This window comes from Choloepus didactylus, chromosome 3, assembly GCF_015220235.1.
Source record: "Choloepus didactylus isolate mChoDid1 chromosome 3, mChoDid1.pri, whole genome shotgun sequence".
Taxonomy (NCBI): domain Eukaryota; kingdom Metazoa; phylum Chordata; class Mammalia; order Pilosa; family Megalonychidae; genus Choloepus; species Choloepus didactylus.
This window is the reverse complement of record NC_051309.1, coordinates 736,970-790,832: the sequence shown is the minus strand read 5'-3', so window position 1 is coordinate 790,832 and position 53,863 is coordinate 736,970. Positions and strand designations below refer to the sequence as shown.

General features: G+C 54.8%; 1 protein-coding gene across 1 annotated transcript; it reads left to right on the top strand.

The window, feature by feature from the left end:
- Positions 1 to 3,575: 3,575 nt before the first annotated feature.
- CPLX1 (complexin 1) lies at positions 3,576 to 39,640 on the top strand. The gene is made up of 4 exons (XM_037829225.1): positions 3,576 to 3,729; positions 5,194 to 5,300; positions 33,031 to 33,206; positions 37,463 to 39,640. The coding sequence occupies exons 2-4, from the start codon at positions 5,270 to 5,272 to the stop codon at positions 37,658 to 37,660; spliced, it is 405 nt and encodes a 134-aa protein (XP_037685153.1). The 5' UTR covers positions 3,576 to 3,729; positions 5,194 to 5,269; the 3' UTR covers positions 37,661 to 39,640.
- Positions 39,641 to 53,863: the final 14,223 nt, after the last annotated feature.

Genomic DNA, 53,863 nt, shown 5'->3' with positions numbered 1-53,863 from the left:
GGTCGAGCACGTCAGGACAGAGGTGGGCCTCGGGGTGCCCGGGCTGGTGCCAGGGGACCCATGACACTGGAGCTGGAGGGGCAACCTCTGTGAACAGAGATGTGGGGGGCCGAGTTCCACTTTGTGTCGCTGTCTTGAGGCCGCAGTGGGGGAGGCAGGGGAGGGGCCGAGCGGCAGACGAGAGCCAGGAACCGGGCACGTCGCCATGCCCACTGCCGTCCTGACGGGGCGACGACTCTTGCCCTGCAGTGCCCAGCTTTCCACGTGTCGGACCTTTCAGATGAGAAAGCAGAGGGGGCCGTGTGGGACTGGGCGCTGGGTTACTCAGTGCCCCCCATTATCGACCTGTGCTCTGGCCTGGGTGCCCCAGCAGGTGCGGCCACTGCCTGCTCCCCACCCTGCTCCCCTGTGCTGGGCCTGCAGGAGGGGCCGAGCAGCCGCGTCCTCTCCCTGCGGTTGGCGTGGCCCTGCGTGGCTGTGACAGGGACTCTGCTGGGGTCTCAGAGCCAGCTCCAGCGGCCCCTGCACACGACCCTGCTCTGGCCCCCGGAATTGCTCCCGGGGTGTAGCTGCGACTGCCGGCGATGCCGAACGAGGGCCTCCCAGCTGCGACTGGCTGTGGATGACACCCCAGAGCTGAGCGTGACCCGCGTCCCCCTCCCGGTCCCACCCCTGCCTCCAGGCCCCAGCACCCCTGGACAGTGCCCTCCCCAAGGGGCTGGAGGGTCCCAGGAAAGAGCTTTTGCTTCTTGGGCCGGCACCTCAGGGTCCCTCTGCTCTCTGCTGTCGGAGAATCTCTCGCTCACAGCCCTGGTGGCCCGAGGCTGCTGCCCGTTACCCCAGCTCCCTTCCAAAGGGGGACCCCACGCAACCCCTGCCCGCCCCCAGCCCCAGAGCTGGGCGCAGCCGCACGGGAGAGAAGGGGCACTTCCGGGACTGCCCTCGGCTGGGGAAGTGGACCGCCCAGGGCCCAGCGTGTGCCCCCAGCCCTGCCTGCCCTGGCCCAGCCTGCTCAACCCACTCCATGGGCTCATGGCACCCCTCGAGCTCATGCCAGCCCCGAACCCTCCCCAGGAGCCTGCAGCTGCCTGCTGCTCCCCAACCCAGACCTGGTCACCCACCTTTTTTTATGTCCCCAGGGAGGGTCAGAGTCTTGGCTGGGACCCTGAGCCCCAGCTCAGGGCCTGGAATAGTGGGAGGGGCCCTGGGGGTGTGGACAGGAGTGAGGAGGGCGACGACAGGGAGATAGCCTGGGGGCCGGGGGACCTGGGGGTGGGTGGGGGGCCTGCTGCCCCTGGCCCAGGCCGTCTCTGGCTCCCGGTTGTGGAATCGGTGGGGTCAGCCTTAGGCCCCCGAGCTGAGCTTAGGCCTCGTGTCGCCGAGGGTCACAGGCCATGACTCCCCCTGCTCCCTGCCCGGCCCGAGCCTGGCCCTGGGGTTTCAGTGGGGTGACCTGGAGGGAAGTGGTGGCAGTGGGGTGAAGTTGGGGTGAAGTGAGCCCTCTCTTTCCCAGACTCAGACCCCTCCTCTCCTCCCCCCGCCCCCAGGTTGTGAAGACGCCCCCAGGGTCTGGGCTGAGCAGACCCTCAAGTCCTGGAGGCAGAAGGCTCCAGTCCACAGACACATGCGGCCTGGGGTGTCGCCCACCTCGTGCAAAGTGGGTGTGGAGACCAACTAAGGCGCCTCCCGTGCCCCTGGGGACGGCCGGGAGCTGAGTTCTGGAAGCCGAGGTGGGGCCCTGCCTCCCGTCCCTGGACAGCCCCTCCAGGCCGGCTCCCAGCCAGGGGCTCTGCTCCAACAAGGGGCATCCCGGGGCCCGTCGGCTCCCGGGCCAGGGCTCACAGGCCTCACCTCCACTGTCCACGCCAACCAGAGAGGTGACCTCTGGGCCGTGAGAAGACCCCACCTCAGCCCCTGGTGGCCACCACTGCCAGCCACCCTGGATGCAAACCCCATAGCCCAGGACTGGGTGCCCTCACCCCAGACTCTCTCCTTCCGTCTCCAGGGCAGGGGCCTGGGGTCTGCATGTGGTCCCAGACCCAGGTGACAGGTGTCATTGGTGGAAGTCAGGGGCAGGGCCGAGCCTGCCAGCTCCCACAGCCTCTGTGTGTCGGGGAGCCTCCCCCTGGTCAGCCGCCCCTGCTCCCCGGGCCCACCCAGCCCCGGTTGGTGCAGTGGAGGCCTGGTGGGGCATAGCCATCACCTTCCCCTTCTCTGGGCCCCTGCTGACCCTGTGGGCCTGGAGATGGTCACCGAAGGGTGGGAGCACAGGTGGGTGTTGTGGGCAAGGACCCTGGGGGTGCACGGACCTGTGTGACTGAGGGAAGAGCATCTAGGGGTGAGGAGTTGTCTCCCCTGGGCAGGGTGAGGGGGTGCAGCTTCAGGGCTGATGACTCAGCCAGAAAGAGCCACTGACCCATTCGATCAGTGATCGCTAGGAGGGTCCATCCCAAAAGCTGCTGAGCTGCATTTAAGGTTAGGCCAATGCATGTGCGTCCAGGCTGTGGTCGGGGTCTCCGGAGCCCCCTGGAGAGCAGGTGGGGACAGGAGCCCAGGGCCCGACCTTGCAGGGGCTGCTCTCCCCGCAGTACAGCTTCGCCCGCAGAGGAAGTCGGGGAGGTCGTGGGGAGGTTCGGGGCTGCAGTGAGTCCCCCTCAGACAGAGGGACCCAGGCCTCATCCTCCGCCCCAGCTGCCTCCCCCGGAACCCCGGCCGGCAGCTCTCAGCCCGCCCGGGAGGAGCCCGGGTCCGCAGTGACCTTCAGGCGTCCCTGCCGGGTAGGGGACGCCCGCCCTGCGCAACCCGGCATCGGCCGCGCTCGCTCCGCTCCGCAGCCGCCCGGTCCTCAGCAGCCCTCGCCCGGCTCCAGCGTTCCAGGGAGCGGCAGGGCCTCTCTCCCTGGGCTTTCTCGGGGGCCTCGCGTCCTCTGTCCCGCCCAAATGAGACTGGCGGTGTTTTCTCTAGTCTTTGCCTCGATTACACTGAAAACCACCCCCGGGCGAGTCTGCGGGTCCTCTCTCCGCAAGAGGGGGTGGGTGGGCTTGCAGGGGTCCGGGGTTCCCTTCTCCCTCCCTGCAGTGTGGAGAGGGCCCGAGAGCGGCGGGGGTCGGGGTCGCGGCGGCCCCAGGGGCGTTCGGCACAGTCAGCGCCACGGTCACCGCCCGGGTGAACCGAATTGCGGAGGGGCAGGGGGGCGCAGTGGCCCCCCACCGCCCGTTCAGGCCGAACGAGCAAGGGCTTTTCTCCCGCCGGGGTCCCGCACACATCGGTCCCTCACGCGCTCTCGGAGTAACCCCCCCACGGCGGGAGGGGTGGGAGTGCGGACCCCGTCTGGGGAAAGGGCGGCCCCCACCCAGGGCAGCTTCCCACCGGGAGGTCTGGGGTAACAGGCTGGGCGCGGTCTGAGATTCGGAGCTGGGGGGCGGGCGGGGGTCCCGCGCGCTGGCTGGGAGAGATCGGCCCGCGGTATCCCGCATCCGGCCCGCGGCTGGGGGGGCGCGGCTCCCCGGCTCCCGCCCAGCCCCGCCCGCCGAGGCCCCGCCCGCCCGCGCTCCCCTCCCCCGCCCTCCCCGTCACGCTCGGCCGCGGGCGGGGGGCGGGGGCGCCTCGGTGACGCGCCCTCCTCGCGGTGCCCTTCACCCGCAGCCGCAGTTCCCGCGGCGCCACATGGACCCCGCCGGCCTGAGCGCGCTCCGCCGCTGACCGCCGCCCGCCCTGCGCCCGGGGAAGGTAACCGCGCTGCGCGTCCGGCCCGCACCCGGCCCGGCTCCACCCCGGCCCCGGCCCCACCGCGCCCCGGGCCCGCTCCCCGCACCTCGGCCGCGCTCGGGCTGGGGCTGGCGCGGACTCGGGCGCTGTCCGCCGGCGCGGTGCTGAAGCGGCCCGCGCCGCCCCCGGTCTCGGTGGCTCCTCGTCTCCTCCGAGCATCTCCCGCCCCCCTCTTGTCCTCTCTTTTTCTTTCTCTTTCCCGGCGCGCTCCCGCCTGAGGGCCGCTCGGCAGAGCCGGGCAACTAGCCCGCAAAGCCGAGGGGTACCGCGAAAGGAGCGCCGGCCCCGCGTGGGGCGGGGATTGGGGTCATGGGGGTTTCTCGGGTCCTTGCGGGGAGCTCCCGCAGCACCTCGACCCTCTCCGCGGCCGGGCTCTGCGGCTCCCTCCTTCCCTCCGTCCCTCCCTAGGAACCAGGGGAGAAGTTTGGGACAGAATCTGCTTTGCGGCAAAGGCGCCCCTGCGCGCGCTTTGCAGCGTCCCCCGCTCCGGTCCGGCCTCCCCTCCCCAAGCCTGCACTCGTGCGGGTCTCCCTCGTCTGCAGGGGGAAAAGCAACGACAGTGGCTCTCCAGGGATCCGAATTTCCTGCCCCGAGAGACCCCCACAAGGTGGGGGTGGGGGTGGGGGGAGGCTGCAGCTGCTTTCACAGGAGACACGTCCCCACTGGGGCTCCAGCTGGCCTTGGCTCGGGGCTGGGACCCTAGAACGCCCACCCCATGCAGATGTGTGTGGAGGGGTCTGCCCTTCCCCTCCTCCCGGACCGGCCATGGCCCCCTGCAGCTCTTCCTTCTCCTACCCCATCCCCTGCCTGCTGCGCTTGCAGGGATGGGGGCACTGGAACCTCTCCAGGGACGGAGACCTGCAGAAGACACAGGGACCCCTTGAAGAGCACCTCGCTCAGCCCCGCCCACCCTAATCCTTCTCCCCTCCCTTGGTTGTTCCCCACCCCCTTGACCCTGGACACCTCCCCACCCCCACTCCCAGCTGCCGCAGTGGCGGGATTCTGAGTCACCTTCAAACGCCCCCAGGGCCCCACCAGGCTCTGCAGGCCGCACAGGTCTCTGAGCTGTGCCCCCTGCTGTGAGGGTCCTCCCTCCCCACAGAAAGGTGACCCCTGAAGCCCCGGGGCTGGAAGAGACCCCTTGGCAGGGCCAGCTGGGTCCTGGGACCTGCCTGCCCTGGTCAGTGTGTGGGCACAGAAGCCCCCCACACAGCCTCACAGGGACCCTCCTAGAGACTCACAGGCGCCCCTCCCAGTGCAGGGGTCCTCCCCCTTGGTGTGTGGGACACACAGTGGCCTCTCCGACCCCCAGGACCCCCCTCAGATGAAGGCTTGGCAGAGACAGGGAAGTGGCAGCATGCACGCCCACACAGAAGCCCCCGAGCCTGGGGGGCCCACCTGTGACCCCTGTGCTCTCCCCACCAGGCCAAGGCTCCTCTGGCCACACTCGCCTGTGAATTCTGACCCTTGGAGGAGCAGCTGAGGACTCAAAGCCGTGGTCATGGAGTTCGTGATGAAGCAGGCCCTGGGAGGTAGGGAGCGGGGGCAGCCGGGGAGGCCAGAGGGTCGAGTCCCACCCCCAGCACACGCGCCGCAGGCCTCCCACGGCCTCTGACAGGCCAGGGCAGGGGCCACAGGCTTGGTCTGGTGGTGGCCCCAGTGCTCTCTGAGGGTCCTTCGCCAGCGTGGAGGGAGAGAGGTGGGGGGTAGGCCCTGTGGGTGGGCTCGCCCTGGCTCCCGCACTGGGAAGCTGGGATATTTCACCAGGGGGAGGGGCTGCACTGAGGTCCAGGCTGAGCCCCGGGACCCAGGGCGGAGCAGCGACCCCCTACGCGGCCAGGGGAGGGGTCCCCAGGTGGGCTTCAGGGCACTAGGGCCAACCTCACAGGGGCTCCCTCCTGGTGAGCAGAGCCATGGGCAAGAGGCACTGCAGGGACTACAGCAGCTGGCCAGGGAGGGATGGAGCTGGGCCGGAGGCCGGGGGCAGGTCAGGGGTGGCTCGTGTGCCCTGACCCCTCCCGAGGAGCTGGTGCATCTTCTTTTGTGTGTGTTTTGGGGGGGGCCAGGCTCCCAGCCCTGCTGCCTCCTTTTCTGGAGGGGCTCCTGTCCCCACTTTGTGCAAAGCTATCATTGTGGCTGGAGACCCTGGGGGCACTGGAGCTGGCGGGAAGCGAGTTGGGTGCTGACACGTGTGTACTGGCAGAGTGTGGTCAGCCCAGGCCCACAGGGGCTTGCGACTGTCCTGGGCAGGTCAAAGGCTGCCCAGAGCCCCCATCCTCCCCACCCCAGCTGCTCCCCTCAACCCAAGGCCTCTGGGTGGTGCCTGATTCTACCATTAAAGGGGCTTCCTTGGTGTGGCTTCCACAGGTGAGCTCTCTGAACTGCTGTCATTCACACTCTAGCGGGAATTAGGTGATCCAGGCACAAGGCCTCTCTCCCAGTGCTCTTATGATCGGGAAGGGAATCTGGGATATTTCCCAGGGAGGGGTAGCTGGTTGGGATGCGGTGCCAGGACTGAGGGGAGAAGAGAGAGGGGCTGGGTCAGCCCCAGAGCCTCCCCCTCCCACCCTGCAGGAGCCGGCACGTGGGCTCGTCCTGTGGAGAATGGCTCCATGTCCAATCAACACAAATTAAATCAAAAGATTTGAGGGCCTGGGGCCCTGTCCCTGAGACCCTGTGGTCAAGGGCAGGCTGTGGGCCTGCTCTAATCATAATGATTACGTCACCAGGACGTGATTCAGGGGCGGGTGGCAGCCTGGCACCGGGAGGGACCCGCGTTCTACCCAGAGATTCCCAGGCTGTTCCAGATAATTAATTAGGTGGCTAATTCAGGCCCTGAGGTGGGTTTTTAAGAAAACTGAAATATCTGATTTGGCTGTCTACGTGGCTGAAATTAGCTGGGTAATTGCCAGCCTGGCTTCCCTCTTTGTGCCGCATTAGCCCAAAGTTTCTCCTGCAGCAGCGATGGGGCGGCTTTGCAGAGATGTGGCTCCCGAGTGGGGGGCAGGATCCGTCGGCGGGGGGGGGGGGGGCAGCCAGAGGGGGCGGCCGGGGGACGGAGCCGGGAAGCCAGAGGGTGCAGAATGGGGGAAACGGGGTGCACTCCCGGGACCCAGAAGGGCACACAGCAGGGACAGGAGACGGACCCGGGGCCAGGGCTTCTCTGAGAGTCGCACAGGGAGGACGGCTTGGAAGAGCCACAGAAGGAAGCACTAAGGAAAAGATTGAGAAACAAAGGAAAACAGAGAAACGAGAGAGACAGATGCAGAGAGAGGTAGAGAGCAAGAGATGGGGGAGAGACAGACAGACAGAGACACACAGAAAGAGATGGAGAAAGAGCAAGACACAGAGGGAGGCAGAGAGAAAGACAGAGAGACGAGGCCTTGGCTGGAGGTGGAGGCTGCAGAGTAGCTGCCTGCCAGGGAATCCCGTATCAGACAGACAGACAGATACACCCACAGGCATGGTTGTTTCCACTCTGGGGACATGCCAGGGAAGCGTGACCTGGTGCGGGGAGCAGGGACCTAGACCCGGAGGACACCGGGTTTGCATCTGGTACCTCTGGCTCCACCTCAGGGAGCACGGCCCTCAGCTCGCCGGCCTCACGCTCGCCAGTGCACACTCGGTGTGGTGGTGCACACTTAGAATGCCGGGGTGCACACTCCATGTGTGGGGCTGCACTGGGATTGGGCTGCTCTGAGTCCGGGTGGCATCTTCAAACTCTGAGCAAACGCAGAGCATTTTCCCTGGGAGGGGTCGAGCCAGGGCACCTCTGTGGGCGGCTCTGTGGCCTCTCCTTAGATCATTTCGTTGCTCCTCTGTATGTCCAATAGCCGTGCAGTCCAGGCAGCGACCGTGTCCTGACGTGACGCTCAGAAGGGCTCGGCAGGGGTGACTGTGAACTTGTAGGCGTCCCCAGGCATCTCCCAAATTACCCATGTAGTTGCCTCAACCCTGCTCTGTCCCTGCAGCCCCAGCCCTCTCAGGCCAGACATTCCGTGCCCGCGGGTCCTTTCCTGGCTCTGCTGCCACAGGCCCTGCTGACCCCCTCCCCTCCATCTGCCCGGCTGGCTGCACCCTGGCCCAGCTGACCTTGAGGTCCCTGAGCAGCAGAGTTTGTCAGCGGAGCTGGTGAGCACGGAGCCCCGGGATCACCCTCGGGGAATGGGGCCCGTCTGCGGAAGCGCAGGGAGCAGTGGTGAGGAAGGAGAGGAAGTGGCCGGGGGCTGCGTGTGGGTTGGGAAGGCAGGAGGAGGCCACGGGGAGACCCGGCAGCAAGCGCACGTGCCCGGTGGCCCACGGCCTCCTTCCCGGCTCCCTCCTTGCACCGTGCCCACAGGAGCCGCGCACCCTGAGCTGCGTGAGGGCACAGGAGGCCTCTGAGCCAGGCTATGGCTTGGGCAGACACTTGGAGGTGGGGTGAGTGAGCCAGTTTAAGGGCTGAGGATGGAAAGGGGGATGCAGCGCGGTCACAACTCAGCGGTGGAAATCAAGACCTTATCCAGCCTCTGTGAACACCCCCTCCCCATGTGACGCTGCTGGGACCCCAGGTCCTCCCATTTCTGAAATGCAGGCAACCACAATCTGCACTTCCAGACAGACTTCTGCACACAGCTGCCCCTCAGCACAACGGTTTAGATGCCCGAGCAGGGCAGGGGGCCCGGGTGGTGAGGGGTGCCTGGGTGGCACCATGGGCTGGGATGAGGGGCCGTGTGGGCTATGGCACCCCGAGGAAGTGGATGGACCATCCCTGGCACTGGGGTGGGTGAGAAGCAGAGACGGATGCCCACTTGCTGGGCTGCCCTTCCCAGTCAGGTCCCAGCTGTGCGCGCTGACCAACCCACAGCCCAAGGCCAGTGCCCCTGACCGCCGCTCCACGCAGACCCATCGCACAGGGAGCAGGTGGATGTGGAGCCCGCAGAGCACAGAGCAGGGGCCCTCAGGGGCGTTCCTTACCCTGAAAGGCCAGGAGCAGCCCTCGTTCTCGAGGAGCAGCCCTTGTTCTCGAGGAGCAGACCTCGTTCTCAAGGAGCAGACGCTGGGAGGGACTGTGGGGTGGCTGCCATCCTCTTCAGATGCCTCCCCAGGGTGAGCAGGCCGGGCCGAGGGGATGCTCCTGACTTGGGGTCTTTCAGCTCTCCATGGGGTGGTCTCGGCTGACCATGGGTGGCCTTTCAGCTGACAATGGTGCACCTGCAGCTTCTTCAAATTCATCAGGAGACGTGGCCCCACAGGACTCCGCTCTGCTGGGTCTGCCGTGAGGCCTTATGTGCTGAATTGGTGGTCCGGTATTCCCTTGAGCCAAATCAGCAAGGAAAGTGTCCAGCTGTGGCAAACCAGCTCTTCTCGCCAAGGAAAGGCACTCACGGCCCTGGCCAGTCTTGGGCCAGTCCAGGATCTGTCTACACAGCCCCGGATCTAAATTAGGCAACGTCGGGGGGAGCAAGCTGAGTCGCCAAAAGAAGGAGCATGGATGCAAACAAATTCAAGCGCCCCGGCAGCCTCTGGCCTGTCTCCGACTGTCACGGCTGCCATTGCTTCTGCAATGGCTGCTCAGCGGCCAACAGGTGCGTCTGCGGCAAAACCAGCCTTGAACGGGTGCCAGCTGCAAGCCACATCTGCCGGCATCTGGGACTCAGGGCCCTCAAGGGTATAATTTAAAGACTATTTTTCCCCGAGGTTGGGAAGTGGCAGATGGGCTTGGAGCTCTGTTGACGTTGATGTGTGGAGGACGGTGTCGGTGACTGCTGGGTTGAGGGTCGGTGTAGACACAGCTGCAGGCTGCATCAGGCGAGTCACTGCTCCGGCCCCAACCACCCCACCCGCCCTCCGTTCCCTCTTGATGTGACACATCCCGAGTCCAAGACCCACTTGGAAAGTGGGTGGGGCAGGGGGTGGGAGCTTCATGGGGGTGACAGGGCACTGGGGAGCGTCTCACCCTCAGAACAGGGCTTGCCCTCTTCGGGGGGCAGCAAACGCTCAATGAAATACCAACGCGGGTGCAGGACGGACTTCTCAGTGCCACGCCAGGTGGGACGTGCACTCACCGCTGCACTGGGCTCAGGACAAGCACCATTTACCCCAATTTCCCAGACTCGGGAAGGACTCTTCAGGGAAACCTCCTGAAACCTGAAGGACCGGCCTTTCCTCAAGAGAGGATGCTCCTGGTTGATTACATTGTGGCTCAGTTATAAGTGCTTTGCTCCCAGCTTGGGAATAAAGCGGATATAACGCGCTCCAGCTGATGAAGTCATTTATTTCTCACCTCATCAGTTGGGATTAAAGAGTTAGTGTTGATGGCTCCTGGGCCACAGGGCTCTCCAGGGTGCTCTGCTACGCTGGAGGCTGCAGGACTGGCCGTGGAGACGCTGCGTCCAGTGCTTGGAGTCACGTGGGACAGGAATGGTGAGAACCTGGAGGCCTGGCAAACTTCCGGGGACCTCAGCCGCAGAGAGCCCAGACCCGAGTCCCAGCTGAGGCTCCACCAGGAAGCTCACTGTGGCTCCCTGAAGCTGCAGGCAGCCCCTCTTGGGGGAGCAGCCCCGACTGCCCTGCGCCCCTGCCCCACGGCGCTGCCTCCTGCATGGCTCAGGGGCTGGGGCCTCGGGCAGGGGTGCGGGGCTGCGCCCCCATCCACCCCCTCTGTGCCCTCTGGTCCCATGGAGGGGCGCGTGGAGCAGGCCCTGGACCCCCAGCCGGGGGTGACTGAGCTCAGCGGACTCTGAGGGGACAGCTGGGGAGGGGGTTGTGTGGGGGCAGCCAGGGCGGGATGGAGACTGCACCCTGGTCTGAAGCCCACTGCCGTCTGCCCAGATCTTGGGTTTCTGGAGCTTTCTCTGTGGCTAGACGGTCCACAGATGGCACTGCCCCAGCCCGGCGGGGACGTTGCCCTGCGCTTGCTCGGTTTCGCCTCTCCAGGACAGGAGAGCCCCAGGCACTGGCCTTGCCTCGGCCCCGGTGGTGGGAGGACCGGCAGGAAGGCGGTGGCGGCCTCCACTGAGGGGCTTATCTGTGTGCGCAGGAAGAGTCCGAGGGAAAATCAGACACAGCTCCGATGCGCAGAAGCTGCGGTGACCCTGGAGCCCACGGGACAAAGGCATCCTGGCGGTTGTCTGGGGCCCTGGAGGAGCCCCCAGCAGAGCCCGGAGTCCGCGGCAGCCCTTGGGGATCCTCGGGCCTGGACAGCTTGCACTGAATTTCCTTCCCATGGAGGCTCTGGAAATGCAGACAAAATGCCCTTGCAGCATCCCCCGGAGGCAGAGTCCACTGTCCTTCCCTTCCTCTGTCAGCGGAGGAGAACCTGAGCCTGTGGGACTCCCAGTTGGGGGCTGGGGGCATGGCCTGGGGTCCCAAGACATGCAGAGGTCGGGGAGAGGGCTGAGAGCTGCGGGCTGTGATCCAGCGTGAGCGCTGCCCCCCGCATTCCATTGCTGACCCCCGGGCATCGCCATGGCCCACCCCTGTACCATCACTGTCCCCCCACTTGTAGGAGCCCCCGCAGTGGCATTGCCATCCTCCCCCATAGCTTTGAGTCCTCTTCTGTAGCCACGAGCGGGAAGGGCAGCAGGAGCAGGGTCGCCTGGGACAACTGGCTTCTTGCCCAGCAGGACCGGGAGGGGATTGGGACCTAATGTTTGAAACCTCCAGGCCTTGGACGAGTGCCCTGGGGTGGACGTGGACCCTGGAATGTGCCATCCCCAGGCAGTGCTGTGGCCACTGTGCGCCATCCCCACTGTGCGCCATCCCCGCTGTGTGCTGCCCCCACTGTGTGCTGTCTCCATTGTGTGCCATCCCACTGTGTGCCATCTCTGTGCTGTCCCCACTTTGTGCCATCTCTATGTATGTTTTCCCCACTGTGTACCCTCTCCACTTGTGCCACCCCACTGTGTGCTGTCCCCAGGGCTGTCAGAGATGGACTGAGCTGCTGACCGCCCACTGTCCCCTCACAGCCGAGGGGAGAGGAGCCCCCAGCTCTGTCTGGCTCCCTGGGCCTTGCTTCTTGGTCACTGCGGCTACACTCAGACCCGGGGGCGGCGCTGGGAATCAGTCCCGAGTGGTCTCTGGGAGGCAGGACCGGACTCTGGCTGGTGGTGGGGACACCTGCCCAGGCCCGGCCCCCATCATCCGGTAGCGATGCCCGTCGTCACGCGGGGCCATTTCCCAGGGCTGGGCCTCTGGGAGGCTCCGTCGGGCCCTTCTTCCCGGCCTCGGCCCTCGGCAGACAGGGGTCCTCGGGTGCCCACCCGGGCCGTGGCGCGCACCTGCTCCTCCACGCGGTGCAGGGCGCGGGGTGAATGCACGGACGGAGACGCCGCCATCCGGGCAGGCCCCGGGCCATCTGCCGCCCTGTTTTGGCTCCGCTCAGCCTCGTTAATTGGCGTTTTCATCTCGCCTCTGTCTCCGTTTGTTCTTTCCTGAAAGCCAAAGTCTCACACGCCCTGCTCGGCTGGCACGGGCGCGGAACGCAGGCGCCTCGTGAGGGGCGGCTGCGGACCCAGGCCCCGCCCCGCCCCCGGCCCCTGAGACCCCCGGCCCCTGAGACCCCCGGCCCCTGAGACTCCCGCCCCAGGCCTCTACCCCCCGCCCCCGCCCCAGGCCCCGCCCCGCCCCCGGTCCCTGAGACCACCGGCCCCTGAGACCCCCGCCCCCGGCCCCTGAGACCCCGCTCCCGCCCCCGGCCCCTGAGACCCCCGGCCCATGAGACCCCCGCCCCAGGCCTCTACCCCCCGCCCCCGGCCCCTGAGACCCCGCCCCCGGCCCCTGAGACCCCGCCCCTGGCCCCTGAGACCCAGGCCCCGCCCCGGCCCCTGAGACCCCCGCCCCAGGCCTCTACCCCCCGCCCCCGGCCCCTGAGGCCCCGCCCCCGCCCCGGGCCCCGCCCTCCGCCCCCGAGTGCCCGCCTCGTGCCCCTGGGAGCCAGCCCAGCATCCGATCGTTACTTAGACGAGGGAAGTGGGCTTTGTTCCTGGCGGGAGGAAAATTCCCAGACAACCTAATAAAGGTTTGCAAAAATCACAAAAGGAGTTGCTGGGCGAGAAGAGGTGTTTTTGGCACTCCGGAGTGGTTACAAAAGCAAGAAAGGCGTTGCACAAAATTTGGAAGTGCCTGCATGGGTTTAGGCTAGGAGCACAAAGGTGGTCTGAGGCCTCCGAGCCCTGAGCCCTGGCTGTCCCAGGCCGTGGTGGGGCGGGGGTGGGCAGGGGGCCAGAGGGCCGCCCACGCCGGGGGAGGGTCTGATTCAGAGGCAGAACCAGGGGTCCGTGACCCTCCAGGCCCCGCACTCAGCCTTGGCGTTAGCTGCCACCCGCCCCCCCGGCCCGGGGCCTGGTGCTGTCCCCTCCCTGGGACTTGCTGTGGGGCGGGGAGGCTCCGGAAGAGCCCTCCGTCTGGAAGTGGGGTGGTCTTGTCTACACCCCCAAGAGCTGCAGCTGCGCACCAGCCGTCCTTAACCAGATGCGCCCCGGACTGTTCTCTGAGCCCGGCCGTTGGCTCAGGAGGGGCTGGACGACTCGCAGCCCCCAGGCCCCCGCTGCGGCTCCCTCCTTGCCTGAGACAGACTTGCACCGCGGGGACTCGTCCTCTGCGGAGGTTGGTTTGTTTCCTGACCCAAGATGGAGAGCGGGTCCCCCTGGCGCTGCCCAGCGCAGGCCGCGGGTGATCGCCCGGGACAGCCTGGGTGCGGCTCTGCTGCGCGCGGCCCGTGCCTCCCAGGAGCTCGTTGGGGCTCCGTGGAGACGCTGCCCCGTCCCGGGAGGGGAAGCAGAAGCTGCAAGGTCACCTCTGTGGCCACAGCCGGGCCGAGCCCAGGCCCTGCTCAGGTGGAGAAAGGGCTCAAGGAGGGTGGCCGGCAGTTCCCACCCCTGGGGTCGGCGCTTTCAGCCTCTTTTGAAGGTGACAACCACCCCAACTGTGCTGTTTACTATTTTAGGTTTTTGCTTTTGTTCTTGCCCAGAATTCTAGTTTGACTGAAAGTAATATTAGGATCATACTGCTTTTCTTTTTATGTCCTTTCTTACATTTACCTGGTTTTCCCTTGTGCATACTTACTCCATAACGGCTCTCACTCAGACAGCACATGTGGTGACTTTCATCTTTTGACGGAATTGGAGACTTTGTGTTTTATCAAGAACATTAAACCTATTTAACATGTATTATTATAGTTAGTATATTTGATCTAGCTATCATATTTGCCTTTTTTAATGATTCTTTACTGTTTCATTAATTTTCTCTCAATATATGGACTACAATTTCTTTTTAAAACCATATATCCTTTAAGAACATCATTTAATCTCTATAGCACTAATTGTCAGGGTTGAGAATGATAAAGCGTATTTTGAGTCCTTGTTAATTCAAGGACTTCTGTGCACTTTTTTTTTTGGCTTTTATAAAGGGGATTTATTTGGTTACACAGTTACAACCTTAAGGCCATAAAGTGTCCAAGGTAATGCATCAATAATCGGGTACCTTCACTGGATGCCACTGGCCAGTGGCATCTGGAAAACCTCAGTTAGCTGGGAAGACACGAGGCTGGCATCTGCTCCAAGTTCTGGTTTCAAAAGAGCTTTCCCCCAGGACGTTACTCTCTAGGCTTCAGCTTCTCTCCAAAATGTCACTTTCAGTTGCTCTTGGGGCGTTTGTCCTCTCTTAGCTTCTCCGGAGCAGAAGTCTGCTTTCAAAGACTGTCTCCAAAATGTCTCTGTAAACTACAGTTCCTCTCTCAGATCCTATCTGTGCACTTTTATATTTTCCCTCATGCCCTCCCATCTTTTTGGTCCTTTTGATTTATAATTAGTTGATTAGTACCACATTCTATGTTTTCTTGACATATTTTTAAAATTCAATATTTGCATTCAGTTTTATAAACAATAGTTATAATTTAACATGAAGTGGAATTTTTTTTGTTTTTTTCTTTATTAAATAGTAAATGTTCATTGTAGGGGATTGAAGTAATACAGAAAAACATAAAGAAGAGATATGGAAGACTGAAATACTGCATTGTTTTAAAATGCTTCTGTTAGAATCACTTATTATTCTATTTAAAAATTGTGTTTTTCAAGGGGGATTGCCTTTAGATACATTGCTAATTTTAAGAGGATCTGCAAAGTCCTTGTGCTGTTTGTTTATTAGAACTGGCTCGGTTTAGTCAGTCAGCAGGTAACACCACGAGGTTGGTGAGAAGAGTCAACCCGGAGGCAAATGTATTTAGAACTTTAGAATGGTTTTCTACAACAAACATTGTAACAAATGTAACCTCCTTTAACAGGAATTTATAGTCTGAAAGACAGAAGTCACAGATCCTTGAACTGTCACTATTTCAGGGAAGTCTTTGACAGTTCTGTAGACCTTTTAGACAGAAACTCAACTCTTTGGCGATAAGGCACAGAAGACGTGTAGCCTTAACACCACTTAACGGCAGCAGATATCGTCTAGCTTTCCTCTGCGTCTGTCCTGGAAGACTTGGGCCAAAGGCAGGGTTTTGCCAAGCACTTGTGTCAACAGCTTTTGTTTTATTAAATGCCATCGGGACTGATGACATATGAAATCAGTCTTGATTTAATCAAGACTGCATAAAATGACATCTTTGTGCATGTGTCCCTTTATGTTTTTAAGTAGTTTCCTATTATTACTGGCCCATGTTGGACACTGCTGGTTAGTCTCCAATGACGATATGAGGATTTGGCTCTTTACAGGCCCTCCCCGTGCTCCCTGCAGGGTTCTGTCAGTACGTGGTGCTGCATTGCTGTGACTACGTGTGCATCCTTCGCTGATGAGCCATGCAGTGTGCTATGGTTACATTTCTTTCTTACAAAACTTTGCGTTTCCTATAGTTAGTGTATGTCTCATTTTTCGGTTGCCTGATTTTCTACCTACCATCTCTAATTCTTCTCACACCTTCCAGCAGCTTCTCACTGCAGTTTCCACGTGGTGGAATGTCCGAGCAGAACGCTCAGTTCTGTTTCCGTCCCCTGGAGAAAGCCCCGGGCCCCACCTTGCCCCTGCCGGGCTGCCTCTCCGCCCGCACAGCGTGGCCTGGGCTTTCCCTTCTCCTGCCTCAGCTCCCAGCCTCCGGTGCCCTTCTCAGAGGAGGTGTGGGGGGTAAGTGGGATATCCTTATTCTACCCTCACAAACGATTGACAGGCTTGGCATAAAGTTCTAGATTTAAAAGAATTTCCCCTTAATTTTTTAAGCCATTTCTTTGTTGCCTTCCACATCCTAATGTGGTTGTTGAAAAGTGAACTGCCATTCTCAGCTCCAAACTTCTTTACATGATCCATTTTTCCTCTCTGGAAGCTTTAGCGTTTTCTCTTTGACCCTGGAATTCTTAAATTTTAAGGATTCAAGACCTTGCTCTGGGTCCTCTTTACCCACCCTGGGGGGTGTGCGATTCAATTTCAGGACATTTTCTCGTCTGTTTCTTTGATAATTCCACCTCTTTCCTCTTCCTTCTTTCTCAGGGACTCTCCCCCACTCACTATCAGGGTCCACACACTGATTTTCTGTTTTCTTATGTTTTCTCTCTGTTGTCCATCTTTGTATCTTTTTTTTCCTGCTATTTGTGACGTATCCTTAATTTTATCTTCTAACCCTTTGATCAAATTTTTAATTTCTGCATTTACATTTTTAATTTCCAAGAGCTCTCCTGTACTCTCCTACTCTTTAAAAGTTTTCTGCTGTTCTCTGTTTTGTCCTTTCCTCTGAGTCCCTCTCTGCCTGTCTATCTGTGTTGTCTTTCTTCATGTTGGAGGCTTTCCGAGGGCTCGTGTTTGTACTCTAGAGCGAGTAACAGGAAGGCTGGCTGGGGTGTGTGTGCTTGGCTGGGGCTGTCGCTGCCGGGTGCACCTGTCCATACCTGCGGGCCAGGCCAGTGCTGAGCTGGCGTTTGTTTGGGGTTCCCTGGCATCAGAGTCCTTAGGCCTCTTTGGGGGGGTTCCATTTCTGCAGAAATGGGTCTGCCTGCTGGCGTCTGGGGCAGGGCAGCAGGAGGGGCCTGGGTGGGCCTCACCGTCCAGCCCTTGTCTCCTTGTGGCTGTGGAGCCTGCAGTGTCTCTGGTTCGGTTTCTCCAGAGACCTCGCTGCGTGACTCCCTGCGGTCACTCGCTGGGGGTGCGTCCTCCGGGCACGGAGCCCGCGGTTCACGCCTCAACCCCTGGCCTCCTGGCCACCAGGTGCCTCCGGTTCCGGCTTCCAGCGGCTCTCCCTGTGCGCCCCGCAGGCGCCTTTCCCTCCAGTCCGCTTGCGCCTGCTTTCCACCTTCCCCAGTTCTGATGTCTGTTACGCTGCGCTCGCCTCTCCCGTCCGGTTTTTCCTTGTGGAATTGCACTTGCTCACGTCTTTACTCTCACTGGTGGGACGTGGTGAGGGGCGTAAATGGGCACGTGAACTCGGAGCTCCCCGTCCTGTTCGAGGACACCAGGGTGGACGCCCGCGGCCAGGCCTGTGTGAGCTCCCACCGCCGACGGCCACACCGTATGAACATCCCTGCCCTTCCCTCCTGCCTTTCAGTCCATATCGATTGTTTCCACTTTGAGCCAGAAATACAGACTCTGAGACGCTTTCACCCCAGTGTGGGGAACAGATAAAGCCTAAAATTAAAAAATTGTAAATAAACATGAATAACAACTACCAGATATTCAAGAACTTTGTTCAGCGAGTGACAGATGCTGAGTCACCGAGCCCTCTAAGCACAGCCCCGGGGTGGGGAGTGCGGGTCACCGCCCGGCTCACCGCGGGGACGGCAGCTTCGCGGGGCCTCTCGAGAGGGCGGTTTGGAGACGCGTCCTGGAGGAGTGTGCACTGCCCGGTGACGGCGTCCTGCACGCCCACCCTCGTGCCGTCGCCCCCTCTCCCCACTGGAGCAAGCACCTAGAGAGAAGTCTCCACCACGGCGCGCGTCACTGCCGCGAGTTTAGCCGGGTCTCCCCGTTACTGCTAGTTTTCTCTTATTCACTGATACCTTTTCAAGTTTGTCATTTGCCGTTTTACTTTATGATGTTCTACAATGTTTTCACATGTGTATTTGTATAGTCGGATCTACCTGGCTTGCCAGAGATTTCCCTCCCTCCCTCCTTCCTGCCTATACAGCTTCCTCATGGGCTGGGCTATTTAAAATCTACCATTTATTAGTTACTCATAGTCAATAATGGGGACACTGGGGACAAAGTTGTTACTGCCACAAGTAAACAAGTATCGGTAGCGGGGAAGGATGCTCAGGAGGCTGAACATACTCAGAAAAGAAAGAACAGGGATTTGGTGAGAAAAATTAATTCTAGTAAAGGGTTAACCAAGCATATATTATGGTGAAGGCCAATATAATTCCAAAACATGACTTTATTAAACATGACTTTAGGACAAGTGCCATTCTTACTCTACCCTTCTCTGGAAGAAATACTGCTGGATATAAATAATTACAATGAAATTTTCATTGGATAAAAAGGGTGTGTGTAGGGCAGTTTGCCTCATTTGTGTCATATTGCAATCCAAACTCATGTCTTGAGTTTAAAAATAATGCTGAACACCAAGGCTCCCTTCCCAAATTTTAAGGCAGGTCCGTTTAGCATCCATGCACGTCTCTAACGGGGCAGTGCGGTTGAGGCAGATTTATGTGCTTGCTTCCTCCATGACAGTAACATACGGCTGGAAACAGGGAAACCTCTAGTCGGTCACCTGATGGGTTGTATGTCCCTGCTGCTTGGCATGCCTGGTAATTTTTGACTGCATGCCATACATTGCAAACTCCAGCTTGTTAAAGCAGTTGATATTTTTGTTTTCCTAAATATATTCTTGAGCTTTGCTTTGAATGTGGTCAAGTTACTTAGAAACAGTTTGACTCTTTCATATCTTGTTTCAGGCTTTGCTCAGTGGGCTCAGTGAAGTGTTTTTTTTTTTTGTTTGTTTGTTTTTTTGAGGTTAATTTTCCTACTGTACTGAGGCCTTAACCTTCCTGGTATTCTGACCGATGACCCACAATTTATGAGTTTTTCTACTCTGGCTGTCGGGAATGCTCTAATTAAAAGACAGGGATTACCAGATTGGATAAAAAATCAAGACCCAACTGTATGTTACTTACAGAAAACCCACTTTAAATATAAAGACACAACAAGTTAAAAGTAAAGGATGGTGGGACACTATCAAGCTATCAACTTACGCTTTGTGGGAGTCCCAGAAGAAGAAGAAACAGAGAAAGGGGAAGAGAGAATAGTCAAAAAAATAATGACTGAAAACTTCCCAAATTTAAAGAAAGACATGAACGTACACATCCAAGATGCTCAATGAACTCCAAACAGATAAACCCAAATAGACCCACCCCACCCCATAGTATAATCAGACTATCGAATGCCAAAGATAAAGAGAGGATTCTGAAAGTTGCAAGAGAGAAGCAGCATGTCACAAATGAGGGAGCCTCAATATGAATAATTGCCGATTTCTCATCGGAAACCATGGAGGCAAGAAGGCAGTGGGAGGACATATTTAAAGTGCTGAAAGCAAAAAACTGCCAACCAAGAATTCCATCTCCAGCAAAACCGTCTTTCAAAAATGAGAGAGTGATTAACACATTCCCAGATAAACAAAAGCTGAGGGACTTCATCACCCCTAGACTGGCCCTACAAGAGATGCTAAAGAGAGTTCTGCAGGTCGAAAGGAAAGGACAACGGGCAACAGACCAAAGTGGCATGAAGAAATGAAGCTCTCAGGTAAACATAAATGGCAGTACTACTGTTTTTTGGGTTTGTGACTCCACTTTTTACTTCCTTTAGGATCTAAAATTCAAATGCATAAAGCTTAATGATAAATCAGTGGTTTGGACTCATAATGCATAAACACGTACTTTGTGACAAGAACCACATAACGGTGGGGGCAGAGGGGTATAGGAACATAGCGTACACTACTGAAGTTACATTGGTCTCAAAGCAAGTAAGATTGTTACAGATTTAAGATGTTAAATTTATGCCTCATGGTAACTACAAAGAAAATATCAGAGAATCTGCAAGCTCCTAGAGTCAGAAATCAGAGCACAGGTTGCTGGGGGCGGGTGCAGCGTTTGCTTGGGGAGGTGGGGAATGTTCCTGGAAGGCGGGAGGGTGCCGCAGCCTAGCGGAGGGGGTCAGTCCCACCGAAGGGCGTGCTCGGGAGGGGTCGAGACGGGAACGTTTGTGTTGTACATATGTTCCCACAATTAAAAATAAAGACAGAGCAACTAACAAGACAGTAACAGAGGCAATAACATGATCCTGGGTGGGATCTAACAAGGGAGGGGAAAGCTCAAAAGGACATTGTTGGGACATGTGAAAAACTTGGAATATAGACTGTAGGCTTTACAGCAATGTGAAATTTCTTGAACTTGATAACTGCACTTGAGGTGGTTACGGAAGTGAATATACCTGTTCTCAGGGAAAGTACTTGGAAGTATTACGGTTTAAGGAACATGGTGTGTACAAACCCACACCCAAGTGTTCAGAAAATGGATTAGTAAATAAATAGATGGATAGATATATAGGTAGATAGGTGGACAGATAGATAAAATAATACAGCAAATGTGGCAAAATGTTAAAATTGGTGGATCTGGGGAAAAGAGGTGCCTGTAGCTCTCTGTATGCAGTTTGTATTATTTCTGTAATTGTCCTGTAAGTTTGACAGTATTTCATAGTAAAAGTTTAAAATTAAAAAAAAAAAAAACTGCCATGCCTCACCCAAACTTATCCCTCTTTAGCTTTATTTTATTCCCAGCACTACATTCCTCTAATATGCTATGTAACTATCTATTTTGCTGGCTCTGTCCCCACCCTCCATGTCTGTTTTGTTCACTGAAAGTGCAGTCCAGAGTACATAGACAATAAACATTTGGGTAATGAAAAAAGGTGAAAGGATGGAAAAAGATAAACAATGCTAATAATAATCAAAAGAATATCAGACAAAATAGATTTCACAGCAAAGAATACTATCAAGGATAAAGAGGGTCATTTCATAGTGATAAAGGGGTCAATTAATTAAGAGGACATATCAACCGTACCCCTAATAACTGAGATTCAAAATGCATAAGCAAAAAACAGTAGAACTGAAAAGAGAAATAGAGGAAAAGAGGAATTCACAATTTTAGGTGGAGAGTTCAACACTCCTCTCAATAATTGATAGAACTAAATTCTAGATTGCAAAAGGGCTGGCCAGCCCAGGTGGGCACCCGGGTAGTCGGGCTTGTGATCTGGACCAGCCCCCACATCCAGCCGCCGGCCACACCTGCGTCCAAGGGGAAGGAGGTGGGCAGTGGGCAGGGCGAGGGCCGCGGGCTCCGCAGCCACTGGGTAGCCCTGGCAAAGCTCTGCGCAGCACGCTCCTGCCCCATCCCACCGGGGAGAGCAGATAGCCTCCGTCCCCTGGCTGCAAGGCCAGAGGGGAAACCATCAGCCCTCCATCCTCCGTGGGGGGCACGGGCAAAGGAGGTGCTGGGGGGGGCAGCTGCAGGGAGAAAGCGGGTGGGGGCTGCAGCCCGTGAGGTGATGGCCATGGCTGGGCCCCAGGCAGCGGCAGCCGCACAGCTGTTTTCCAACAGCGACCACCTTGACTCTCCTACGAAGAGCCCCGGTGAATGCACACTGTTTTCTTATAAAACTCTGTAAGAAATGCCAATTTCCATTTCTCCTTCTCTGGGGAGTGTTTCCCCTGAAATTCACAGTGACGCGTGGCCTGCCACTCCTAGGCCGATTTTGCAAAATAACCCAGGAGTTCCTTCTTTTCTCCATTCAAAAAACATTCTAAATATCATTGAAATTAACTGTTTCCTTGAAGTTTGAAAGAATCCGTCTGTAAATTCTTTGATGTCTTTTTCAGTTTCTTACATTTGCTAGAAACTATTTCATACAAGTTTTCAAATGTGTTAGGAGGGAGTGTACAATGTATTATTTGACCATTTTCACTTCCTTGCAGTCTGTGGTGATTCCTCAATCATTTTCCCTAATTTTGAGTGTTTTTAAGCTTTCTTTCCCCCTTCTTGCCTTGGACAGCGAGCAGGTGCCTCTTTATGGGAGTCAGAAAACTCGGCTCTTGCCTTGTCGATTCTCTTGACAATTGTTTTCTTTCTTAATGTATTAATCTTGCGGTTAGTTTGACTCCTTGCTTCCTGCAGCTCCCCTCGGTTTGTCCCAGAGGCTGCAAGTGGAGGTGTATTTCATTTGTGTACCCTCTTGCTAGCTTAGGAATGCGTTCAAGGTAATTTACAGCATTGGCTTCCCCTTAGATTTGCTACATCAGGGCTCATTATCTTTGTTCCTAGATATGTGGTGATTGTGGTTTTAATGTTATTTTTAGCTCATTAGTTGTTAGAGAGATGTTAAGTTTACAAGGGCCCGGAATTTTTTTTTAATTATTATTCCTACTTGTGTTATTTGTGTCCCTATTTTCATGACACTGAGTCAGAGGACACGACCTTATTTCTACTTTGAAAAACATTTTGAGATTATTTCAGGAGGCCAGGGATGGGCCTTTGTCAGCTTTCCGTGAGGGGCGGGGAAGGCGCTGCGCTGTTTTCCCAGGGTTTAAGTTTGGTGCTAACCTGGTGTGTCTCCTCCAGTCCTTTTGTATATTTATATAATCGCAGAAACACGGCAGGTTCACACAGGGCCTTTTCCTCCCGGCCGTCCTGAAGCAGGGCTGTCTCACACGCGTCCCGCCCCTGGCTGCACCTGCCCTTGCAGCCTGGCGAGGGGGCCCTCGGGGCTCACTCCGGGTGGGGGGTTCCGAGGGGGCGCGCAGGCTGGGGCGCCTCTTTCCACGGACCGGGGAGCGCTCTGTCCCCAAGCTTCCCCAGCCGCAGGCGGGAGCGCCTAAACCGGCTCGGGTCCGCGACCTGGGGGCTGCCCGGTGACCTCGGGGCCGCCCGGTGACCTTGGGGCCGTCTTTTACTCTCCTGGCATTTCCGGGACTCTTTGCACACCTCTGTGGGATGCTTGGAGAGGCCCTTCTCTGACATTTATTCTGCCCAATGAATTTTAATTTTAACCAAATCAAAAAAAAAAAAAAAAAAAAGAAAGAAAAAAAGAAAAAAGGAAAAGAAAAGAAAAAAATTGTTGGAAAGTACAATCCAGATTGCATGCAATTACATGTTAATTTTTATATAACTGACAGCTTTATGATATTAAGCTTGATATTTTGATATCAAGAAGCTGGTATGTATTCCAAACTCGTAACATTTTAAAAGATGATGGTTTCTTCATGTAAGTTCTGGGCCTTCCTTGTTGAATTTATCCCTATGAAATATTTTTATCATTGCTATGGAAGGAATATTGTCCCTATTTGTGTTTCTAGCTTGTCACTGATCGTTCGAGATGTTTACCTATAAATCTCGAGTCTAACCGTCACACCACATTCTGTTAACAACCAGAGGAGGTTTTTACTGGAAGCCTTGGGATTTTCAGGTCATTGGGGGGGAAGGGGGGCTTTATACCTTCTTTTACCACTCAGTACTGGTTCTTTTCTTTCCTCATGAAATCAGCAGACACCCTAAAATAAAGCTGAATAATAGTGGGGGCGGGGGGGGAGGTACAGGCTCCCGGCGCACTTGGCTCTAATGTTACTGGATTTGTACTGTTTGTTTGTTTTCTATTTCACTTATGTTTAGCTTTATGAATTCTCTCCTCCTGTCTTATTTTGGGTTATTTTGCTGTTTTTCTTTTAAAGTTCTCAAGATGAGCATGAAGTTCCTATACTTTGTTTTCCTTCTTTAAAACTGAAGGCTATAATTTTCCCTCCAAAATCAGTTTTAGCCGTGGTCACTGTATTAGTCAGTGCTCTCCAGAGAAACAGCACCAACGAGGTATACAGACAGATGCACAGGCGCGTATTCAGAGATTTATTATAGGGATCGGCTCACACGCCCTTGGGGATGGGCAAGTCCACATTCCACACGGTGGGCTGCAAGCCGGGAACTCGGTGACGGTGGTGACGGGACCCCCGGGAGAGGCTGAGGCAGGGAGGGGAATTCCCCGTGACGGCTGAAATCCTCAGCTCTGGCTGTGACACCCCAGCCGACTGGATGAGGAGGCTCCCCTCCCTGCTGAAGGCAGCCTCCTTTGTCAATGGTAGATGCAATCAGCTGCCTGATGGTGTAACTTCATCTACAGAATACACAGTAAAGTCAGCGCTTGCTTGACCAAACGGCTGGACACCATCACCCAGCCCAGCGGGCGCTTGAAATTAACCCCACAGCACTCAAGTGTTTACTCTGAATTGCTTTCTGGATTTTTTTTTTACAGTTTCAGTTCTTATTTCTCCTGAAGCTGAAGGGTTAGTTAGGTAAATATTTCTAAAATTTGAACTTCTGTAGTTGTGGATTTGATCTTTTTAGTATTTGTTTATAATTTGATTAGATTATGCTCAGGGAATATGACCTACAGTGTCTCCAGTTTTTAATTTGTTAAAGTTTAAAATCAAGTTTACTGTGGTGTAATTTATGTACAGTAAATATTGTCCATTTAAAGGGGACAACTCAATGAGTTTTGGCCTCTCTCCACCGGCGGCCCCAGGCAGTCCCTGGTTTGCATTCTGTCTATGGATTAGTCTGCATCGTTTATTTACATAAACAAAATCGTATAATTTGTGTCTGGCTTTTTCACTTAGTGTAAAGATTTTGAAATTCCTCCATGCTGCTGGGGTGTCCACAGCTCTGTCCTTGTCATCACTGAGTGGGGCTCCACCGGTGCTGGGGCCACATTTTATTTCTCCCCTCACCTGGGCAATCAGTGGGTTCCTGTTTTGGGCCTTTGCAGATAAAGCCGCTGCTGTGAACGCTGTGTCTGTGTGACCTTGAGTTTCCACGTCTTTTGGGTAAACGCCTGGGGGCTGCATTGCTGGATCCTTGGGTGAGATGGCAAACCATTTTCCGAAGGGCCATTTACATCCCGCCTGGTCCCAGCGACCCCTTCTCCACACCCTGGGCGCTGTCGGCATTCTAATTCAGCCATTTGGCTTAGTGTGGGGACTCTCTCATCTGATCTGAGGACCAGCACACTGTAAGCTCTGTCAGAGCCAGCACACCTTCCACATCCCTCTACCACCCACATCTCCTCGGTGGTGAAATGGCTGTTCAAATCTTTGTCCATTTTTAAAACTCAGCTTGTTTGTCTTCTTGTTACTGCGTTTTAAGAGCTCTTTATGTATTCTGGATAGAAGACCTTTGTCAGATCTATGGTTGGCAAATATTTTCTCTCAGTTGCAGTTTGCCTTTTCCTGTTTTTTCCCCGGTGTCTTTTGAAAAGCAAAAGTTTTTAATGTAGATGAAGTCCAACACCAAGTTTTTTCTTTTAAGTTTCATGCTTTTTGTCTCCTAAATAAGAAACCTTTGCGAAACCCAAGGTCACAGAGATCTTCTCCTACGTTTTCTTCTAGAAGTTTTATAGTTTTAGTTTTTACATTTCAGGCTGTGGTCAATTTTGAATTAGTTTTTATGTGAGGTGTGAAGGGAGGGTAGAGTTTTGCTTTTTTTTTAAATATGGATTTCGAATTGTTTCAGCACCACTGGTTGAAGGGACTATTCTTTCCTCATTGAATTACTCTTGCAGCTTTGTCCAGAATCAATTGACCATATGCGTGTGTCAATTTCTGGACTCTGTTCTGTTCCACGGATCTAGAGGTCTCTTCTTTTGTCGATACCATACAGTCTTGTTCACTGTAGGTTTACAGTAAGTCTTGACATCAGGTAGTGAAGTCTTCCAAAGTTGTTCTTCTTTTCAAAATTGTTTTGTCTCTTCTAGATCTTTTGCATTTCCATATAAATTTTAGAATCAGCTAGTAACTTGTTCAAAAGGGCCTACTTGCATTTTGCTTGGGGTTGCACTGGGTCTACAGATCAACCTGAAGAAAGCTGACGTCCTGACAGCATTGCGGCTTCCATCGGTGAACAGGGGCCTTTCTCCACCCATCAGACCTTCTTCAGTTTCAGCAGAGTTCTGTGGGTTTGGTGAAGGGGTCTTGCACATCTTTAAAAAATGTATTCATCAGCATTTCATTTTATGTATTTTGCATTTTCCAATTGCTCTGCTGGTATATAAAAATTCACCTTGTACCTTGTGACCTATTGGTTTTAGTAGTGATTTTTGGATTCCTTAGGATTTTCTGCATAGAGGAGCATGATAATAAACACAATTTTACCCTCTCCTTTACATCTTCACTCCTTTTATTTCTCTTTCTTGCCTTGGTACTAGGCTCATCATGAGGGAGGGTGCTGGACATCTCAGCACTGACCACAAAGTTTGCCGTGGGGTCTGTTAGGGCTGTCCTGTGGCTCAGCACATGACAAATATCTCTTGATGTTTTTTTATTCGTTAGTCACCAGATGTTTATTGAAGTCCCTGCTCTCATGGAATGCCTTTCTATTGGCAGAGACCGACAATAAAGACAAGCAAACTCGCCGTGAGTGGCCTTTCGGGTAACATGGGAAAATAAAGCCGGATGAGCAGGCAGGGGGTGAGGACGGGCTGTTGTTTTTTTTCCTTTGCCCATTTTTATTTTGGGTTCATATTTAGACTGATGGGAATGGGGATTTGCCTGTGGTGTTACATGGGAGTCCAGTTCTGGTCCTTTCCGGAAGGTGCCCCATTTCTCCAGCCCACATGGAGAGGGTCTGCTCTTTGTCCAGGGTCCAGGGTCGGGGTCCGGGCCCCTGCCCACCACTGAGCGCTCCCCCCCGGCCAAGTGCTCCACACTCTCCCGCACCATCCGGCGCTGCCCTGGCCAGTCTTTCTCAAAATTGTGTATTCATTTATTTTTAATTGTGGTAAAATATGCATAAACCAAAGATCATTTTAAACATTTTATGTGGACCATGCTTTGACATTAAGTATACTATTCACTATTTCCAGACTATTTTCATCATCCCCAACAAAAACTCACACTTATTCAGCAATAAGTCCCCATTGCTCCCTCCCCTGGAAACCACTACTCTGCCTTCTGTCTCTATGAATTTGCTTATTCTAAGTTTTTCATATAAATCATGCAGCATTTGTCCTTTTGTGTCTGGCTTATTTCACTCAACATGATGTCTTCAAGGTTCGTCCATGTGGTGGTGCGTGCCAGCCTTTCCACATATCTGCACCATTTTACGTTCCTATCAGCAATGTATGAGGTTTCTGTCTTTCTGCATCTTTGCCAGCACTTGTTATTTTCAGTTTTTTAATAATAGCCATCCTAGTGATGTGGAGGGGTAGCTTGTAGTTTTAATTTGCATTTCTCTAATGGCTAATGATGCTGATAATCTTTTCATACACTTATTGGTCATTTGAATATCTTCTTTGAAGAAATGTCTATTCAAATCCTTGGGTTGTTTGTCTTTTTATTGTTGAGTTGTAGTAGTTCTTTAAATATTCTGCACATTAAACCCTCACAGATATAGGGTTTCCAAATATTTTCTCCCATTCTGTATGTTGCCTTTTCATTTTCTTGCTAATGTTCTTTGATATGTAAAAGTTTTAAATTTTGATGAAGTCCATTTTATCTATTTTTTCTTTTGGGGCTTATGCTTTGGGTGTGAAATCTAAAAATCCATTGACTCCTACAACATACTGAAGATATTTTCCTGTGTTTTCTTGTAAGAGTTTTGTAATATTAGCTCTTATATTTAGGTCATTGATCTATTTTGAATTAATTTTTGTTTATGGTTGGAGGTAGGGGTGGACGTCCGTCCTTTGCACGTGGATTCCCAGTTGTCCCAGCACCGTCTGCATGGGGTGGGCACCTTGTTGAAAATCAGCTGGCCATGGACGTGCCAATCCTAGCCTCAATTCTAGCCCACTGGTCTCTATGCCCACCCTCATGCCAGGACCACACTGTTTTAATTGTTGTAGCTTTGTAGTAAATTTTGAAATCAGGAATGTGATTCCTCCACCTTTGTTCTTCTTCTCCAAGGTTGTTTTGTCTACTCAGGGTTCCTTGCAATTCCACATGAATTTGCGGACAAGCTTTCCCAGTTCTGCAAAAAAGGCTGCTGGAATTGTAGATCGCTTTAGGCAGTGTTGACATCTTAACAACACTGAGCCTTCCATTCTGTGAACACTGCTGTCTTTCCGTTTACTTGGGGCTTCTTTAACTTCTCTCAGCAATGCTTTGTAGTTTTCAGTGTGCCAGTTTTCACCTTCTTGGTGAAATTGATTGCGAGGTATTTTATTCCAGGTTGCTCTTAACTCTCCATTGGTACCTGGGGGTCCTGCCCCCCTCCTGCTCCTTCAGGGGTCTCTGAAGTGTCCTCGCATCTCAATCCGCTTTTTGATTTAGCTTGTCAGATTTCACAGCATTTTCTTTTTGACTCTTCCAAGTTTGGGATGACACTGTTACTCAGTTTCAGGAGAACTGACATCTTTACATTGAATCTGTCAATCCATGAACTGACAAGTGTCTATGTATTTTTAAATTTTTTGTAAATTTCGTAATTTTTCCCATAGTTTTATTTCCAGTTTTTAAAACTACTTTATCTGTTGTAAAGTCGACTTTATTCCAAACACCACATGATATCCTGGATTGGATCCTGGAACAGAAAAAAGACATTAGTGGGATAAGTGATAACTGGGAGTACACTCGGTGGTTGGGTCAATCGCGTTGGCTAAGGCGGATTTTTTCGCGCTGATGAACGCACCTTGGCACGTGGAGGCGGGGTGGGGCCGAGCCTGCGGGGCAGCTTGCGGGGCGCTGCGCAATGTGGGGGTGAGGGTCGGACGGGTGGGGGCCCCGGGGCCGCCGCCTGGGCGGGCGGGGCTCACTCTCCCGCGTGGCTGGGGCTGCGCTCTCGGGGCTGGGGGCCGGCCGCCCCCTTCCCGGCGCCCCCGGGGCTGCTGCTGGGTTTCTGCATTAACCTGCCCTCCCCACCGCCGCATCCTACCTCGAGCCTAAAAGAGAGCTGGAGTCGTGTGCACCCCCACCCGGCTCTTTGTCTGACGGTGTCAGGAGCGGGGGCGGCCGGATGTCGGTGCCAGACAGCGGGGGTGAGGCGGGGCTCGCCTGCGTCGCCGGAGTGTCCCCCTCCTGGACCTCGGGAGGTCGGCGCGCTCCGGGCCCCATCGCCTCGCGGGGCGATGCCACGGCTCCGAGAACCGAGGGAGGGGGCGAGGCCAGGTGCACCCCGACTCTGGAACCCCAGATCCTGGATTCCACGCTGCCATCCACCCTGGCGGAGGTCCCGGGCAGGAGGGTCAGTTTCCACAGCGGTAAACGGGGTGACAGAGCGCCTCCCACCCAGGGGTACGGACGAGAAGGGCATCCTGCGGGGGGGGGGGGTGGCAGACCCGGCCCTCGGAGGGGGGCAGGGGCGCGGCCCGGAGACCCCCAGGGGCTGCCCGAGCCCAGCCGCCGCCGCCACCCCACCCCGCAGCCGCGCCCGGACCCTGCGGCGCCACAGCCGCGCCAGCCCGACGGCTCCCGCGCCCGTGCCAGGAGCGCAAATGGCATTTTCCGGTTTATGTGCCAGGAACAAGTTTCCCGCAGTGTCAGCCGCGGTCCCGGCTGCGCCTTCCAACCCCCGGCCAGGCAGGGCCCCTGGACGCGCGTCGAGTGCAGTCATGCGGGCCCTGCCCGGCTCGCCTCTGCGCCGCCTGAGCACGGCCGGTCCGGACACCGACTGGCTTTGCGCTGGGATAGAGCCTCCGCCCTGCCCGTGAGCGCCAATCCACACCCAGGCAGAGCCTCTCACCTCTGGCGGGTACAGGGCAACATTCAGCCTCCAGAGCCCTCATAGTCAGCCCTTCTGGACCCTCCTTCTGTGAAGGTCCTCCCTGCGGCCCCTTCAGCCAAGTGGACCCCACCACACCCCAGGTGGAGACAAGAGGCAGCAACACCCAGGCAACTATCCCTCAAAGTAGCCACGTCAGCACACAGTAGGTGCTCAATAAGTGCTTATTTCAAACGCTAGGCCTGTAGCCCATATAATGGTTGGAAGGGGCCCCCCAGCCCCCGACCCAGCCTCCCCACACTCTTGCCCTCTCAGGAGAAGGACCGTGGTTAAGACGTGGGGCCCAGGCACATCCTCTTTGAGATGCCAGTACTTCCAGAAGGGAGAGAGAGCTATCGGCTGCTCTCACTTTAGTATGAATTAGCCTGTTCTCTTTGGGGGTAAGATTTGCACAAATGCAGTCCCCTCACGCTGTGGATTGCCAACAGGCCGCCGAGCTGTCGGGAAGGTGGTAACTGCTCCCCCGGAATGCCGGGGCTTGTCCCTGCCTGCCCCACACAACTGCCAAGAGGCAGCACCAGGAGGAAGAGTGCGGGTGGCTAAGCTTGTGCCTCAGCTTGCCAGGCCTGGGCCAGGGGATCTGATCACCCCCTGGGGAGGGTAGTAGGTACGGGCGTGAGTGCCCTCTGCAGCCCCCCCGAGCCTGGGGAGCGAGGTCAAGGCAGCTCCCTTTTCCTCACCCAAAATGTCACGGGCAGGGGAGGCTTGCCGGAGGAAACCGCCTTTCTCCCAACTGCCCTTTCCCCACTTCCTTATCTTACCCACTCACTCCCTGGTGCCAAGGCCACTCCTGCCACCGCCAGCGCGCATGCACCGTGGCCAGAACAACCCCCGCCCGCTGCAACGGCTCCTGCGTCCTCTCAGAACCAATCCTAGCCCCTCTCCCTTCAATATTGCCATTTTAGGCTACTTCACCTCCTTTCCAGCCCTGCCCTTCTTACCAGCCTATATAACCTGTGATCACCCCTGAATAAGGCCTCTTTGGCGCATACTCCTACTGGATGAAGAGTGTCTTGTCCTTATCGCCGCCCTCCACACCTTGCACGCCTCTCGCCGAGGACCCGGCCAAGTCCTCCGCCTCCCCCTCGCCTCCGGGAAAGAGCCCCCGCCGCCGGTACCCTTTAAGCAGCCCCGAGAGCTGAGGGCTCAGCTACCGGCCGCCCCTCCCCCCAGAAGCAGTAACCCCGACCGCAGAAGAGGAATTCCTGACTAATTTTCTGGGGAACTGTTAGAAGAAATCTACAAGTGACTTTATGACCCAATTTCCCCTAAGTCGTTGGCCTGAAAGCTGCTTTGCAAAATTTTGCAGATATGGCTACAAACCAACCCTGAGGCCCTCAGTTTTCTGTTGAAGGTGCATCTGTGCCATCCGCCAAGTACCTGGTGCAGGCCAGTTCCCAGTCCCCACGGTGACAATGGTGACAAGCTGGCCACACCCTGCAGCTCCATGGCGGTTTCCACGGCGGTTTCAGGCAGCCGGGACATCCAGGAGGGGAAGCATTTTGGGGTGGGGCAGCCCACGTGGTGTGGGCATGGCCAGGCCCCAGGGACATCCAGGTTTCAGCCCAGGATGATCAACAAAATAGTCGTCCTCTTCCCACCACCAGCTGGCGGACGGGGGGCGGCCACTCTGAGGACCCACAAAGGCGGCATTTGGCCCAGACGCGTGCAGGAGAGGGGGCCTTCCCGGGCTCAGGATCACGTGGAGCTGTGCAGTATCAGAGTAGCAACGGTGGTACCAAGAGGGCAAAGAACACGGGATGGAGAATCGGCACACAGAGTTGCCGAACTCAGACCTATGGGGATGGTAGAGAGCCAGGACCCCAAGCCAGGGTGGCACTTTGGGGTACGGGTGGAAGGGGGGTGTGGGGTGAGCACACAGACTTACACAGGGGCCTGTGTGTGCATTTGTGCCTCGCAGATGTTACTGAGACGTGGGCTCAGCCACCCTCTCTGAATCCCTCGGAAAGTCCTTAGGAGTCCTGGCTCCAAGGGCTCAGAGGCCTTCGGGACCCTCAGGGAGGGGTGAGACCCCTGGGACAGGACAGGGTGGCTGCTGGTTGCTGCCTGCAAGGAGGATCCTGCAGCAGTGACTCGGGAATGGGGTGGCTGCTGTGCCCCGCTGGCCGTGCTGAGTGAGCTTGGGTGGGGAGGGGGTGTCTGGGGGACTTGGGCAGCACAGGCCTGGCCCAGCCAGCCCCCGATGCCCAGAGAGCCGACCCCCAGCCTCACCCAAGCCAGCACCCTGCAGGCTGGCCGCTCCCTGGCTGAGACCTGGCAGAGCCGCAGCACTGACCGCGCCCCCTCTGTGCCAGCGACGGCCATGTGCCTGGGCACAGCCGAGGCTGTTCTGCTCCCTGGAGCGCGAGGGGCCAGGGCTCGCTCCTGCCGCGCCCGAGGCTGTAATTACCGTCTCTGCAAGTCGCAGCGGGCGTGCGGGGAGGCGTTTGTGGCGCCTGTGAATCAGGAGCTCATGAGAAAAGTAGTGGCTGGCGCGGCTGGGAGATTAGGGGCTCGGTGCCAGCGATGCTGGGCCAGGGGCCACTGCCTGGCCCCCCGTCAGCGCCCAGCAGCAGGGCCTTGGCTGACCTGCCACCAGGCTCGCCCCCTGCCTGCTCCTAAGGCCGACCTCGGGCCTCTGCCTCACCATCTCGGGAGGCTGACCCCATGCTGGACACAGCAACTCACAGAAGACGCACACCAGCCTCCCCAGGAGTGCACACAGACACACGTACAACCACAAACACAACTGCACACATGATCACACACATGCAACCACGTACACAAACACACATGCAACCGTATGCATGCAAACCACATATGTGCAATGCACACACATGCAACCACATACACACAAATCACACACACAAACCACACACATGCAACCACACACACAAACCACACACATGCAACCATACACATGCAAACCACACATGTGCAATGCACACACATGCAACCACACACACACAAACCACACACATGTAACCCCCCACAACCACACAATGCAACTCCACACATGCAAACTGCACACATACAACTCCACACATGCAACCACACACATGCTAACTGCAACATGAAACCACACACATGCAAACCACACACACAAACTGCATGCAAATCACACACACAAACTATGCACATGCAACTCCACACACTCAAACCACACACATGCAAACTGCACACACAACCCCACACATGCAAACCATGCACACAAAATCTGCACACACACAACCATATATACACAAACCACACACACAAAAACCACACATGCACAACCACACTTATCCTACAAACCATCTCCTGCACATTTGCACATCCTCCCACACCTAACAAACACAAAATGCCTATCACCCTTGATGGAATAGAGAACGGCTGACCCAGAGCAGAAGGTCCCTGGAGGTGTGGGGTGAGGGGGTTAGGGATTGTCCCTCCCGCCCGCTGTAAGGACAGGCAGTGCTCTCTCATGGCCCCTGGAGGAGACCCCACCCCACAGAGCAGAACGGGCTGTCCTTACCCCAAAGAGAGGGGCTGTCTCTGACCCACCGCCTTCCTGTCCCAGGGGCCACCAAGGACATGGGGAAGATGCTGGGGGGTGACGAGGAAAAGGACCCCGACGCGGCCAAGAAGGAGGAGGAGCGCCAGGAGGCCCTGCGGCAGGAGGAGGAGGAGCGCAAAGCCAAGTACGCCAAGATGGAGGCGGAGCGCGAAGTCATGAGACAGGGCATCCGCGACAAGGTGGGTGGGGAGGAGGGGCGCCCGGACAAGGTGGGTGGGGAGGAGGGGCCCGGGACCAGGTGGGGAGGTGGGGGACAGGAGGGGCGTCCAGGACAAGGTGGGTGGGATGGGGGGGCCCTGGGGGTGGGGGTCCGGGGGCCGCGGGCCCCGGTGGGCTCCCCGCACCATCCGCCTCGATGGACCCCGTGGGGCCTGGCCCTCTGGGAGCTGGGTCCCCTCCGTTCACGGGTCCCCCTATTGGCTGCGGGGTGGAAGGGTGGGCCAAGTCCCCAGTGAGCGAGGAGGGGTGCCTGGGAGCCCAAGGCAGGGGTCGAGAGGCCCCGGGGGCGGGCAGCGGGGGCAGCTGTGCTGGCCTCGCCTCGGGCCCTGCTGGGGCTGGGCAGAGCGTAGAGAGACCCTGGCTGGGTCACGGGGTGGCTGCTGCCAGGGCCCCTTCCTGACTCGTATCCCAACGTCCCGGCCCTGGGCTCTGGGGACCACGGTTCCACTTGGGGTGCCGAGGGGCTGGGATCACGGATCAGCCCCGGACCAGCGGGTCCCTCCCTCCCGCCTGATGTACCCTGGAGCGGGTACGTCCAGGCCCCTCCTGCCCCGCCCCCCTGGGGAACGCCGGGGGCTGCGGGAGGCCGTGGAGGGCACAGGTCCACGCACCCCACGCACCAGAAGACCCTCTGCGTCTGGTCGCCGCGGAGCGTGTCCCCCGACCCCATATGGTCCCCGAAGGGCCTGCGGACGCCCACCCCCGCAGGACAGCAACCGCGGAATCGCGGCTTCCCGGCAGTTTGAGAAGCCACGGCCAGGGGCGCACTGCCAAGGGGTGAGCAGGGGACAGACAGACAGGCAGAGGCCAAAGGGAGGGACAGAGAGACAGAGGGAGACAGAACAGAGAGCCGTCAGAGGTCCCCGAGCTGCCCATGCAGCGCTGAGAGGGCACCCTCAGGGGGACAGGGGCTGGCAGCCAAGAGCCTCCCGGGGCCTGGGCTCACAGCAACAGGTATGCTTGCAAGCCTGTCTGTCCGTCCATCTGTGCATTGCCTGTGTCCTTTGCCCAGGAGGACACTCTGTTGATGAAATCAGTTTGTTCAGCCCTGGAGTCTCCCAACATCTGGACAGGCCCCTTCAGCACCCACCTGTGTGTGCAGGATGTGGGGGCTGGTCAGAGCTGTAGGCGTGCCTCTCCCCACCCATGGAGGTGGGTGCCTAGTGAGGCCCCCACCCAAACCCGACACTGTGGGACTTTGGTCCTCAGTGCCCACTGCGTGGCCAGCCTGGGGCCTAGAAATCAGCCTGGGAGGTTCAGGTGTGGGGAGGGGCGGCCACTGGCCAGGCAGGGTCTCAGGGATGCACCCCGCTCATTTTGACCTTCCTAACATAAAGTCCCACTGCCCTTCCTCTGTCCAAACACTCCAGTGACCCTATTTCATTCAGGGCACTAGCCCCAGGCCCTCAGGGGCCTCCGCGCCCTGCAGCGCGGCCCTCACTGCTGACGGCTCCCCCACCTGCCCTAGCCATGCACTTCTCCTCCAAGAGCCAACGCCCTGCCTGCCCCGGGGCCTTTGCTCCTCTCCCCGGAGCTCCCCAGGGACTCCTCGCCTTAGTGTCTTCCGTTCACCAGGAGCTGCTCTCCGGCTTCCCCAGCCCACCTCAGACTCCCCCGTCCCCACTGCCTCCACTGCCCCAGCTTCCAGGGTGGGCCACAGGGAAAGCTGACCACCCCCTTCACAGAGCACTGCAGCCTTCCAGCCTGGGCCCACGGGGGTCCCCTCACACCCCTGCATGCCCAGTGGATCCCCCTCCCCTCTACACTGGAAGCCCCTTGGGTGGGGTGGAGGTTGGCCAGGCACACATGGAGAGGACAGGAGGGGATCCGGGAGAGTCCGGAGCACCTGCCACCCCAGGAGGGCAGGGATGCCAGGCCGGCTGTCCAGCCCCCAGCTGGTATTTTTCCTGCCCATCGGGGAGTGTGGGTGATGACTGGGAGCCTGAGTCTCACACCTGCTCACAGCAACAGTTTGCAAATGCTACAAGCTTCCCCATCAGCCCACCTGGCCCCACGCAGGTGCCAGAGCCCCCACCCATCCTGAGAACACCAGCTCCCACTCCTTCAAAGGCCCAGGGTCCTCATCTTCTCCACAGGCCCCACCCTATCCCCACTCTTGCTCCTGCTGTGCCCCCTAGTCTGCCCATCCTCTTCTCACCCTACTTGTGGGGTGCGCCAGCCCCCAGATGCCCAAGAAGGGGGCCTTCCTGGAGCCAGGACACAGCCTCCCAGCCACTTCCGGCCTCTGGCCTGTCCTGGGGCTGGGTGCTCCCTTCCTGCAGGGCGGGCTGCTGGCTGGTCAGAGGCCACACATGTTCCGCTGGGCACAGACGTGTTCCTACAGCACCGTGTGTTTGCCCCTTCATGGTCCATCGGGGCAGATCCAGGTGTGGGGGGGTAGACTCAGCCCAGCTGTGCTCAATTTGCCTGATTTGCCCCCCCCCCCCCGCCGTGTTCTGCAACTTCTGAGTCAGAACCTCCCATCTTGGGAGGGCCTGAGGTCCAAGTGCGCTCCTCCAGGTCCTTGGGGGATCTGAGCGCCATGTGCTGCCCCCGCCCCACGTCCCCGTGAGAGGGCTCAGAGCTCAGCTGCGCTCCGCTGACAGCAGATGTGCACATGCCTGCTCGTGGTTGGTTCTAGGGTTGATTTTCTCCATTAATTGGCTCCCAGTTGCCCTTCTGTTCCTAATGCAGCTTTCGGGACTCAGCGCCTCGCCTCATTTGGGTCAGGTTCCCTGGGGTGGGCCCCGTGCCGTCCAGGCGGTGGTGGCCCGGCTCCTCAGGCAGTCATGTCTGGTGGTCAGGGAGGATGGCCGGCACCTCCAGCTCGTCCCCCACCAGGTCTAAGCCTGGCCTGGAGCACCCGTCAGTCCACTGAGGTCCTCTGCTTGGGGCTGGAGGCTGCTGCGCCGAGGTCCCTGGAGAGCTTGACTCCAACTCGGGCGGGCTGAGCCTCTGAGCCGGAGATAAACGCGCAGCAGCACTGGGTGCAGGTGTCCCTTAGCCACCGCCCCCCAGGTGTTGACCGTGCCAGGAACAACGCTGCAGGGACACTGGCCACAGGAGGCACCAGGCAGGACAGACTAACGGTCTCAGGGGGTGGGGCAGCAGGAGGCGCCGGGGAACTGACGGGCTTGGGGGGCACCCAGGAGACACGATGGAGAGGGAGGAGGGGTTGGGGGGGGTTGGCCAGGGAGGTGGGCGGGGCTGCGGGGGTGGGCGGGGTGCGATGGGGGCGGGGCTGTCATGGTGCGGGGCCGCGGGGGTGGCATGGGGGTGGGATGGGGGCGGATGGGGTGTGTGATTGGGGGGCCGCGGGGGTGGGCGGTGCTGCGAGGGGGGCGGTGCTGCGGGGCTGCAGCGGGAGGGCGGGGCCGCGATGGGAGCGGGGCGGAACCGCGGGGTGAGACGAGGGCGGGGCAGGGGCGGGGCCGAGATGGGGGCGGGGCCGTGGGGGGCGGGGCTGCAGCGGGAGGGCGGGGCCTTGGTGGGCGGGGCCGCGATGGGGGCGGGGCGGAACCGCGGGGTGAGACGAGGGCGGGGCGATGGGGGCGGGACTGCAGCGGGAGGGCGGGGCTGGGTAGGCGGGGCCGCGGGGTGGGCGGGGCTGTGGGCGGGGCTGCAGCGGGAGGGCGGGGCTGGGTGGGCGGGGCCGCGGGGTGGGCGGGGCTGCAGCGGGGGGCGGGGCAGGGGTGGGCGGGGCTGCAGCGGGAGGGCGGGGCCGCGATGGGGGCGGGCCCGCGGGGTGGGCGGGGCTGCAGCGGGGCCCCCGCGGCTGGTCCCGGCTCTGGCGTCTGGGTGGGAGACTCGCCTCAGCCCCCTGTTCATCGCAGCCCCACTGGCAACTCCCGCGACTGCCCCACTCCCGGCTTCCATGGGCCGTCCCCCACCTTCTCCGAGGGGGTGTCCTCACCCCTCCAGGCACCCTCTTGGGTGGGGCTACTCCCTGCCGGGGTTCACGTGGCCGTCGGGGAAACTGGCCAGTTCGCCCTCCGGGGGAGGTCTGGGGGCTGCCCGCACCCGAGCTTCGGGGACGCCTGAAGCGGTCCCCCGGCCCATCCCCACGAGTCCCGCTGGCGTCCAGGCCTGCCGGTACGGGGCGGAGAGACGGGGTCCAGCCCAGGGGGTCCCGCCCTCTCGGGAGTGTGCCCGGGCGGGGGGCGGCAGGTCGCACCCGCGCTGCCTCCTGCCCACCCTCCCGCCCTCCCCCACACAGTACGGCATCAAGAAGAAGGAGGAGCGCGAGGCCGAGGCTCAGGCCGCCATGGAGGCCAGCTCGGAGGGCAGCCTGACGCGGCCCAAGAAGGCCATCCCGCCGGGCTGCGGCGACGAGCCCGAGGAGGAGGACGAGAGCATCCTGGACACGGTCATCAAGTACCTGCCGGGGCCGCTCCAGGACATGTTCAAGAAGTAACGCGGCGGCAGGCGCCGCAGCCCCCCGTCCCCACCGCCCGCTCCCCGCCCCGTGCACACCCCTCCGCGGAGGCCCCGAAGGGACGGCGGGAGCAGAGCGCAGCCCCAACACCAATATAAGCCATAGCCCTAGGTCTGTCCCGCGCCCTCCTCACGCCTCGAGAGCGTCCCCACCCCCAGCCGCTGCTATCCCCCACCCCACCAGGCGAGGGGTGCCCGACCCCCAGGGCCCGCCGGGGCGAGCCGACCTGTTCCTCCGGCCCAGGGGTGGGTCGGACCCTCCCCGCCGGCCAGGACATCCCTACTGCGCCCGCTCTTCACCGCCCACCCGTCCGCGCTGAGACCAGGGCCAGGGCGTGGTGGCCGCCCGGTGCCCACCCCGGTGCACCCCCCTGCGTTGGTGGGCGCTGTTCCCGGCCCAGACTCAGGAGCACAGCCATAGGGGGGAGGGGGCCGTCATGCTGGGGCGGGGGCAGCTCAGGCCGCCCGCCGCGCCCTGGGGCAGGTGTGCAAGCCCCTCCCTTTCCTCACACTAGCACCAACAGCTGGTGAGCTGGGCCGTCCATCCGTCGCCTCTGTCCGTCCTTCCTCCGTTTCCGCCCAGCCATCGCCGCCGTCCCCCTCCCTCCGCCTGCGCCCATCACGCTGTCGTCCTCCCTCTCTGGTCTGTCTCTCATTCCCTCTGCCTTCGCTCCTCTCTTCTCCACTCACCCCTCGGGCAGACTGCTTAAGAATGCTGCAGCCCTGTGCTCTTCTAAAGGAGGAGGAAATAGCAATAGGCTTTCAGGGGAAAATTCTCAGACACAGGCCCCGAGTGTGGTGCGCACACGGAGTCCCTCACGCAGACACACAGGCCTCGGTGTGGCAGACACCGTCCCCCATCACCCACGCTCGCCCCCTGGGTTCTGCAGTCTCCCCGGGAGAACCTGGGCCCCGCACAGTGTGGACCTCCCCCGCCACTCTCCTCCCTGGTTGTCACCCCCCCCCCCAGTGATGGAGGTGGACCCCTGCCTGGCCGCTAACACCCTCACCCCATCAGGTGCTCGGGAGGGCCGAGAAAGCCAGAGCCAGGGCCCTCAGGCCCCCCGAGCAGAGCGTTTGGAGACGGGTGCGCGGTGCGGAGATGCGGCGCACCGCCACTGTGGACGGGTACCCCGCTCTGGGGCCTGGCCAGCTGTGGGGAAGCCGAGCGGGCGGTGGGGCAGGCCACAGGGTCGGGGGCTGGGGGGACCGTGAGTGACAGCGCAGAGCCGAGAAGGAGTTGTCAGAAACGGCCCCCGCTGGGCCCTGACCCCCACCCTCCTTCCCTTCCGCGTCTCCTGGGCCTCCCGAGCCCCTCTGTCCCCCTCATCCCCCTCCATCTTTGTTTAATTTCCATCACATGTTGAATCTCAGGTAATTGAGGTCTGTATTTGAGGAGTTTTTATCTCGACAGAAAGCCCATCGCTCGGTCTCCCCGGGGCTCCTTCTGTCCACATAAAAAATCCATCACAAGTCTCCACGTGTGGCGGGGTTGGGGGCTTGTCTTGGCAGTGACCCTCGTGACCTTACATAGCCGTTTAGAGAAGCCATACAATTAGACTGCAATACTAACCACGGACGCTCCTCCGCTCAAGGGGACGAGGGCCCGGCCAGGCCGCTCTGTCCGTGCGGGCTCCCCGAGGGGCGGTGTCCGCGGCGTCGCCGTCAGTCTGAGCCGTGGCGTCCTGCGCCGTCCCTTTCCTCGACTCCTCCCGGTACACGTCTTTTTTTAAATGCCTGTTTTCATGTTGATGACAAGCCAGCTCCAAGCAGACAGGGCGTTTTCTCGAAGACTCCGCATCCCGTTCCCGTGCATGGGGCGCCGGGAGCAGCCGAGCTTGACCGTGGATGTCGCCTTCCCGTCTGTCCCAGGCCCTGCGCCCCTCCTGCATGCCGGGGGCTCTCCCGTGTGTTCTCTCCGGATGGAATCACAGCCAATAAACACCACAGTGGTTTCACATGTGCGGTTCGCTCTGGAGTTCTGATCCTGCCAGGGAGGAGATGGTGGGCTCCCAAGGGTGCAGCCTGGGGCCTTGGTGGGACGGGTGGATCCACAGGGCTCTGCCTTCTCCAGCCCTCCATGGACCACCAGGGGCCCCCAGCACCACTCACTTCTCCCAGCCTTCCTCCTTCAATGGGGCAACTGCATGGGCCACCCCACTGGGCCCCAACCCAGACTTATCCCTGCTGACACCTTAAGGTGGCCATAATCTAAAATCCACACTGGAGTATGGGGAGCGGGAGTCTCCAAGGCAGGGTTTTGCCAGCTCTCTGGGGGCCCCACCCAGCTCCTTCCTGGCCGGATGTGCAGCCCCACCCCGAGATGGATGGGATGCGTAACCCTGATATGCTGTGCTCTCCGATTACCCAGAAAGGCCTCATTTAGCCTCTGTTTCTGAGGGCCTCTCTCTGGGGAGGCAGCAAGTCAGGGTTGTCTGTGACCCTCCCCACACTGCCAGCCGGGAATGCACAGGGAAGCTTTCCAGCAGAACCTTCCCAGTCTCGGCTAGCAAGTCTTCTCAGCCAACGCTGCTGCTGCTGGCCTCTGCATCCCCCCCGGCACAGCTGCCTTCTGCTCAGTGTCCTCCCCGCACACGCAGCTGGCCTGCTTCCCACAGGCCTGAGCAGCAGGAGGGTGTGCCCTTGGTCCGTGTGCCTTTCCTGGGATGGTCCCCCTGCCCGACCCCAGGGGTTGGGTGGTGAGAACCTGGGCCCGCCCCTCTCCCCAGGCCTGCAGTGACCCCAGGGAAGCGTAACCATTCACTCGGGGTTCTGAGCACCCACAATGTGTTCAGTTCTGCTCTAGACACCAGGATACTTGAGGCCCCTGCCCAAGGACCTGGCTTTCTAGGGGCGGGAGGCCGTCGATAAACAGAGATGCAGCACGTGAAGCCGTGAGTCTGCCCTGGGGAAAACGAGCAGGATGGGGAGCGATGGTGGAGCCAGGGCAGCCCCTCTGGGCAGTGATGTGCAGAGGGGCCCAAAGCCAGGCAGGGGCGATGCATGGGAGCCCCCAGGGGAGGGGGCCGCCAGCGCGCACGGGCCTCGCGGAGAAGTGGGTGTTCTTGGCCTTGCCCCAGAGGCTCCTTCGCGGACGCGGCTGACTCTACAGTCCTTTTCCTTCTGGCCATTTCACTGTGTTTTGAACGAAGCAGGGCACACTTTTATGCTCGACATATTCCAGAGACCGTGCTCCACGGCCCAAGCAGCAAAGCCCCCCGTCTCCCTGGCGAGCCGCGGAAAACGAGGGTTGAGGCGAGAGGGAGCCGCGGGCCGCCCTGCGAGGGGCTCCTGGCCGGGCATCTGGGGTCCCCACGAGCCCAGGTTCTCACTGGAGGGCCCTAGGGGAGCGTGGGGGCCGAGCTGGGGTGCCGGCGGCTTTGCTGGGCTGCGGGCCGGGGAGCACCGAGAGGCGCCCTGGGCAGGCGGGGCGGGGCGGGGCGGGGGTCCCGCGCGCGCCGAGACCCCGGCCTCCTGCTCCCGTCTGGGTCCGCAAGTCCCGCGACCCCCACCCCGCCCAAGACGGCCTGAGCCAATCGGCGCATGCCTGAACCGGCCACCGCGATTGGCTCCATTGAGGCCACGTGTTGTAATCCCGTCCAATCAGAGCCCGAGAGATGGCCCGGAAGCACTGGGGCTGAGTCTGCGGCTTCCCGTAGTTTGACCCCGTCCTCCCCTTCCGGTCTCCTCTCTTTCCCCGGCTTCGAACCGAGCCCGGACCCCCGGCCGCCACATCTGGGTCAAGGGCATCGCCCACCCCCACTCCCAGCCCCGTCCGTCCTCCGTCCTTGCCCCGAGCCCACGAGGGACAGGCTGGCCATTGACGTGGGCGGCGCCCCCGCCCCCGAGCCCGGTATCCCCCTAAGAGGGGAGGACCCTGTTGGGGGGTGCGGGCCCTCCGCAGTGCGAAGGGGTCGGAAAGGGCGTCTCTTTATCTAGATAGAATGAAACTCGCCCGGGATCCATCTGCCGGGCCTGGGGGAAATCTGCGCCCGGTCACCTAGGGAAAGGGGGGCTCTGACCTGGGGTCTGCAAGGCTCCTGGGGTAATGGCAGGGAGAGATCAGAGGAAGGGGCCCAGGCCAGGGTCCAGCCAGCCGGCTGACCTCTTGATGGTCATTCTGCCCCCGTGACTTGGGGACAGCTTATCTGGCAGTGCTCACGGACCACCCCAGGCCATCTCCAGGGCCCGGATGGCCCTTCTGTCCGAGTGACGCTGGCTGGCTTGGTGGGCCCAGGGGTGACGAGTCCATAGCCAGGGGCGTCGACTTGCGGCCCAGGAGGCAGGCACACTTTGGAATGGGACAGGGGCCAGCCAGGATAGGAGAGCGGAGTCTGCTGCCTCTGCCTGAGAGAGCTAAGGACAGGGCCTCCTCTTGCTCTTGCTTCTCTGTTCCCAACCTGACCCAGGGTGGCATCTGAATTGGCACTGCACCCCTGGACAGGCCAGACCACAGGGGGCAGCAGATGGGGGCCCTGGGAGGAAGTGGTAGGGGATCCAGGACAGGGTAATGCAGGCGAGGGGCTTCCTCAGGGCCCAGCGCTCCACCTTCCACGCTCAGGGTGGCCCAGAAGCCCCTAGGGCCAAGGCCTTGCTGCCTGACCCTCCTGGGTGCCCTGGGGCACGGGGAGGTCGGAGGGCCCTCGGAGAGGACAGGGCAGGCTGCTTCTGAGGACGTAGCCAGATACCCCCTGTCCTGGGGCGCTGCAATGGTGGGGGCCGTGGCAGGACCAGGGCGGGCAGGCACCGTGCAGCAGGGTGGGACACAGCTCTGCAGAGCCCTTTCTGCAGGCACAGGAGCTGAGAACCCGGGAGGCCCTGTGTGGGGCGGGGCCTTGCTCTGCAGGTGGCCCTGAAGTTCAGAGAGCCCCACTGCCAGGTGGGTGGATCCAGCCCACTCTCCAGCCCACTCCCCAGCCTCCTGTGCTGTCCCCACAGCTTGTCCTAGACCCACAGGGGCCAGTTGCCCTCCTCCTGCTGCTGACGCCCCGGCCTCCCATTCAACGCCTCAAGGGGCCTGGGATGGACTTCTTGCAGCCCCATAGAAGGAGGCATCAGAGTTGAAATTAAGTTGATTTATACAAAGTAAAACACGACTTCCTGTGCACTTGAGCGAATCCACTGAGATTTATGCCTGCACACGGAGAGAAGGCCTTCACCGGGGGAAGGGGGTGTCAGGCCAGCAGGGATGGGACAGGGCAAGGTCCTGGCAGCTGCCCAGGGTAGGCAGTGAGGCTGGAACACAGTCTGCCCCAAGAGGGGCAGGGCAGCCAGAGGGTGGCAGGCCAGAGGGGCATGCTGGGGGCAAACACTGACTCTCCTGCTCCCTGTCAGGGCAAGGACATCTGGGAGAGCGGACGTGCAGTCCCTTTCTTCCAAGGCTGGGTGGAGCTGCTGTGCGTGCAGGGCTGGCTGCCAGAGCTCTTACCCGCAGGATGGCCCTGTGCTCTCTGGTCACCCCAAAACCTGGCAGGGTGGCACAGCTCCTGAGCACCCCCAGGCTGCCCTGCCCCCCCCCCCCCCAGGACTGCGACCAGGGCAGAGTGGCTGGGCCTGTCTGTGGCTCCCAAGGAGGATGGCGGATTCTCACAGAATTTCCTTCAACACTGTGTAAAAATAAGAAAACACTAGCAATCAATGAAAGACAAACCATCAAAACTCACCAACTTGGAGAAAGTCACCCAGAGCTAGGGCCGGAAATAGACAACACAAGCCCAGAGCTCCTTGTGATGCCAGAAAGTGAGGCAGTGCTTAAATAAAATGAGGCAAAAAAGCAAACCCACAAGGATGAGCATGGGAGCAGCTGAGAGAGCTTCTGGTAGCCAAAGCTGGAACAATTTGAGCAAGGAGATAAAGTGCTATTGAATTCTACCCCACAGTATAAAATACAAACTCATGAGTCCACATTGATATAAATAATTAATTGAATAAATTACTAAGTGGGGAGGAGAGGCAATTCTCTTCCAAAGAATTCCAAATGATGTATGTAAATCATTTGCCCTGAGGGAGGTGGAGAAAAACTCCCACTTCTTAAGGTGCCCTGCACATGGTGCCTTCCTTCCAAAGAGGATAGTATGGGGTGTGGGGGGAGGCGATACAGTGCAGACACCTGACAACACCTCAGCCAGGTGATCAAGGTAATATCAAGAGCAATAGCTCAAGAGAAAATGGCTGACTAAGAAGCTCGAGGAACTGGTCCCTCCACCAAAACTGCCATTGAGCTGGCAGGAGCTGCCTGAATCAGCTGTTTTGGAACTCTGGAGTCTAGTGGACACTGTAACACCCAGGGAAAAGCTGGAGGAAGAGGCTGGTAAAGTGCAGTAAATATCGGTGAATTTCACCCTTTTGTGCAGTAGCTCCCGTCCCCTGGCCCAAGCCCCCTGGCAGGAGCGGTGGGGACAGCAGCTTGGGCTCCAGGTGCTGTTTGCTGGCACCAGGGTGGGCTATGAGGACCTAGACCTCCAAAATCCAGGGGTGTGAGGTCTGCTCACTGCTTTGGGCCAGCTAGGTCAGATGCTGGAGTGAGAGGAGTTGCCTCTGAGGGTGGCCATGGTTCCAACCCCCTCTGGCAAAAGCCTTTTCTCTTTTCATTGCCAATTTGGGAGCAAAGATAGTTTGGAAAAGTCACAAATTGACTTTTTTTTTTCCAGCCCTCAACAACAACAACAAAAAACCCTTGGAATTTTAGAGGAGTGAGAGAACTAGAGTTCCAGCGTTACAGCAACATAATATTCAGAATGTCCAGATCTCAACAAAAAATTACAAAAAATGCACAAAGAAACAGGAAAGTATGATCCAACACAGGATAAAAAGAATTTCCCAGAAAAAAATATCCTGAGGAAGCCCATATATTGGAACTATTAATAAAATACTTTGAATCAACATCTTAAATATATTCAATGAGCTAAAAGAATCCTGAAACAGAAAGAACTAAAGGAAATACAGGAAAATTTTGTCTGAACAAAATAAAGAAATGAAAATTACAAAAAGGAACCAGACAAATTTTGGAGCTGTAAAGTATGGTAATCAAAATGAAAAACTCAAACAGATTCAAGAGAACATTGTAACAGGCAGATGACAGGATTGATAACTTGAAAATGAGACAATAGAAATTATCCATGTGATGAGCAGAAAGAAATAGTGAAGCAAAATAAGCAGAGCCTGAGACCTGTGGGGCACCATTTAACACAAGCATCATTGGAGTCCCCAAAGGGCAAGACAGAGAGAGGGGTAGAAAATGTATTTGAAGAAATAATGGCTGAAACTTGCTGCTCTAGCCCGACTCCACCCAAGACCAAAGAACACGCCAGGCAAAAGTTCCCATGGATTTTAATAGGGACGGACTTACAGGAGCATTTTCCCAGTGGCAGCCAGTTAGGAAATGGAAGTCAGTGATCCGCAGACAGAAGGGAGAGGAGGGTCACACATAGCTCAGCAGGGCCTCCGGGATTTGGTTACAGAGACGCCTCAGCTGAGTCTCCTGAAAGTTGATCACCCACAGAGACTGGGCTCAGTGACCGTCAAGTCTGTGCTCTGGTCACATGGCCACTGTGTGCTCAAGTCTCCCCCTTTTCCCTAAGGGAGGGGGTGCTGACACCTGGCGGCCACATTTCCCAAATCTGATGAAAGACATGAATATACACATCCAAGAAGCTCAGCAAATTTCAAACAGGATGGACTCTAGGAGATTCACACCAAGACACATTAAAGCAAAATTGTAAAAATACAAAGACAGAATTTTGAAAGCCGCAAGAGGGAAGCAAAGTGTATGTATAGGGGGTCCTCAATAAGATTAATAGTGGATTTCCTATTAGACATCACGGAGGCCAGCAGACAGTAGGATGCCATATTTAAATTCCTTAGAGAAAAAAGTCAATCAAGAATCCTATATCTAGTAAAATTATCTTTCAAAAATGAAGGAGAAATTATGGCATTTACAGGTAAACAAAAGTTGAAAGAGTTCATTACAAGAAATGCTAAAGGGAGTCCTTTAGTTTAAAACAAAAGGACACTAGACAGTAAATCAGTCATAAGAAGAAATAAAGAATATTGGTAAAGGTAACTATGTAGTTAAATATGAAGTCCTGTATTACTGTACTTTTGATTTTCAACTACTTTGCCCCCCCCATATGACTTAACTGACAAAAGTGTAAAATAACACTATTCATCTATGTCAATGGGCAGACAATGTATAAAGATGTATCTGAGACAGTAACACAATAATAGGTGAGGGATGTAGCTATATAGGAGTAGACAGATTTATACTACTACAACTAGGCTACTGTATTAGTCAGGGTTCTCTAGGGAAACCAAACCTACAGGGGATTTCTGTACTACTATAACATTTTATAAAATTGTCTAACAACTGTGGAGATGCAGGAGTTCAAATTCTTTAGGGCAGGCTGCAAGCTGGGAATTCCAATTAAGGTTTTTGATGAATTCCCTCCTCCGACTGATGAAGTAATCACTTCTTCTTTTAAAGCCTTCAACTGATTGGATGAAACATCTCTCACTGGTGATGACAGTCTCCTTAGTTGATTGTAGATGTAATCAGCCACAAATGTAATAAACTTCCTGAAGATATAGGTCCACAAAATGTCCTTGCAGTAACAGACCAGTGCTTGCTTGACCGGACAACTGAGCACCAATATCTAGCCAAGTTGACACATGAACCTAACCATCACAGTCCACCACTTGTCAACTTTGCAGCTATGCACAGCACTTTAAACCATACTTAATCTCTAAATAAAAAACAACCACAGACATTTTTCGCTTAACAAAACTCAATTGTCCTGTGTACAGCCAGAAACACATTAAATCTCTCCAGAATAGGGTGCAAGTCCTTGGATAATACTCACTCTTAAACTTGATATCCTATAACTTAAATTCTATGATATGAACAATACAATCTATGTCACATGATAAGGGGATAAGATAGGGGAGAAAACAAATTATTTGCTTTATGTACATATAAAAACATACTCATAACAAAACAAGGAAGAAATTTTCATACCATTAGAGTCCTCATTTCCATGATTCATCACGTGGGCATAGTTCATATTTATCACCACCTTCTTCCACTACCCATTCCATGTCCCCTTTACCCTCAGCAAGCTCTTCAGCTGGCCGTGGTTCTTTGCCTGGTGGGGTGATCCAAACCTTCATTCCTGAAGTTTCTGGGTCATTGGTAGTCCTGCCTGGATTGAGTTGCTGCAGTTTTCCATTTACTTTAATCACGGGGCATGGTAGCACTAAGAGATGCCCTAGGGGATCTCCTGTATTCCAGGAAAACTCTTCTTTACTTCCATTGCGTAGTTGCGGTGCTATTTGCCCTTGATAGTCAGGATCAATCACTCCAGCCAGTACAGCAATCCCCTTTCTTGCCTGTTGATTCGGAAGCATGAGAAGCCCAAAGTGGCTAAGTGGCAGTCTTAACTTCCAGTTCAATGGAATTGTTGTGTCTTTTGGTGGGAGCATCCCTTCTTTCGAAACTATGACTTGCAGACCTGCAGAGCTTCAGGTTGCAGGGACAGGAAGGAAATTTTTTTTTCCAGTGGATCACTAGGAGTGATAGTGAGTGGTGCCACTCCCATTTCCACCCCTTGATTCCTGGATCTGTGAATCCTGGTTGTGGGAGAAACAGCTCCATAGAGTGGACACTGATTCAGAGCACACACAGCCTCCTGGAGATCACTGCCCCAGCCCTGCAAGGTATTGTAACCTAGTTGGCACAGTAATAGGGTCTTCAAAAGGCCATTCCACTGTTCTATCAATCCAGAGTATTCCATGAGCAGGTGCCCATTCCCACACTTCATTCGCTGTGAAGTGGGTTCCTTGATCAGAAGCAATGCTGTGTGGAATACCGTGCTGGTGGATAAGGCGTTCTGTAAGTCCATTGATGGTAGTTTCAGCAGAAGTTTCATATGCAAGGAAAGCAAAGTCATGTCTGGAGTATGTGTCTATTCCAGTGAGAACAAATCACTGCCCGCCCCATGATGGAAGTGGTCCAATGTAGTCCACCTGCCACCAGGTAGCAGGCCTCAAAGCTGCATTAGTCAGGATTCTCTAGGGAAACGGAACCTACAGGAGATATCTATGAATATTATGAAATTTTATAAAACTGTCTCATGCAACTGTGGTGTTTGGGTTTGCTAAAGCTGCCAGAATGAAATATGTCAGAAATGGATTTGCTTTTAATACTGGGGACTTATTAACTTATAATTTACAGTTCTTAGGCCATGAAAATATCCAACTCAAGGCATCAACAGGATGATACCTGGACTCTGAAGACAGGCTGCTGGCTGGGACACCTCTGTCACATAGGAAGGCACATGGCCAATATCTGCTGGTCCTTCACTCCCTGGTTTTGTTGCTTTCAGCTTCTGGCTTCAGTGGCCTCCTCTGAGCTTCTTTGGGTCCTCTTTCGCTTCTCTGGGGCATTTCCCTATGAGCTGTCTCAGTTTCATCTCTCAGCTTCTGTATGTGTCTGTGTTCTATCCTCTTATGAAGGACTCCAGCAAGAGGCTGAAGACCTACCCTTGAACAAGGCAGGTCACATCTCAATTGAAATAACCGAATTAAAAGGTCCCACCCACAATAGGTCTACATGCACAGGAATGGATTAAAAGAACAAGGTCTTTTCTGGGTTACATAACAGCTTCAAACTACCACTTGTGGAGATGCAGGAGTCCAAATTCTGTAGGGCAGGCTGCAAGCTGGGAACTCCAATGAAGGTATTTGATGAATTCCCCACAAGAAGCTGGCCAGATGAAGTAGAGATGAAAATTCTCTCCTCTGACTGCTGAAGTCCCCACTTCTCTTAAAGCCTTCAACTGAATGGATGAAACATCTCTCATTGTTGATGACTCAATCCTTAGTTTATTGTAGATGTAATCAGCCATAAATGCAATAAACTTACTCATGATTTAAGTCCACAAAATGTACTCACAGTAACAATCAGGGCAAGGCTTGCTTGACCAGACAATGGAGCACCATTACCTGGCCAAGTTGACACATCAACCTAACCACCCCAGTTAGGCTTAGTTGAACTAGGTTATTATTATACCTAGAATAAGATGTTCATTAAATTCACAAAGGAAACCACTAAGAAAATAAACATGTAGAGAAAAGGAAATAAGGGAATCAAAATGGTACACTATAGAAAAGCATCTAAATACAAAAAAGAGGCAGTAATTGAGTATTTGAGGAACAAAAAACATGCAAGAAATACAGAAAACAAATAGCTAAATGGCAGAAGTAAGTTCTTTCTTCTCAATTATTACCTTAAATGGTCAATAGATTAAACTCCCCTATTAAAGACAGAATTGGCAGATTGGATAAGAAAAAATGATCCATCTATATTCTGTCTACAAGAGATTCAGAGAACAAAAAAGGTTGAAAGTAAAAGGGTATAAAAAGATTTACCATGCAAAAAGGAATTGACACCATTCCTGCTCAAACTCTTTTCAAAAAATTGAAAAATGAACATTACATAACTCATTTTATGAAGCCAATATCACTCTTATACTAAAAACAGATAAAGATACTACAAAAAAGGAAAACTATAGGTCAGTCTTCCTAATGAATATAGATGCAAAAATTCTCAACAAAATACTTGCAAATCAAATGTAAAGGCACACTAAAAGAATTACACACCACGACCAAGTAGGGTTCATTCCTAGCATGCAAGGGTGGTTCAACATAAGAAAATTAATCAGTGTAATACAACACATTAACCAATCAAAAGGGAACAATCAAATGATCATCTTGATAGATGCTGAAAAAGCATTTGTCGAAAGTCAGCATCCCTTTTTGATAAAAATCACTTCAAAAGAGAGGAATTGAAGTAATCTTCAATATGACAAAGGGCATACATGAAAAACCCACAGCCAGTATGGTGCTCAATGGTGAGTGTGATGGTTAGGTTCATGTGTCAACTTTGCCAGGTAATGGTACCCAGGTGTCTGGTCAAGCAAGCACTGGCAAGCACTGACATTTGTGGCTGGTTAATAAACCACAAGGCTGGTTTATTAAATCATCAGTCAATTGGCTGCAGCTGTGACTGATTACATCAATGATGGGCATGTCTTCTACAATGAGATAATGCAGTCAGCTGGATTTAATCCAATCAGTTGAAGACTTTTAAGTGAGGCAGACAGAGGACCTTCACTTCTTCTTTGGCTGACCAGCAAAGCATTTCCTGAGGAGTTCGTTGAAGTTGCCAGTTCATTGCCTGAGGAGTTCATTGAACACGTTCATCAGAGTTGCCAGTTTGCTGCCTGAAGAGTTCACCAAACATGTTCATTGGAGTTGACAGTTTGCTGCCTGCCCTATGGAATTTGGACTTGTGCATACCCACAGTTGTGTGAGACACTTTTATAAATCTTTTATTTATAGATATCTCTTGTAGATTCTGTTTCCCTAGAGAACCCTAACTAATACAGTGAGAGACTGAAAACATTCCCCCTAAGATCATGAAAGGATGCCCACTGGCACCACTATTATTCAACATTGTGCTAGAAGTTCTAGCCAGAACAATTCACCAAGACAAAGAAATTAAAGGTATCCAAATTGGAAAAGAAGAAGTAAAACTGTCATTATTTGCAGGTGATATGATCTTATATTTGGAAAATACTGAGAAATTGATGACAAAGCTACTTGAACCAATAAGCAAACTAAGCATAGTGGAGGGATACAAGATTAATGCGCATAAGTTGGTAACATTAGTAGACAATAGTAATGACCTAATTGAAGAGGCATTCAAAAGAAATTTCCATTCACAGTACAACTAAAAAAAAATCAAATACCTAGGAATAAATTTACCAAGGATGTAAAAGACCTCTACACAGAAAATTGCAAATTGTTACTAATAGAAATCAAAGGGGATGTAAAGAGATGGAAAGATTTTCCATATTCATGGATAAGAAGGCTAAATATCATTAAGATGTCAATTCTACCCAAACTGATCTACAGATGCAACACAATTCCAATCAAAATTCCAACAACTTACTTTACAGACTTGGAAAAGCTAATTATCAAATTTATTTGTAAGGGAAAGGGGCCTCAAATTGCCAAAAACTTTCTAAAAATAAGGATGAAGTGGGAGCACTTACGCTTCCAGACCTTGAAACCTACTGTATAAAGCCACAGTGGTTAAAACAGTGTGGTATTGGCACAAAGACAGACATGTTGATCACGGGAATCGAATTGAATTTGGAAATAGACCCCCAAATCTATGGCTGACTGATTTTTGATAAGGGCACAAAATTCACTGAATTGGGACAGAACAGTCTTTTCAACAAATGGGGCTGGGAGAACTGGCTATCCATATTCAGAAGAAAGGATGAAAAAGGACTCCTACCTCACACCCTATACAAAAATTGACTCAAAGTGGATCAAAGACCTCAATATTAGGGACAGCACAATAAAAGTCTTAGAAGATGATATAGGGAAACATTTTCAAGACCTAGTAATAGGAGGTAGTTTCTTAGACTTAACATCCAAAACACAAGCAACAAAAGAAAAAAAATAGATAAATGGAAACTCCTCAAAATCAAAAGCTTCTGTGCCTCAAAATACTTTGATAAAAAGGTGAAGAGGCAACTGGCTCAATGGGAGAAAATATTTGGAAACCATATATCTGATAAGAGACTGATATGCTGCCTATATAAAGAAATCCTACAACTCAAGAACAATAGTACAAACAACTCAATTATAAAATGGGCAAAATATATGAAAAGGCATTTTTCTGGAGAGGAAATACAAATGGTTAAAAACACATGAAAAATTCGTCTTCACTAACTATTAGGGAAATGCAAATCAAAATCACAATGAGATACCATCTCACACCAATAAGAGTGCTGCCATTAAGCAAACAGGAAACAACAAATGCTGGAGAGGATGTGGAGAAATTAAAACTCTTATTCATTGCTGGTGGGAATGTATAATGGTACAGCCACTCTGGAAGAGAGTTTGTGGTTTCTCAGAAAATCAGATACCAAATTATCCTATGATCCATCAATTCCACTTCTCATTTTATACCCAGAAGATCTGAAAGCAGTGACAGAAACAGACATTTGTGCACTGATGTTCATAGCAGCATAGTTCACAATTGCCAAGAGAAGGAAACAAATCAAGTGTCCTTCAACAGATGAGTGGATAAAAAATATGTGGTATATACACACAATGGAATAATACGCAGCAGTAAGAAGGAACAAGGTCCTGAAACGTATGACAACTTGGATGAATCTTGAAGATATATTGTTGAGTGAAATCAGACACAAAAGGAGAGATAGTTACCACTACTATGAACTCCCTGAACAATGTAAAATCAGTCTTATAATGTAGAATATTGGGGATTCTAGAGATAGTTGGAAGCTACTGAAGGGAGAATGATATGTTAATGAGGGTGAATTTAAAGGAATGTGAATGGATAGGTGTGACGATTGTTTGTTAATGGGATTATAAGTATCAGAGCTGCATTGAAGGTGAACAAGATTGACAGTGGTTGTTTAAAGGCATGTATTCCACAGAGCAGCACTACAAATATAGATAGGTGTTTGCATGATCTACTTCTAAGGTATGACATGGGTACAGAGAGTTGATAACAGAGTAGTATATGGGAAAAATCTACCTATTGCATACTTGGGACTATAATTAATACAAATACCTTGCTAGTACCACATAAATACTAAGGACAAATAATTATGGGCTGAAAAGAGCTATGGGGTATTCAGGGTCATGAGAATTGTTTAAAATGGAGAGTGATGAGGGTTGTATAAGTAAGTGATAATAATGTGAGATATTGATTGATTATAATGGACAGAACATAAGCTATGTGAAATTAGGAACCCTCTAATTTCAGAAAGCAATAATCTAATTTCGCATACAAAGAAACTATAGCAAGAAGAGAAAACTGAATCCAAAGTTATTGTAAGGAAGGGAGTGGTAATTATTAGAACAGAGATAAATGAAACAACAATAGAAAAACAGAATCAACACCAAAAGTTGAATTTTTGAAAAGGGCAGTAAAATCCACAAGCTTTTAGCCAGACAAAGAAAAAGAGAGGGAGGACAAAGATAACCAAAATCAGGAAAGTGGAGACATTACTACCAAAGTTAAGTAAAATAAAAGATTATCTGAAGGCACTGTGAACAATTATATACCAACAAAAAGAAAACCTTGGTGAAAAGGCAGAAAATGCTGAAACATACAAATTACCTAATATGACTCAAGAGGACACAGACAATATCAGCAGACCTATAACAAGTAAATAGATTGAAACAATAATAAAAAGCTTCCCAACAGACAGAAGTCCAAGACCAGATGGTTTCACTGCTGAATTCTACCAAACATTTAAAGAGTATTTAGAAACTTAAAAAAAAATAGAAAAGGAGGGATTACTTCCATGAGGCCAGCATTACTCCGATGCCAAAGTTATATAAAGACAGCACAAGAAAAGAACATTTCAGGTAAATATACTTTATGGAAATAGTTGCAAAAATCTTTAACAAAACAGTGGGAGACAAAATCCAAAAGTGTATTAAAAGGATTATACAACATGTTCAAGTGGGATTTTATCCCAGGAATGCAAGGACAGTTCAACATAAGAAAATCAATCAATGTAATACACATTAAAATATGAAGGAATAAAACCACACAGACATCTTAATTGATGCAGAAAATGCATTTGTCAAAACCCAATATCCTTTCATAACAAAAACACACAGAAAACTAGGAATAGAAGGGAAATTCTCAACATGATAAAAGATGTTTATGAGAAACCCACAGAAAACATCAAACTAAATGGTGGAAGATGAAAGCTTTTCCCCTAAGATCAGGAACAAGAGAAGAATTCTTGCTGTCACCCTTATTATTCAATATTTTCCTGGAAATTCTAGCTAGAGCAATCAGGCAAGAGAAAGAAATAAAAGGCATCCAAATTGGGAAGGAAGTAGTCAAATTATCCCTACTGGCTAATCACTGATGACATGATAATATATATAGAAAACTCCAAAGAATCCACATGAAACCTACTAGAACTAACAAACAAATTCAGCAAAGTAGCAGGATAAAAAATAAACACACAGAAGTCAGTTGAGTTTCTATACACAAGTAAGAGCAATCTGGAAAGGAAATCAAGAAAACAATTCCATTTATGATAGCATCTAAAAGAATAAAATA

Bases quoted from the DNA above. Each gene is read 5' to 3' on its own strand.
- CPLX1 (XM_037829225.1), top strand. From the start codon at position 5,270: ATGGAGTTCGTGATGAAGCAGGCCCTGGGAG. The intron at 5,301-33,030 runs GTAGGGAGCGGG...TTCCTGTCCCAG, and splicing joins GATGAAGCAGGCCCTGGGAG to GGGCCACCAAGGACATGGGG. The intron at 33,207-37,462 runs GTGGGTGGGGAG...TCCCCCACACAG, and splicing joins GACAGGGCATCCGCGACAAG to TACGGCATCAAGAAGAAGGA.